Consider the following 71,051-nt stretch of genomic DNA (forward strand, 5'->3'; position numbering starts at 1 on the left):
AGCATCAGGTTTATCAGGGTGATGGTGTTACCTTCAAAGCTAGGCCACCCTAATGGCAGAGAACCCGGGACTTGGCATTGCCTTGTGCCCAGGAGAAGATAAAACCTCAGAGGAAAAGAAAATTAAAGGCACTGAAATATGAAAGCAGCAACAGAAGTTTCATAATGCAGCGTTTCTTATCGGAGCAAACTGCATACATCTGCTTTCTGGAGCCTGTAGTGTTTCAGGACACGCTTGGGTTTGAGGGGCTGGTGGAAACTCAGCTTCTTTCATTTTCCGTGGTCTGATTTCTCAAGACAGGATGATAACTTCTCTCAGAGCTTTCCTTGGAAAAGGCACGGCCCTTGGCCAGCGGTGAGCCCCAGATCCTCGGCCACAGAACCTCCCTGCTCTCCGGAGCTGCATCCAGGCACAGGTCTGGCTGCGGTCGTAGCTCCTCACTGAGCCATGGCTGGAGAGACAGCTGAGTTAAATCAACAACGCGAGGACCACGCATTTCCTATATCGAGGCGGTTAGATCCATCTGCTGCTTTTTGGAAAATAGTAAATTATTGCTTCATCCCCGGCTTCATGCACACACACACAAACACCCACAGACTTCACAGTCTGAGGATCTGCTGTCTTTCCTGCCAGAAGGGCAATTTCTGTTCTCATTTTCTATGCTCATTTGCCAGTAAAACCAGCTCCTTTTTTTAGGTGAGGTTTTGAAATAATTCTTACAGGCAGAGAAGAGGACCTGCGCTTTTCGTACTTTAAAATAACCTTCATGACACCTTGCTGGGGTTCACCACTCTTTTCTGCTATCCCGGTGAAGATGAAATGGAGCAACCAAAGCCATTCAGGAGGTCAGCAACAACACCACTGCTTATGGCCCTCTGGCTTGTCTTCCGGACCACGCAGGCAGCTCTAACCTGAGTGAAGCTTCACTGCACCATTTGCACCATCTGATCGCTCGTGGCACAATGAGGTGCTTGAGTCAATCTGTAGGCTGTTTACACTTGAGAAAAGAGCATTCACAGATGAGGTGGAGGATTTTCCAGGCATTAGTACATAGAGCAGATCAGAAAAGAGGGTAAAACACAGAACTGCAAGCCACTTTAAAACAAAGTAAAGACTTTGTTGGGTTTTTACATTTCTGATTCATTTTAAAATTAAATAATGTTGCTTTTTTTTTTTTTTTTTTTTTTTTCTTTCTTTCTTTTTCTCTCTTCCTTATAGACTTTTCCATCTTCGTTACTGAAGAAGAAAGACTAAGAAAGGGGAGGGGAAAAAGGGTCAGAAGACATTAGGAAATTCAAGTGGAACATGAAAATAAAAAATGGGTGAGATTCAGCTGCCTAACCTTAGGCAACAAGAGATATATGAGATACTTCAGGATTCCCTTCAGCAGCAGCTTTACAAAGGCACGGTATCTGTTAGGTCCTCTGTCATGTCTGCAGCTGTGCGCAGACGTCTTGGATGCTCCAGCATGTCTAAAGGGCAGCAGACGCCCTGGCTTGGGCTTGAGCAGCAAAATTGTCTTGACTCCTTCCGTCTTTGTTGAATAGAGCTGGAATTTTCTGAGAGATGCGAGGAATTTTAAGGAGGCAGAAAAACACCTACATATTTTGAGGCACTAAAAAGTGACATTCTCCCTTGTGTGAGTTTACAAAAATCTTAGTGTCAAGACTAACACATGGCATGCCAGCCCAATTGTGTTTGCTGCCATCTTCTATATGCACGCCATTAGCTGGCAGGCATACATAGAACTGAGGTTTCCATAAGCTCTGCTTTTTAATGTAAAATTACCCCTCAGCGTGCTGAACTCGTTTGTACCTCTAACTTGTAAGGTGTTAAAGAAAAGAATCTGGCTTTTCTCTGTCAAGCTCTGTCTCTCACCTATATTCGCACCACGAGGCATTGTGTACACGACGTTCGTAGCTATCATTTTAAAGTCGTGTTACAAATGTGCTCGGCGGTGCTCATGACAGGATATTCGCTATTTGCCTGAAAACCTCATAACTTATAGAAGCATTTACCATCAGCCCAATCTAATCTAATCATAATCAATACCGATACTGTGGGATCTTGTAAAACATGACCCATGTGGCAAGTTCTGCCACTTGCTAATTATGCCCTTGGAGGCAGCAGTCAATAACTCCCAGGGGTGAGATGGTTCCTACTTAGTCAGGTGTTTTCACGGAGTAGCACTGACATTCAATAAGGACTTCCACAACCGCAGAAAACTTTACATCCTGGCATACAAATTAGAAGGTGTGTGGAAGATCGCAAGCATTTGGAGAATTGCTTTGAAATAATAAAGAAGCCGGCCATGGAGCCCTGCAATGCAGGCCTTTAGGGAACCGATGAAACAATTTTTCTTTTTTGAATAAAAATATTTAAAAGAAGTTTGTGTTTCATCTAAAACCAACACGGCAGCCTGAACTAGCACATAAGTCACTTTAAGTACTTCCTTCAAAGAAAATGGTCGAAACCTTTGGCTTGGGTACTTCAGTGTAACTCCACGAAAGCTCTTCTAGCATCTGGCAGGTGAGAATCTGTCCAAATCAGTAATTTTGCTACTGTTCAAAGCAGACAATCTTGTTCTTCCATCTACATTTGCTATGAAAACATTTGTGGCAAGAGCAATTCATGAAATACAAAAACTTTAAAGGAAAAAGGATGGCAGAAAATACAAACTCACCGCCTTTTCCTCTCCTGGAGACCCAGATACATAGAAACTTGTTTATCATTTTGTTTCAAGCTGTTGACGTAAGTGAATGAGTCTTGTGGTGAAAAAAAACAAACCAAACCAAACCAACCAAACAACCAAACAATAAAACCTGCTGTTGGGTTTTTGTGCCACAGTTTGACCATCTGTGTCAATTAGTTTAACGGAGCAAGAGGGTAGGATGGATGGCTTGTCTATACCATATACACATCCCAATATTGTGCTATCAATGCTATTGTTCTTTCCTAATTTCATTGATTTACCCACTTTCAGTAAGTGGGTAATTATTAGCAATAGCAATTAGTAATCTAATGGTTCATCTACGCGGGATGAAGGAACGGGCCCTGTAAACAAAGACCAGGACTGTTCTGCTGGTGAGAAAGCAATGGAAGGTGCACAGGAGAGGCAAAGAGAGGAGGACCATCGGTGCCCTGCACTGTAATCCTTCAAGACCTGCTCCGAATAACAGCATGGAGCTCCCGGAAAGCCCGAGCAGGAGTCACCCGCCCACATCCTGCTGGGGGGGCAGGTCCTGGCCCCATGCTTCACGTGAGACGAGATGTAAACTCATGCCAGCTTCTGAGTCCAAGCCAGCTGGCGTAACACGCCAGCCATGTGGGTACTCCTATGCTAATTGCTTCGCTTGCATCGCAGCTGACGTTCCGACGATGCCTTGTGTCATGCTCCAGGAACTTAGGAAATGTGTGCCGCTGTGGTTGGAGGTTGTTGTCTCTCAGCACAGAGACAAAGCAAAACTGTACGGGCATGTACTGCCGGTCTGTTGCAAATGCAAAGTGTAATGGGTTAGTCTCTTCCACGCCTGAAGCTCCTCTCACTTTGCAGTACAAGAGACTGGGAGCTTGCACGTGTCTGGTGACCCTGTCTCAGCTAAAAGATATTTCTTTGCTGAGGTGTGGTAGGATTTTTAGCCATTCTAACGTGGTTATAGGGGTAAGTCTGGTCATGCCCTCATCTGTCTTTCCTTGCCTTATCTGGTTAAGGCAGTGCCCCTTTCAGAACAGAGACAAGCAATGTGACATTTCAGGTACTACAGCAATCTTAATTGCAAGTCATTCTAGTAGCTGAGGTGACTAATGTAATAAATACGCACACGTGCATTGATACAGACAGCACTCATTGCAAAAATGACTTTGCCAGTCATTTCTCTAAACTAACTAGCATATACTATGATGTGTACTCTGCTGCTGGAGTCTTAGCGGTGCCCCTGAATGTCATACAGCCGGGCCCCGCTCTTAAAAATAGCAGCAAGGTATGAATAAGTGCAGTTCGGTTCAGCAGGAAAGAAGAAAACATCACCACTGTAGGAACAGATGAGTTTGGTTAGGTCTTATTTCTCCTGCTGTCAAACTGCAAAGAAATAGCCATGTTTCATAATGAAAATTGCATTTAATTCAAAATGAAACATGCGAGCACCCGAAAGAGAAGTGAGAGGAAGGGGTCAGATTCACAGGGGGAGGGTGGAGGTGAGAGGGCTGTCCCTCTGCAGCCTGGTGGCCAGGTCGTTAGGGAGCAGACGTGCTCGTTTCAGGGGAAGAAGTAGGCTCAGTGAGTCAAAGATGCTAACATGACCCCGACACTCTGCAACGTTAAACACTTAAAAAGGTTTGGGGTTTTGAATTCAGAGACCTCAGCCTACTTGGTTACCATGGCAAGCAATCACCAGCAGAAGTCTTTTAACCTTTAATTAAAGATACACAAAAAGGAGGAAAAACAGTTTAAGCACTTGAAAAATAAAGTATTAAGTAAGACTTTCCTTCTTAAAAGCATCCATTATTCCTCTCCCCTTAGTTGTCAACACTTTTTACAGCAATGCTTCCCTCCCTTTATTTAAGTTCCTAGCAGCAGTAGCTGTTCTTGGGGAAAGAGGGACACTCATCGAGATGGACTGGGTCTGTTGTTGCTACTCATTTTTGGACTCCCCTCTGCTGACTTGAAGACAGAAAAGGGAGAGAAAAGGACAGCGAAGACAAAAAATATGACTTCCTTTTCTGGTGTTGACTTTTACTTGCAGCCTCACTGCTAGACAGAGACAAGCACGACACATGGCCTTATCAGCCCCTCTGAGATCTAGGAAATAGGTACCAGTGTCTGTCTCATTTAGACATCGCTTTCCCTGATTGCAGCTCGCAGCTTTGTTGCGCAACCCCTCCTATCTAGGATGGTTTGATTAAATGGAAGGTGAAAGAGAGAAAAAAGAGAGCAGCATGTGAGGAAACTGCAAAGCAACTAAGAGACGGGTGACATTAGGACCCCAAATCTCATCTTCCAAGTGGGTTTCCAGGACTGAGCTGAAGTTGGTGGAGCTGGCAATGTGTTTCCTGGCCAGAAACTTGCCAGAAGGTCTGATCAGATCGAGTAACTAAGTGCTAACGGTATCATAGTGCAAACTTAGGTCTCAAAGCTGGCCATGACAGCTGTAAAGATTTCTCCTTTCTGTCCATCTGTCCAAGCATCAATATCAAAATGGATGCCCCCAGAGGATGATGAACATGCCAGCAGTCACCATTAGGTTTAGTTCCTGGCACACAAATTTTGGTGCATTGAATTTGGCATCAGATCTTGTGCATCAGGCCTGATTTCAGCACAGTCCTTGGCTGATATGAGGAAGGCTTTCTGCTTGAACTAATTTGGTCTTCCCATCTTTAACCTGTGCTGACTTCTACAAGTAATTTTCTTTAACAAATTGAGCTCTATTTTCTTACCATGGTGAGCTTTAGCATACGGGGCTGTCTGATGTTGTGCTCGTGTAGGATGTGTAATGCCCTCCTCTGCTGCTGTGCCTGCCCTTCTTTCCCAGGAGGGTAACACAGCCATGACAGCAGGGGTATCCTAGGAGAGGCACCCTGTCAGCGGTGCTCTCACATCCCTTAATAGTGCAATACTCATTAGCACAGGCTGGGGCAGCCAGATGAACCATGTCCACATGAAGGTCTCAGCTAGGGGTCTGGAAAGACTTTCTGCACAGACCGGGACACATCAATGGTGGGGAGTAAGAGCAATCCACCTTAGTATGCAGCGCAGCACAACCTTATGGTATTCTCCTGGGAGATAAGTGATGCTGGTTCAAGTTCCCCCAGGCAGAGGAGGAAATTAAACCCAGGACTCCCACATCCTTTATGAGTGAATAAAAAGTGGCTGTCTTCCACTCAGCTTTGTGAATATAATCCTGACATTTTTTCCAGGAAAGCAATTTGGTAAGTCCACACTGAATCCGACAATCATTTCAGGACAATGGAAAAAACATTTTTCAATGAGAAGAATACTGGCTAAAAAACATAAAAAGTCTCCTGAATGTAGCGACAATAAAACAACCAGACAGACCCCACCGCTCTGCCACTTTATATCCAACAGCTGTGGGACAGGGAGACTCTAATGCTCGCAGACAACGGAGGAACTTATCTGGCAATGTGAAATCTTGCTAGGAAAAAAAGATTCTGCGGGAGTAATGAAATCCTCTGGGAATGGCAGATGAAACCTGAACACCGGTGGGACTGCCTTGAATTCTGACACAACTACTGCGGTGTATAAGAAAACCTGTAAGGAACAGACCCGCTCTCCAGGCTGAGATGTGACCAGTGTCCCAGTTATTATTAGGCACTAAAGGCCTGAAAAGGTTCAGGCTCCGTCTTTGTAAGAGTTTGAAGAGGGAGTTGTATGAGGCCTTGCTGACAGCTGTAAGATTGAAAAAGAAAGCAGAGGGAAAGGGGGCATTTCTTCCCTGACCTTCTGTAGTGGTAGCTCAGAGCTGTGTCTGACGGCCATGTCCAACGCGGACAGTAAGAGCTGACAAAAGTCAAAATCTGAGCAGCGAGGTGTTCTGCCAGCATAGAAAAGCCACCTGGAGAAACAAAAACAAACGTCAAGCAAGGGTGGGTGGGAGAGCTGCTGTTGTTTCCCTGGTGGGCTGTCTTTCTGGTCTTCTCCTGAGAGAAGAGTGGGTGAGCGTGTGAATGTGTGTGCGTGTGTGTGCTGGGCCGAGAATGGGCCCGCGAACAAGTCAACAAGGAAACTTTCAAGGAGCAGACAGTGTCCTGAGCCTCGTCACCAGCAAGCGTGTCAGTGATGGCAAACAGTGTCAGCTGGTGGTGGCTGCTCCACCCTGCACTTCCCCTGCGCTGAGGGAATGCGGTGGCAGACGCTCCTCCTCGCTGCTCGGAGCTCCGGGCCGCGGGTGACAAACCGGTGACCTCGGCAAGAGGCAAAACTGAAGCTGCAACCGTGTGTTCATGGCCTGCTTTACGGAGGCAGGATGCAGCAGGAGACACGTTGCACGAATCTGAAGAGTATGGCGTCATGCAGCTGGACAGGTTTCTGTGGGTTTAGACAGGGACAGAGGGACTACATGTCCTCTTCAGGCACTCTGAAAGGCCTTGGAGTACAGATAGGCATGAATCCAGCCTCGGTAAAGGTAATATTTTATTAGTATTACTCTTGTATTGGTATGAGCATGCTTGATTTCCCACTTGTCTAGAAAAGGCCTGAATATTTTTTTTCAGTGCAACATCATGGAATTGGTATAAGGGCTGCCTGGAGATATATGGAGCCATGTCTGGTTGTCAAATGCATCAGCAGTGCCGTCGAGGTGTGTGAGATCCACAGGAGGCAAGGGCGCAGGTGCCAGCCTGTGGAGACTGGGCAGCGTGGAGACCAGTCCCTTTATTTTCATATTCCTCCTGAAATGGGAACTTCGTCAGGTGAGACGCAGAGTGAATTGTACTGCAAGTGGCCAGGCCTCTGTGCAAGAGCATGGATCTGCCTGTGGAAAAGCAAGGTGGCCCTTTGCAAAGGGTAATGGATCTAGAGGTTGTATGGAGGCTGCATGTTTGTTCTGACACGAACCTTCCTCACCTTCCTCCAGCCAACACGAGCTCATGTATACGCTTCTGTGCACGTGTGTCAGGTATAATACAGAGCAAACAGGGACGGGAAAAAGAGACTTGTCTGGCCCCAGTGGCCATAAAGTAGAATTGCTACCATACCGGCTAACACAGGCAGCAAGGCTTTCTTTATAGTGCCTGCTCTGAGTGCTGCACACTGGGTGCACTAAACGTTCCAGGTAGAGAAGGAGCAGAGAGTTACTGAAATTGCCTGCTTGATCAGCTTGGCATCAAATCTGCGCAGGTACAGCAGCAATAATACCTGGTGTGCTCAGAGCCCCTTACCTTCTCTGTGGACGGTGCTGTCGCTGTGCTTTCCCTGCTGCCAGGCTGGGATACGGGATGGAAAATAAAGATTTGTGCGATCAGACTGTACATCAACACCTTAAACCCCTTTGAGCCCACATGAAGGGCAGTAAGGACAGCAAGAGTGTTGATGTCCTCAGACAGCAAACTACAGCTCTATGAGCGGCAATACACAGAGACTACAAACTCAGCCCTGGAGCCTGTAGCATAATCCCTTTGATCAGTAAGATCGGGGTTACTGTAGGGTCAGGGTTGACACAAAACCAACCAATCAAGCAAGACCACCTACGTATTTAAATTAACCTTTTTCTTTGGGACAATGCAATTTTCTTTAAGGACTGTTTTCTTTTCTAAGGACTGCATGGAGCTCTGTGCCCCTCTGTTTGTCTCTCCACATCATTGCTGTGATAGATACAGCCATTGTTATTCAGGTACTCAGACCCATAATACTGTAGATGAGCAATGAGTGGAGTTGCCAGAGATTTGTTTTAAAATAATCTTTTCAATCAAGGAACTTTCTGATAATTACTGTGTGCTTTCATTAAAAAAAATAAAAATAAAAAAAAATCAAAGAAACCAAACCCCTAATGTGTTTAAATCTTACATGTCATTTAAAAAATGCACAAATATTCTTTCATTTCTTTTTTTGCAGAGGGGTAGCAGAATCAATTTGCCATGGTTATGCCTCCTGCCAATTGTTTAGAATTTCCAGGATTTAATCTTTCATCCATGTGTGTATCCACTATTTACCTTTGAATGAGATAATGCATAATGCATTGGGCTTTATGGAAACGAACCATGAAAACCTACTTTTTTTGAAGAAGAGAAAGTTGCGCTTTCCCTTTATGGCCTAGAAAAATTAGCGGCAGTGTTACAACAACAGTGAAGACACAGGAACGTGCAGGTTAACTTAGCGTGAGCTCAGAAGATGTCACATATCAGGGGAAGCACATACAGTGCAGTGGTCCTGGATTCAGGTCCTGGATTACAGTGGTCCTGTAATCCTCTACACAAGGATTAATAACGGTGAAGTAGCATCAGTGCTGTAGCATGAGCACACGTGAGATGTTCACCGCCTTCTGCCCCTGGATGGGACTCGATCTTTGCTAGTGCTTAAGAATTCAGGAGGTTTAGGAATTGCACAGTAACATGGTCAAAATGTAGAAGGAAGGTGCAGAAGGCTGTAAATACCTAACACCTGCTATCAGCAATAGGACAGAGGGCCTTGTGGGTACCAGGAGATCGTAAAATGGAGGATCATTTTGATAAGTAGCTCCCAATCACTCTGTGGGTATTCTCCCAACATCATTATCCATGGTTTGAATGCTGCTTTCTGCTCTACCTACAGCTGAGAATTAAGTAACTGAAATGCATGCTAGCTTTTTTTTTTTTTTTTTTTTTTTCTTTGTGAAGAAGAGGTAGCAGTAGCTTTGATGTAAATCGGGTGCGATGCTATCTCATGCTCTAAGTGTCGGGTCTGTCTGCAACCGTTAGCAGAGAGAAAGCAACACTTTGACATGCCTCTCCTCTCTATCTGCTTCACACGCATATATGTACATCTACGGAGCCTCAAAGAGTGAGAACCAGCAGAGGTCTTTTAAGAGGTTTTCCTGTCTAAGGAGCAGTGGGTGTGAGCAGTAGATGGCCTTTTATGGGGAATTTTGTCTCGGCTTTCTTCTCATGCTAAGATTTAGTTTATTTTTTTTTTTTTTCCTGGTGTCAGGTGTTTCTTCCCAAAAGCTTTCACTGGCTAGAGCTGGGATTAGACGCTTCCTGAAGCACATGCACAGGGGAATTGCTCGCTTCTGGCCTATCTGATGATATCTGGCTAACTGTGACAGAAGCATAAATGAAAAGCAAAGAGGTCAAGGGCATGGAATTTACTGCATAGATTGGATCAAACTCCAACACACTGCACTGCACCAGGAGATGGAAAAATTGTCCATGGCTGACTAAACTAGCTCTCATCCTCTTAGTCAGTGGTCAGTCCTCTGTCTTTTCTTTAAGGAGTGGCCAGAAAGGCAAAGGTAGCAGCACCAGGAAGCTTCAAAATTTGCCTTTAACAATATAATTCCCTTATTTCCATATGTGAAGAAGAAAGCTGTAGTGTGAGGAACACCACAGACATAGATTCATAGAATCACGGAATATCCTGAGTTGGAAGGGACCCAAAAGGATCGAGTCCAACTCCTAGGTCTACACAGGACCACCCAAAAATCAGACCTTCTGACTGAGAGCCTTGTCCAAACACTTCTTGAGCTCTGGGAGGCTCGGTGCCCTGGGGAGCCTGTCCCAGTGCCCGACCACCCTCTGTGTGCAGACCCTTTCCCTAACCCCCAGCCTGACCCTCCCCTGTCCCAGCTCCATGCCGTCCCCTCGGGTCCTGTCGCTGTCCCCAGAGAGCAGAGCTCAGCGCCTGCCCCTCCGCTCCCCTCGTGAGGGAGCTGCAGGCCGCCATGAGGCCTCCCCTCAGCCTGCTCTGCTCGGGGCTGAACAAACCAAGGGGCCTCAGCCGCTCCTCATACACATTCACCATCTCTGTAGCCCTCCTTTGGACACTCTTTAATAGTTTTATGTCCTTTTTACGCTGTGGTGCCCCAAACTGCACACAGTACTGGAGGTGAGGCCGCACCAGCACAGAGCAGAGCAGGATGATCCCTCCCCTCCACAGCTGGCAATGCTGTGCCTGATGCACCCCAGGGGATGGTTGGAGATGGGAACACTAAACCAGATCTGTGTTGCACACAGAGGAATTCTTACATCTGCATATAGCCCTTCTGATTCCGCAGGGGATCTACTCAGGCCCCACAAGCTTAGTCGACTTGGGCTTGAGAAAGCTGAGCGTGGTAGCCTCACATAAAGGAGTGTAATTTCTACAGGGAGAGCAATTGGTGAGGGGCTGCTAAAGGCAAATATGGATCTCTGCTTCTGGCAGGAGATGAGAGTGATTTCCTAGAAAGGTCTCCTTCCAGAAGGCAATTTAAAAAATGATTTTGGAGAGGGATACAGCTATTTAATTTGTCCCTGATGAGGGCTTTTACAGAGTCTCTTGCAATTGTACACAAGTTGGCTGGACAGCCTTGCCTTGGCAATTGCCCTAGGCTGTGCCAGAGATGCAGATAGCTGCTGACTCTTCCAATGGGCTTGAGAGGGATTTTAAAAAGGTTGTGCCTCTTGAAAAAATAAATTGTGATGGCCCACAGAGAGGGGATCTGGCAAGGCATCCCTATTATGCTTGTAAACTGTCAGTTGTGGGCAGCAATAGGACAGGGATTGGTGAACGGTGAGATTAAGAGATGTGACTTCACTGGGAGGAAGTTTGTGATTAGTGGAGGAAAATTTTGTGGAGAAACCTTCAAAATGCTGGGAAAGGGATCAGCAGCTGGACTACTTTTGTGCCAGGTCCAGAGAAAGGGGCTGGAATGAGTCTCCAAAGGACAAAGTCCAGCCAGTTACAGACATTCATTAATGTCACTGAGTTGTCTTGTCAAGGTGACCAAGTAGCTTTGTCCAGTCCTTCTTCTGACAGGCTTCCTCCCAAACATCACATTTGAGAACACTCTGTTTAATACCAGGTATTTTCCCTTCTAAGCGTGAAAATAAGTTAGTCATACTCTAAAAGAGGGCTTGCAAGTATCTGCTTCTTGACGCTATAAGCCACTTAATGAAACAGAGAAAAGGTGGGATACAATGATGTTCAGAGCTCAGAGCTCCCCATGAACCAAAGAGACCAGCTCAGATGCAGTCTTAGCTAGAAGAGTACCTAGTACGCTCCTCTTTTTGCTTTCCTATATGCCTTGGCTACTTTCCTGTTAGCCAACACGTGCCCTACAAATGGACAACAGTCTCTCAGTGCAGCTTCTCTATGTACTAGCCACTTGCTGTTTCTTACCTTGCTGGCAGGGAGTGGGTAGTGGGCAGGAGCACATATCCCAGGGGTCTGAACCTGGAGCAAGTAGGAAATAAGACTGCTCCTGGAGTCGTGAAAAGAGACGTTAGGCTTGAACCCCTCCATCCCATTGTTGCCTTGCACTAGTCAATGACTACAATGTCTGGTGTCAATCAAGAACGATTAATGAACTATGCATGTTTACCCTTGGTGATGCTTGTAGTAAGTGTGTTGGCTAATGCTTGGAGTGAAATAAAATACAGCATTTAACGGACACAGACACTTGCACTGAAGATGAGTCACACTGCATCGTTATTTTTTGCAGGAGGGGACAATTTAACCCTCAGTGAGTGAAGGAGTTGCTGATTTAGTCAAGTCAAGAACAGGATGCGACAACTCGGTCTAGTGCAATGACATTTGCATCTCAGAGTGAGAGTGCTTATTTTCATTGGAAGAGCAGCAAGACTGCCCTTTGAAACATTTAAAGGTAATTAAGCTTTTGGAGGAGATGAAGTGAATATATTTTGACGGAAAGCTTTGAGTCTCTCTGGACATACCAGAATGGCTACAGAAAGACTTTAGCATTTCTGTGTGTACATCTTTTTAACTGTGTGGCCTGTTTGGGGAGTTGCATATAAATATTTATAATTGTATTTTACTTTCACCTGACATAAGAGTGATTTCAGGGTAACTGGCTAACAGCAAAACATTGCTGATCTAAAATTAAAAGAATGTGTCCTTCTAAAGCAGGTCAGCTCATGTTAAGAACAAGTTATCAGAAGGGTCAGGAGAGGAAGGTGTCTGACTAGCATTGGCTAGGAGGCCACTAGCATACAGCAGATAAGAAAAGGCACTCTCGAATGCTGAATTCCCAAATGAATTTTACAGAAGACAAAAAAAAAAGCAAACTTTCACCCCATAAGTGCACCTTTTCCTTCCTTCCTTTGAAGTCCTCTCTTAGGGCTCCAGTACTAATTGCAAGTAACTGGCAAAGGGGCTGAACTGTGTCAGCCAAAGGAGGGAGAAACATGTCAAGGCTGTGTGGAAGAATCCCTGGGCATGTCCAGTCTCCAGAAACAAGCCTGACCTGTATCTATTCCTGGATTTGAAAGCACTACAGAAAAGTGTTACACAGGCAGAGTCTAAATATGCTAAAAGCTAATTGTCAATGGGACACAACGAAGGACTTAATTCTTTAATAATGCCAAGGCAAATATGTACTCCTCCTCCAAGGAAAATAAAACAAATGCTATCCTTTTCCATAAGGGATGCCACAACCCCAAGCAATCAAAAAATCACCCATGCAGCATGTGACCCAAACTGAGGTCCATATTCTTCCACGTATCTGTCTCTGAACTTCCATGTGACACAGAAGCTTACAGATGTACATTATGCATTTACAATCGGGCAGGATCTGTGCCCCTACCTGAAGATCTATCTTGCTGTACCCCTGTCCTGGAAACCAGTGCCACAGCATTCAAAAGGAGCAATACTGAGGCATTTCTGAGGAGATATGCAAAAATGGCACACACGAGTGGCCACTTGTCACTTCATTGCTAATGCAGGTAGGCCAAAGCTTAATTGGTCCATGGCTACTCTGTAGAACTTTACAAACCTTGCTTTTATTCTAATCCCAGTTTATCAGGTTGCATTAATCTTAGTGAAAGAGGGAATCCTACGGAGGAGAAGCTGCAGGTACAGGGCTGTTCTAAGTGCTGGGGCATCTTATCTTGCCCTTATCCCTATCTGGTTGACAAAGGATTTAAAGCAGTACCAGATGTTCACATTTGTGGGTGACCAAAGTCACCGAAATCTATCTGACCTGGGACAATAAATGGCCCTGACTGCAACCAGTCCCCATCAGCAGAGCAACTCTGCAGCAGTGCTCGCAGGATTATGCCAGCCACGGCCACTAATATTGTTGGCAAAATGTCCCGAGTTCAGACAGAACCGTTGGAGAAAATGCAACTGGGACTGCGTTTTACCAGCTGCCCAGAACACAGCTGGATATGTTTTTATCTGGAAGCCTCTGTCAGCCAAACTGGCTTCCTGCACCACTCGCAGGGGCCAGCCCCCTCTTACGGACAGGCTCCTGGTACAGCTGAGGAAGCTGCTTTCAGGACTGCAGTACCCAGTACTGGCCTTTTGCCCAAAATCCATGGTGCAAATCTCAGGCCTGGCTTGAGCTGGCAAGAGGAAGAATGTCTTATCATTTCCCTAATGATCTGGAGCTAAACACAATCTCCTTGACAAAGGTGCTAATGCAAATGGGGCCTAGCATCTCTTTAACGTGGTTTGTAAAACTGCCTTATACAAACCAGTTTTAAAGAACTTGGCCTCTGGTAGCCAGGTGAAACTGCTGTTGCCTCTCAGGCAAGAAAATTGTTTATAGGTAAAGTTTGTTTTTTTTTTTTTTTTTTTTTTTTGAGAAGTATTAGCATGATTTCCCAGGCCAACGTAGACATTCCCCCCGGGCTGAAATCAGCCCTGTGTTTCTCAAAAGAGAGCAAGGATAAGATGGATGTTCCAGCTGACTAAAGTTTTCAGAAGGCTTTAATTAACTGGAAATGAACCATAGAGACACAAGGCGAAGCACCGTGCTGGGCCAGCTTGGTTTGGGGAAGCAAGGCAGCTGTGTCTGTGCAGTGCCACGTATCTGCTGGCGACTCCTGCCTTTAAAGACCCCAGAGCAGCTTTTGGTAGCCCGGGTACTGGGCCACCCACTACTGTGGGCAGCTCATGGTCCTGAGTGAGGAGGGCTGAAGCTGTGCTGAGGTCCTTCACCCCTCAATCCGTGGTCCCAGGCCTTGGAGCAGCAGAGGGCAAGGCCTATGGCAGGCAGTAGCTGGTAGATGTCAACGCTGTGTTGTGAATCTTCATGTAAAAGGGTGTATGAGGAGTCATACCTCGGTGCTACCTGCCTTGATAGCATCTTCTCGTTAAATGACATTCGCCCTGCCCTAGCACCCCCCCACCCCTTTTTAAGGAACAAAAGAAAGGCAGCATGCATTCTGATGCTGGGTCAGTGGGTAGAGGATGATTCAAATTCAGCACCTTCCTCCGAGCGATGTGGTACCCAAGGGACAGTATCTTACTCTGCTCCTTCCTATCGCTCTATGCACTTGTAGGGGCTTATGGTATTACTGCAAAACACTCTGGACATGCACAGCATGAAGAAACAAGTTGAAAGGTACATTTGGATGCACCAGACTCAAATCAGATAAACTCGCAGGATTCACGTGGCCTCTGACACCAGGTGATTGCAAATGGTAATAAACACAATCCAAATTTAGGTTGGCACATGCTTTCCTAGCAAGGGGGAAAAATAACTGTGTTTTAGCAGACTAAGTGGTTAGAGAACTTTGTTAATTCAGACGTAAACCTGTTAGCATAAAATATTGCCGGAGGTCTGAAATGGCCTCAGACAGTTTACATTTTTCATCAGGATCGCTGTTAGAGACAACTAACCCTTTCTCTCCCTAAGAATAATGTTGCTTTTCCACAAGGCAACCCAAAAGCCAATCTCTTTGTACACAAGAGAAATGCCTCTAATCTAGACTTTATTAGACTGATCATTATATAATGGCTTTAGAAACTCTGGACAAAACAGAGCAGTGGGTTTAGCTGACGGTAATGTCAGATTGCTGTCAATAATCCCCAGCAGATGCAAACGTGTGACCCTTTTTTCCCTTAATTGTTGAATATTTATTTTTATCTTATAATGTTAATAAGGTTTATTGTGCTGCAGAGAGAACTGATATCACATGACCTTCATCTTCCTGACTCACAACAAAACCAGAAACATTACACTGCCTGTCACGTCCTGTTGTTTAATGATAATGTGTAGGTTAGTTGCTTTTCTTCTCTGCACAATATTATTTATTCCTTTTGGACTGCCTCCCTTTATTTGGAGTTGCCATCACGCTAAGCAAAGAAGCGTGACTGAAATAGGAGGTTCTGGAGCACCTTTTCAGTATGAGCAGTGGGAACAAAAAAAAATATAAATATATATATATATATATAACTAGTTTTCAGACAGTACTTGATCAGTTTATAAATGGTATTAAAAGATGTGACTGCCAACAAGAGCAGGGGACTGTGTCTGAAGAAGGAGGAGGGACCGAGCATTTCAGTCTTCCTAAATAAGACCTGATAAAAGGCTGAGTAACCCCAGTCTCGGTAAACAAAAACAGACCATGTGAAGGACGTGGGAGGTAAAAAACAGACAATCTTCATTTTCCTTGGAACAAAATTAGCTCTACTCATGTAGATTTGAGATGGCGGGAACCCAAAGTAAAGGTTTGCATCTGGTCCTCTATTTGTATTGTGCTGAGCCAGTATCCCCAACCCAGATAACTCATTTTGGGTCGGCTGTGTTGGTATTGCCTAAGACATAAGAGCCAAATTGATACAGACAGAAGAATGCAATAGCTTGGAGAGCTAGACCATAGCTTAGGCTGCACGTTTTCACAGTGCTGCAAGGAAAGGTGAGGCTTGTGTGGGGGTGGATTAACTGGATCTCGATTTCACACACCCAGGAACGAATGGCTGTAGTTCCCAAAGCACTGTGCATCATCGCTGCATCCAGGAACCACTTCCCACTCCCTCCACGGCAAGGGGAAAAACAAAGCGTGCTTCAGGCCCAGCATCAGCTGCCAGTCCCCGGAGCAGAGCAACCAGTACATCACACCACTCAGTTCTTGGCCCTGTGTCTGAACTAAGCAGGGGTGTGGAAACCTTCACCAATACGCTTCAGAAAAGCAAGCCCAGGGCAGGGACACACACAGCTGACACCAGGCTCCCTCCCGCTGTAAGGAACAGGGCTGGTGGCGGAGGGGACCTCCATCTTCTACAGGCAGGCAGGACCTGGCTCCGGCTTTGCATCGAGAGCTTGGCAAGGGGCGCAGCTGGAAACTCGGAAGATTTAGTGTGCTGTCTGTGCCAGAAATCTCCAGCCACGCAGCTCTGAACACAAACTTTGTATATAGGTATTTTTTGCAGATAGGTATTTTTTGGTTTTGTCACACATTTTAAATGGAGCGAGAGCCCTCAGCAATTCCAGCACATTCCCTTTGCAGGTTCATTAATGAGACCTATGGGAATTGGATCGGGTTCTTCTTCACTCTGTTATTTGGACTATGAGAAAAAAAAATGCAGAAAGGAGAAGCTATTTTAAAGCCAGGACTTATTTTTCCTGTTTCAAAGTTGAAATGTTTACCAGACTTCTGTTATTTAGTCCAGATATTTGGGGTATTTATTAAGAGTTGTGCAGAGACTCTAGATTTTTTTTTTTTTTTTTTTTTTTTTTTTTTTTTTTGTGTGTGTGTGTGTGTGGCTAATTTTAGTTAGATCTCTTTGATAATTTTTTTACACTGCTTTTTTAAACATTGTTTTATGCATGAAAATAATGTTTCATACTATAAAAATATTTTTTAGTCCATGTGCTAGTGAAACATTGTAGTACTTTTATTTTATTCATAGTGTTTTTTGTTAGTGAAATGAACATTAAGGTGTACTTGTGAATTTGGCAGTACATCCTGATCACAGTGACATGAAAACCGAGTCTCCTTCCCCAGTGGTTTTGCACCAATATAATTTTTGATGAGAGGGATCATTTTTACTAGGACAATAAAAGCTTCACTACCCCCAAGCCTGGTTGCAGTTATACCAATAATGAAAGTGGTGTATCTGGCTCTGGCTGTCCCCCAAATACTGGTATCAGCACTCCTCCACTGACTCTAAACTGGCATAGGCCAGGCCTTGGTTTTCAGCCTGCTACATCGATACCGATGTAGCTAATGCACGACAGATGTCATGGTGAAATCGTAGATCCATTGAAGTCACTGGCAAAGCTCCCATTCGTTTAAGTAGTTGCAAGGCTTTGCTCACCACGATTTCGGCTCCATGTGCAGTATCCAAAGCACAGGTCAGCCCTGATTACAGCACAGCTGATTCCTCAGCCCAGGAACGAGACAATCAGAAAGCAGCAGTGTGCACGGTGTTTGGATGTGCTCCTGTCATCAGCACTTCACTGGCATCCTTGAAGGTTTTCACACGGTGTGCAAATCCAACAGGGGCAATCGCCACAGAAACCCTTCTGCCCACACACAGTGGCCTCAATACATTGCTTTTCTTCTGCCGTCCTGCAGCATCCATGTGACACCCACAGAAGTCACTGCAGTGGGCAAGCAAAGCTTTAGCTAGTTATGAAGCAATCCAGTATTGAAAGGGGAAGGAAAAAGAGGTGGTAGAGCATTTACTTTCAGCTTTCTACTCTCTGCCTAACAGATACTTGGGGACTGAAGACCTAGAAACCTTGATGCTGCTGTGTGGGGTTTCACTGGCAGTGCAGGCGCAGGATTCAGCACTCAGCTCTGGGAATCACAGGGAAATCCCACTGCATTTACACTTCCTGAGACAGGAGATGGCCCATGGGCTGCCTGCACCACCTCTGTCTCTGTGCTTCAGAGCTGCATATGCTCCCAGGCCGTGTGTGTGTGGTTATGCGAACAAAAGCTTCTTGTGCTGCGGAGCTGCAGTCCCAGCTCTGTGCCACGTGCAGGCACAGGGAAAGCCGCTCCATGTCTCCCTCAGGGAAAAAAAACAAAACAAAACACATAAACACTGGTCTGGATTTTTTTGGCGGCCCATCATGAAGCAGTTTGCTTACCATTAGTGGCAGGCTTGAGCTCTCTGGGAATACATGGGAGGTGGCGATTCCTCAGTGAGGATTGTTTAGGAAGAAATGGCATCCACTTCTGTATGAACCTACTGGCTGTCTTTCCACTATCTACCACTATGGATAACTTACTCTATCACCCAAATAAACCCGGCAGCATTAGGGACTGCAATAAAGGAAAGGATTAGGTCTCCAGCAGAACTCAGAGGCAACAGCTTAGTGCTGTTGGAAGTTGTTCCAATTGTTGTGCAATGGGAAGTTCAGTGGAGAGAAGTGATGGCTGCTCTCCCAGCCCCACTGTTTTCCAGGAAACTCCATAACAGTGAGAACTCTGGCTACAGAGTGAAACAGGCATCATCACGGCATCATGGTCTGGGTTGCTTATTGAGATGGGTACAAACCTAAAAAACGTATCCTTCTGTGTCAAGCACTAGGACTTGCATGTCCTTCCATGATCAAACACTAGGACTTATATCCAGAAACAGAGTACAGACCACACTCCTGTCTGGAGTCCTAGATTCCAGAGCAGGAAGGGAAAGGACCCTAAAAAAGATGAGTGTGTCTTAACAGTTCGGGAAGATTGTGGCTGAGGTGAGGAGGAATCCACGACAGGCCACGGAGCAAAATGACTCAGTACTGTTGAACGTGGTGTGTGGTGACAGACTGGCGGAGACGCTCCATCTGCTTAACTTAACGAAGATGAAGTTGAGAGGATGACTTGCTCACGGTCCCCGAGTACTGACACGGGGAACAGAAATGTGATAATGGAAGGCTTTTCAATCTAGCTGACGCAACTGTAATGTGATCCAACTGGAAGCCAGACAAATTTTGACTACAAATAAGGTGCAGATGTTTAACAGTGAGGGTAATTAACCAGTGGAACTAATTACCAAGGACTGTGGGGGCAAACACCAACAACTTCACATGGGGATTAGGGTTTCTTTTTGCCCCTAAAGGATGTGCTCTAGCTCCTTCGGGAATGAATTTTGGGACACCCTTCACTGCCTCTCTTACTTGGGAGCTTGGGGCAGGCACACAGACTGCCTGAATCTGCCATTTGGTCATGACTGATGGTCCCAAGGTGTGCTTAAACATGGCAGAGAAAACCCGAGGCACCTGCCCAGACAGGCTCACCCTCTTTGTCACGTCCCCTGGGCTGCAAAGTAAGGGGACAGATGGGCAGGAGTGGGAGGAGAAGGCTGTGGGCAGTGGGATCGTAGATCCCCTTTGTGAAAGCATTATCTCCGTGATTGGGTTACTCTTAAAAGACATACAAAGAATGAAAGAATTAAGACTGCAAATGCAATTGTCTGCCCTGCTAAAAGCATTGCAGGCAAAGCGGGCTTTCAGGAAAGGTAGCGACAAAGCGTGCCGTGCGCTCCCTGCCCGTGGCTGTGTGAGGGCGGGCTCCAAATGCTTCCTGACCTGCGGCAGGCTCGGGGCCATGACCACTGCCCTGCGGAGCCTGTCCCAGTGCTTGACCACCTCTCAGTGCAAAAGCAGCCTTCACCTGGCGTGAAGCTGGCTTGGGGATCACCATTTCAGCAGCCCACAGCTCCTAGCACAGGGAGGCCTTCTAGAACCTTCTGAGGCCTTCCAGAGCCAGTGAAGACAGTGCCGTGGGGCCCTGCCGTGCCCAGCCACAAAACAGCCGAGCAGACCCTGCAAGCCCCCTGCTCATCCCGTGGCATCCCCCCGGCCTCCATTTCCCTGCGCTGCCTCCCCAGGGCGGCCGGGGCTCCGTGTGGGGTAGGGGCAGGGGAGGCGCCTCAGCTGCCTGCTCGCACCTGCCGCCGCTCGCAGCCGCAATTAGTTGCACCCGGTCGAAGCCAAATTGAGGCCCCTTTCAAACCGTAACTCCCCGCATTTTGTTTCCAAAGGGAAGTTCATCTTTTATGTGCATGCAAAATGGATAACACCCAAGGAACTTTTTTTTTTTTTTCCCCTTCTTCTGTCAGTCAGGCGAGGATTTGTTTTTTAAAAAAAATACTGGTGTGGCGGTGAGGTGCAGTGGCTGGAGGTTTTAGTGATCCTTCTTGTACAGCTTGGGAAAGATCGATTTTTCAAAGAGCCTTGAGGGCTCAAGTGTGTGTGTCCTGCTCCTGTGGAGGGGTGCTCTCTAGTGAAGGTTAAAAACCCAAATACGTGCTAGCTTGCAGCAGCGAGTGGGGCAGGGATGGACACGGGGGGGTCCTGCCCCTTGGGGAAGCCAGGCCCTGCCTGTCCCCTCTCCTCAGGCAGGTGGGCAGGGAGAGGCAGAGGTTGGGTGGGAGACAGGTCCCTGAGCTCCTGGTTGCTCATGTTGTGGTGGTGGTGGTCACCTGCCATCCTCTGCGTTAGCCGCACAGATCAGCAGAGCTCGCCTCATTGCTCTGCAGAAAGCCTCTCTGTCGCGGTGTGGGGCAGCTCCCCACCGGTGCAAGAGGCAGCAGAGGAAGAAGGTGGCTGCTGGATGCCTTTGTCTGGAGTTTTCAGCGCCCACTCGTCTGCCTGCTCCCCCTTCTTCCCTTCTCCCTCCAGACTCCTCTTTCCTTCCATTACCTCCGTTCTCCCCCTCTCCTCCTCCCCTCGTGCAACCAGCTCTCTGAGGCACTCTGTTCCTTGAACTATTCCCCTCTCCTGTAGCCTCTCCCTCACCCTCCGGCTCTTTGCCTCCTCCCCCGCTCCCCCTCGTTGTTTTTCCTGCATCCGCATCCACATTCACCGATGTGCGATGTGCGTATCCCCCTTCCCCGGGATGCTGGTGCTGCTGGTGCTGGCGGCGTGGTGGTCCCCAGCCCTGCTGAATCAGTTCTTCTGAAGGCAGAGCTCCCCTCCAAGTGATTGACAGAAGGTGCTGATTCAGTAGTGCGTGGGGGATCCGGCAGCAACCGCATTAAGAGGATTTACAAAAAAGATAAGACGCAGCGCTGAGCTTCCCTTGGTAATCGTGCAGCACACAATTCAGGACTGTACTGGGAATTTCGGCGCAGCTGACAGGTACACAGCGCTGATCCAATTGTCCTTACAGCCGTTATTAGCCAAAATAAGGGGCAACTGGAATTACAAATGATTTCTGGGTAAATGCTTAGCTCTGATTCTGAATGATCTCTCAGCAATAATCCACACATAATCCTCAATGCAGAGAGTCTGCTTTAAAGGCAGCTCCATGTTGAGCAGGCCTCAATAATGCATGGATGTCCTGATTCACAAAATAAAGGAGGAGAGGGAGAAATAAGAAAGCCACATTTGTTTTGCAGCCTTTTTTTTTTCTGGGTTGAATAAAATTTAGGGAAGTGCATGACCACATACTGTTTATTAAGAGAAGATTACCTGCTTGGTAATTATTTCTTTGGGAGAATAATTTTACACTACAATGACCATGTATGACTGTCTCAGGCGGGTCTGATGTATCTAGAAAGTAAACAAATGAATAAAAATCTCCTGTAATGAATTGCTTTGTGATGTTTATTCCTCAAAACACTTTTTTTTTTTTTTTTTTCAAGGTAGGAAGTCAGAAAACGGGTAGCTGCAGGGCCTTGACCCAAGGGAGCAAGTATGCTGAAGGTTAGTGTCTGCCCTCTTCTCCTCTATACGTGCTGCTGTGAAATATTGCCTGACCCGGTGGCACTCACCCAGCCCCATTACCAGGACACCTGATTGCCCTGCAGTCCTTGGTGCACTGGTCAGCCACACCACAGCCCCATGAAGTGCAGCAGGAAAGCGTGCTGCTCCCAGAGGCACAAATCCCCAGAGGGGAGCAGGTGCCTCTTGCCTGTTTTTGTGTCCATATCCTCTGGGAGGGTGTCTGCGTGCAGGGCGTGGGGAGGCTGCAGGCAGGACTCGGGTCACGTGCATGTGTATGAAACCAGTACCACAGACTCCCAGTTTGTACTGGTGTGAGACCAGAATAACACTCTACTCATTTTGTGTGTCTTGTGTGGGCATGAGACCCAGGGCCAGGTTTTCAGAAGATCTAATTCCTCTTAGCACCATGTCAAGCACTCACTCCTTGGTGTTTGTCTCCTTTTAAGAGTGCTCTTCCTACAACAACCTGATTGCTGGAGAGTGAGCACAGAAGAGTTTTGAGTCTGCAACAATTACTTGTGTGAGTAATCCTTGGGTAATCCCGAGATGTTTTACCTGGCTGACTAAGGACTCTGAGAGTATCACCAATCTCTTTGATATATCCTCTAAAAATATTTTTGGCCCATTGCTTCCTCTAGGACTTCCAAGGCTACTGGAATAAGTTTTGTAATCTCTGGTATACCTTAATTAGCATCCCTGCGATGTTTAAAACAATAGGCTCAACTCTTGGCTATACAACAGAGAAACGTTGGAAATGATATCTGTTCATCACGAATCATATTCTCCCAGATACCTGCTACAGAGGGGAGAGCAGGCACTGCCAAATACCACTGGAGAAATTTAATCTTTCCCTGCTAGCAAATTCTGAAAAAGCAAATAACATTTTCATAGTTTGTTTACTCATTTGTTCCTTAAAAGAGGCAAAGGAATCTGTGAATCAGAAGAATTTCCATCTCAAAAATTGCTTTGGCAGCCAGTGGCTTGTAATTTAAGATTAAGTGATTGAATTTCATGCAGCCTTGCTTAAAATTCATTACCCCACACGCTGTCGCCATACGCTTAAAAAACCAACAAACAAACAACAAACCCCAAACGTCTATGGCATTACTATAAGTCAGTCAAAAAATGTCCAATCAGCTGGGAGGCCCCAAAATGTACTTAATGAAGACGTTGTGTGCATGACTGCTGGATTTTTTCCCTTCACAGCGTTCACAGCCTACCAGAGAGTTCCCATTCCTATGCAATGCCAGTGCTGGGCTCGCTTCAATCAGGCTGCACAAATCAGTGGAGCAGAAATGCCTCCTTCCCTCCATCACCTGAAACCAATGCTGATTCATCTGTTCAGACCCATTCCTCCTGCCCCTCCTCTGAATTTACTGATTGCTGATTCATTTTTTTTTTCCCCTTTCCCCCTCCTCCCCCCCGTACTAAGCATCCCGTGCCGAATGCAACACGCTTCGTTTCCACATCTCACTGAAAGGGAATATGGAAATTAATTGGCTCAGGCTGCTAGCAGCCTCTTACACGTGCCTGTACCCTCTGAGAGGTGCAGTGCAATTGCTTTTCCATTGTAACTCCCTACCAGCCACCTATTTCCTTGCGTGAGCATGCTGCCGTGGCTGCTCTCAGCCCAGGTAGCAGACACGGATGCCACCTTTCCTCTCCCTGCTGTGCAAGAGGGGGGGGGAAGCTGGCAGGGCTGTCCTTGTGAGGGCTGGAACTGCCCCTGTTTGACTTAAAATAGGCCAGATTTAGTGAATTCTCCAGCTTGCGGTAAATAGCGTGTGACTGGTGCTTTGGCGAGGGCTGCAGAGCGATGCTGTACAGCGCAGTGGCACTTCAGCTGAAATGGTTATTTGTTGTCTCTGCTGGAAGCAGGGCCCAGCTGAAAGAGAGCAGCCAAGAAATGTCCTTCAGCCATGGGAGGAGGGTACGGGGACCCTTGCAAATTGGAATATAATCTGGCTCTGCAACTGTGTTCCAGCTCAAACATTTTAATGCACGGGTTTCTATCTTCCAGTGGCTTCATGCCAGATTTTCTCGTGTCTTTCTCCTATTTGTGGACAATTTGGGTTTCCCAAGTGAAGTTGCCCCATGTCTCGAGTGCAGAAGTAGGTTGGCCCTGCTGCCCCGTGCTGAGGACCTGCCCCATGTTCTTGTGGAGCTTTTCCATCTCTGTGAAAATAAGGAAGCTGGGGAAAAGAAGGCCTTATCTCCCTGTCATACATGGGTGAGGCCCAAAAGGAGCAAGACTTCTCAGCCAGGCAGGCAGGGGGGTGAAGTCAGGGGGGCCAGGGGCACCTCTGTAGCAGGGGAAAGGAAAGGAGATCCACAGCTTGGAGATACAGCTACCAGAGGGCTCTGGGAGTGCCCCCACACTTGCCAGAGGGAAATGGGCTCCTTTGAAAGGTGGGTGTTGCAAAACCATCCCTGACTCAGTCCCCTGCTGGAAGGGCGATGCTGAGCTCTAATATGCAGGAGAACAGTGGTCATTTTGTGCTGATTGTTTTTTACTTTGGCAGCACTACAAATAGTGGCTTTTATAGATCTGAAGAGGGACATCTGTGTCCAGAAGCTGGCCTGATTTCCCCATCTATAATCAGTTGGTCTAACAAAAGATATTGTCTCTACACACAGATTTTGCCTTACTGATGTCCTTTGACCATTACAGTGATTACGAAACTACTGTGAGGCTGTTGGGGCATTTCTCAGGAGATCAGTGGCATGAACACTGCAGGAATAAGAATATTTTGGCAGAGGAACTCTCACCTCACCCTTAGCATCATCCCTTGCATACTCATCTCAATAGGCTGATGGTGCAAGCCCCGCTAGGTCTTGGGATTGCACTCGTTTGTGTTTGTAGGAGCACAGGGAATGACTCAGACTCTTACAGCACCGTAGCTCTGAGGCTGCCTGTGATGTCTCTGGCACGATGCCCATCTTTCTGTTCCACGTTTGAACAGCCTCTTGCTCAAGGAGCCCTGGCCTACAAGAAGGACTACTTCCTATTATTAACACAATAGCAAGAAATGAAAGAGCAGGCACATTCGTAATGTGGTATCATTTACAGAGAAGACATGATCTCAGGCACGCTGGATGTCAAAACCGGATGAGAAACTTTTCTAGTTTTATCGCAGCTTCTCCCAGAGCCACTGCTGCTTACATTCTGGAAATTTACAGGATGAAGGATTTTGTCATGATATCTAATTCTAATCTGAAGTGATTTACTGTTAAGTTGGAAATCAAGCTTGTACATATCCCCCTCCAAGTGGTTTCTATGACAGTTTCTATTAACCATAAAAATGTCACTTGCTAGGAAGTATCAGCCGTCTTACAAGCCTTGCAATCATCACTACCAGATGCACACTTACTGAATGGAATAAATATTCTTGTACAATTAGCCAGAGATGCAGGACATATCTGGCTATCTCTCTTGCCTCCAAAAAATGAAACCCCTATATCAAGGGATGAGGTCTGTCTGGATTCTCTGAGGTTCTTCAGATCGTGCGTTGTTGTAATGCTTTATGGACAAAGCACAGTGGTAGGTAAATTTAGGCTAATGGTTTTGGTCCATGTCTTCTTCATTTCAGTCTGTACAAGCTACTGAAATACCTGCTTCGTGTTGTTCTGATCCAGCACAGAAATTATTTAGCGTCTGTTCTGTGGTTCATAATGTGTTTCGAAACACACCAGCGGCTGAGTGGCATTTCCTGCTGTTGCACAACCACAGTAAACCTGGTACTGTGTGGATGCACTGCATACACTTTGTCCTCATCTACCCTTCAAGGAAATGACACACAGCCTTTCTTGAGACTGGGGTTGTTGCTGACTTCTGCCATGGGATGTGTTAGCAGTGTTGAGACACAGATTTTTGTTCATCTGGTCCTCAGGTATTAGCCGAAATGTGAGTCTGGGTTTGCACCATGCTCTGCTAGAGATCTGAGCCATTACACTCAAGGTCTTTGCTGTTGGCTGGGAACTCAAGACATTAGTCTGAATAATGAAGAAGGCATTTGATCAGCTGTTCTCATAAAGTCCCCACCTGTTAAGCCATATTCTGAAGAGGAGTCATAAAGAAAGCTGGACTGCCATTGCTGTGTTTGAATCTGAGGACTGAAATCCAGGGGGGCACAATGCTGAGCTGGTGGATTTGGACTGCATGAGACACATTGCCCTTGCAGCAGAAAAAGCCTTACAGCACAAGAAGCAAGATGTTGCTTTCCTAGGCCTAAAAGACAAAGTCATGTTCTGCTCTTCTTTGCACCAATCTGACTAGCGAAGTTAGTGGATGCTGTCTTGTTGGCTGGGGAAAAAGATGACTGTGATGCAGTTTGCAGCTGGCACACTAAATGGAGATATCAACAACTTCTACAGAGCATCTGGCTGGCTGGGCGAAGTGAGCTCAGAGCCTGGGTGTTTCTGATACAGCGAGGTGAGAAAGAAAGCATTTGGTCACATTTCTAGAGTAGGAAGACTGTATTTTGGAGAGTAGCAGCTATGAGAGGGACGCACTGACTATAACTTCAAAAAAGGTTGAAACTACCCACCAACTCAATAGTTATTCCGGTGTGAATGAGAGCAAATGTACTCCCACGTCTGCTTGTAAGGTGAGCAGAGCCCTACCACGAGTGCAGGAAGCTGTACGTGGCTGCAGGTGGGAGCTTGCATCCTGCTCTGGGCAGGGCTCATGGCAGGAGATAAGGCAGAAAACAGGAGCCTTTAGTTCCTTCTCTCCTCTTTGTCTGCTTTGCAAAGGCTGTTGTGAAAGCAGAAGGGGCTTAAAATGTCTGGAAGAACCATTCGTGACCTGTCAAACCTGCTCTGTGAGGAGAAGCTGAAGAAGCTCCTTCTACGAAGCTTAAGAAAAAAAAAAAAAGTGTGACTTGACTTCAGCACAGGGAGTGGGAAGTATTTCTGAGACTAGGAGGCCCTTTGTCTTTTATCTATCACATGCGTGTGTAACCCAGAGCTAAAAGCCACCGTGCATCCCTCACTCATGGAGTTTAGAAATCAGAGTTATAATACAGAATATTATACAATTGTAAATCCTGTTGTCAGAGGGAACAGTGCCTGTGGTCTGCTTGTGACTGCAGAATCCACGATGAACACCTGTAATTTTCCTCTCCTGGAAACGCTGTTAATTTTATTTATTTATTTATTTATTTATTACGTGATAAAACTGGTTTGAAGTGATTTCGCTGTCCCTCAAAGTCTTGTGAAAAGAGAGAGCAAACTGTACTAGCATGAGAAAAGATGGTGCTCGCAGATGTCTAAGAAGCAAAGAGCCACAGATATTCTCTAAAGTTGGTGGGATGAGGCTGCTTTTTTCACCGCAATGTTAATGCGTGCACCTTGGAGGCTCTCATCTCAGCCAGCGTCTGATCATGCTCTTGCATGACATCCAACGGCTCAAGAGCAAAAGCACCAGCTTGTATTCAGCACCATGTAGCTCCAAAATCAATGTCAGCTAAGCATTTTCATTGCTAACAAGCTAAAAATCTTCATGGATATTATTTGGAATAGAACTGGATAAATAGCACTGGAGGACTCTGATGAACATAAATTTCCCAAGCTGTGAACCCTTCTTCCCTGACAGCCAGATGAGAGGAAGGACAAAAGTCATTTCTGCCTGTTTTCATCTCTGCTCTCTTTGACGCGCCTCTTGAATGGCTGAATGTCACCAGAAAAAACAATGACTTAGCGAGGACTTTGCATAGAAAGATCCAATTTAAAGAGTGGGATTTGCAGTCCACAGCAAAAGAATACATCGAGCTTCCAAATTCCAGTCCAGTGGAAGCCCGGGAATTAATTGGGCCAGCTGGTAAGTGGCCTTTTCCAGACTTCAGAGAGATAGCAGGTACACACGCACATGCTGTGTGCAAAGGCACTCGCTGCAAACATAATATTGAGCTAATATCCCTGAAAGGTGCCAGGCTGATAAAAGTGGGAAGTGCAGACTTTCATCGGTGGAGCAGGTGTGACAAAGGTCCCGGCAGCATGAACTTCTCTGCATAGTGAAGAACACAGGGACCGAGTTTTGTTTTAACATTTACCTCTACGAGGAGAGCAGGGACAACTCACTAACAACGGGAGGATCCCAGCTTGCTCCGTGACCGAAGCGCTATCGTTAGCATGCATTGGGTTCCCCGCAGCAAATGAGGAATTGGAATTGAAATAAAGTATTGAAATTGCAGTAGAGGCTATACATGACTTTTAACTGCATCGTAAAATGTATTTTAGATGGCTATAATAATAATAAAAAAAAAAGGTTGAAAGCCAGGACAGATCAAGATTTCATTGTTTTCAAAAAAAAAAAAAAATTAAAATTAAAAATCCAAACAACGCAACCCCTCTCACTCTCCACTTTTAAAACAAATGCATTCACAGCCTCTGTCTGTGCAAACAGTCTTAATGCTGACTTTGCTCCCCTCTGCTCGGCCCACAGGGGAGCATGCAGAGAAAATCAGGAGTTTGGTGAGGCTGCTGGTTGGTAAGCCAGACCGCAGCGTTTGCTACGGTGGCCATAGATCAGCCTGCTCGTGCAAAGGGGGCCTCGTCTGAAGATTCCCCCTCATGTCCCATTGACTTTATGGATAGTCCTCGGGATCTTGCCTGAGCACATCCAAATGTTTGTACAGCACCTGATGCAAACAGGCTGTCGTCCTGCTTCATTTGTCAAATGATAAATAACATAATAATGCTATAATTGAAGTTATTCGCACAGACAGTAATCATCGGGTGATTCAGTACAGCGCAGACTTGCTAGGTGGAAGACTACACTAAGCTTATGCAGAGATTTCTATCTTGCCCATCAGTTTTTGCACGCTAAATATATTCTGAATTTACGAATGCTGAAGTTTTAAGGTGAGATTTTCTATGCTTGGGCTCAACCCAAAAATGATTCATTTTCGTAATGCCAGAACAAAACCGTTCAAGCACTTTTGAGTTATGTGAGCCTGAAAGACAAGGTATTGATAATGTTGCTATTAACAGCTGAATCAAGACTCCCTGACAGCACATATAATAATATTTTTTTATTTATTGAGCAGGGAGCAGCAATACAGGCGGAGGTGGAAGACAGGAAACTTCGGAGAGTTTATGCCTGCCAGCAAGCAACACCTGATCCAGAAATCAGGCTTTGGCGATGTGCAGCGCACGGCAAATATACTTGAATTAATGCCTGAGACCTGGCTGATACATACCTCATAGTTAATCTGGTTACGCGGGGTTTATTTCACAGTCGGAAGTTCTTGCACTGGAAGGGAGTCCTGCTGGGGTTTTCTGAGCACACGACTGAATTAATGAATGAACGAATGCAGCTTGCCAGCCCAGATTTAAATTGCTTACTAGATCAAAATCTGCTCGTTTTCTCTGTCTTTTTTTTTTTTTTTTTCTTTTTCTTTTTTTCCTTCTAGCCTCTCCGCCTTTCATTTATTAACGTATTTAGGAAAACAGATCAAGAGCACAGAAAGTGCCCGCGGACGTCACCAAGGCAGCGCACGCAGATCAATGGCTGGGTTTTGTGCTGGCTTCAACCCTGGCACGAGGCTTTGAGCCGTGCTTCTGGGCAAGAGGGACCCTGGCAGGGGCTGGCGGTGTTGGCTGGGGGTGTGAGGAGCCGCGGCCCCTGGGAAAAGGCCGGCATTAAGAGCCCTGCTTTGAAAGGGCAGGCAATAAACCCGGGCTGCTTTGCGGGAAGGGTCACGTTGTTTCTATCTTTCAGATCCACGCTGCCTTGGGAACTAGCCAGTTGTCAGATTTTAATGGGCGCTTGCAAACAGTGTAATATTTTGATTTATTTGGCCACTGGGCAGATCTCCAGCCTGCCGTCTTGACTGCGGTGTTTGTATTTTAATAGGAGTTTTAAGAAGGCTTGGTTAGGGGTATTTAAGGTAGTCCCTGAGCTTTCACGTAGACTTTCCCAGCCCCGATCAGAAACACAGCCCTGCAGAGACGTGGTGGCAGGCTTCCTAAAAGCAGAGGAGCAGGGATCCTGTAGGGCTGCCCTCGGCGATGCCCTCCTGAAGGTTTTTTCGGACGAGCGAGCTCATCTCCCACTGCCCGTAGCGCCCGATTTCGCATCCCAGTGCCTGGACTCCTTAATGCCGTGTCCAACCGTGCTGTGCAAGGCTGGGATGAAGGCAGCCCTCGCTCCTCCGCAGAGCAGAGCACTCCACCCTGAGCAGCTCCGGCAGGGCACTGGGGAAGGCAGGACGCCTGCTCGCCCCCCTCCAGCCCCCCAGCACCAGCTCTGAAGGGCTGGACATCTCCCTCCGAGCCCCGGCGCTGGGATGCGCTGCGAGGAGGTAACGTGTGGATGCACAGAGCTGGAGGCAGCGAGACGCCTCCCCGGACTCCGGTCTGCGTGCTCATGAGCAAAAGGGTCAGGAGACAAATGTCGCTCGTTCAAGGTGAAGGGCACGAAGGAAAAGCCGCCTGTGCTCTGTGCCGAAGGCTGGAGACCCTCCTGAAGATTCACTGCTCTTCGTTTTTAGCGGTGTCTTAGACAGGAATTTTAGAGCCTGTGAAAACAAGAGGCTGATAAACCCACGGGGTTAATCACGAGAGAGCCTGCCGCTATATCCGGGTATCCCGAGCTGCACTGCCACTGCTCTTCCTCACCTTCCTCCCCCCGTGCTGCGGACAGACCCTGAGCCCACCGAGGAGGATGAGGCAGGGTCAGCAGCGATGCGCGTTTCTGCTGCACACCATCCCAAAGGGAGCAGGAGCTCTTCAGAGGTGAAAACCTGCTTTGACCTGTGGGGCTCAACTCTATTAAACGAGGAGCTGAAGAAGCCACCTGCTTGGACTTGGAAGGGCCAGTGGTGGCCACTTAATTAATACCCTCTGTGGGGCAGTTTGGTCCCTGAAAGGGCAGCCACAGCCCAGAAGCAACTAAAGCAAGGATGGTGGATGATTTTAGAAGGCACCTCGAAGCCCAGCATGTTGGCAAACTCTGCAGCCATTTGGTCCATGGTTTCATCACGAAGCCCTTTAGAGACAGCGAGCTGCACTTGGCCACCTCTCCTCCTCATCTGCACACACGAAGAAGAAGGGAAGCCCGGACAGTGCTACATGGTGTGCCCACACCTACCTGTCCTCCAGCAGCACCCCTCTAACAGGAGGGATGGGAGCACGGGGAGAAGCATCAACACACCTTGCAAAAGGGCAGGCAGTGCCCAGGCGCCAAACAGCTGCGAGGTAGCCCATTAATTCAGGGGCAAAGAGGCAAAAAGCAGCCCACCAGAACTTGAGGCCTCACCAGCTTGCTGTACCGAGCAGCCCTTGAAATGCTAATTAAAACGAGCTGGGGGAGAGGAGCCTGCTAAGAGGATCACAGCCTCTCTTGGATCGAGCAATAAACATGTAGTAGGCATCCATGTTTCCCTCTATGCATATTTTCCGAGCCGAGCTGACTGTAAATGTTGTGGTTGTGCGAAACCCACACAGAGCAGGATGCAAACACACACTAGAAAGAGACGCGAGGCCTACTCACGAAGCCGAAAGAGGAAAAACATGACAGCCTTTGACATATAAATAAATAACTGCCTGAAATGAGGGCTAATTAACTTGCAATAAACCAACTTAACCACTTAGGGGCAGCGTTAACACAGAGTTAACATGCAAAACAAACCTGGGTGTTCTCACCTGGTTAATTTAGGATGCACCCTGCCTATTCATCGCCTACCAAACACTGATCCATCAGCACACCGAGTGATGCGGTCTGTCAGACCCGGGAGTGCAAGATAATAGGGGGAACTCAGCTGCTGCTCACGCAGTGTTGGCTTTGATCATTTGGTGCTTCTAAACACATTCGTGGGTGCAGGACTTGGCTTCCTTCCCTCTGTCAGGGTCATGGAGTATGTTCTATGCAAAGATTAAACCTAAAAAAAAAAAAAAAAAAAAAGGGCCTCACTTAAAATAAACAGAAAGACGGTGAAATAGAAAAAAAAAAGCTGTCTTTGAGAAATGCCGCTCTTGCATGCAGGAGCTGAAAAAAAAAACACATTTTATCTCCATGGCCACATTCAGTGTCACTTCACTTTCACACAATATGTTTTTTTCCTCTCGTGCACATTCAAAATAATCCCGGTTCCTTGGATTCGTCCCTCTGAAACATCTCCTTGCGTTGCTCAGACCCGCTTCAGGTGTGTTTACGCTCCCCGACCAGAACAAGTAAATCAAGGAAAGGCGTTTTCTTCGCGTGGCTTGGCTAACTTTAGGTAGCTCTGGCAGGTGGAGGCAGCAGGAAAAACATGGTAACCTGTTTCTTTTATTTGTTTTATTTTTATTTATTTATTTATTTATTTATTTTTACAGCCTGCAGGCACTGCCACTGCCCTGGCCGGTGCTGGGACACCTGGACGCCAGCTCCTTTGGCGCTGGGGTGCGCGGTGCTGCTTCGTAAGGAGCAGCAGACCTTGCAGCCGGGAGCAGGTGCAGGTGTGTGATCGTGTTTCTGGTGGATCAGCCGGGGTGCTGGGTGGGGAACGCGTGCCAGCTTTGTGCTTTGTGGCTGGGAGAAGGTGGATGGATGATACCTGATCCGGCATGAAGGGAGCTCGGTGCAGGGAGATGATATTGAACATGGCATGATGTTAAAGCGGGGTGGGGAAGCGATATCTGATCTGGCAGAAGAAGCTGCTGGTACAAAGTTGGCCTGTCAGAGCCATTAAAACGAGTTCCAACCCGCGGAGTGAGCGCCATGTGGCCAAAGCATTTTGGTACCGGGGAGCCCAGAGCCAAATTTACCGTGTTGCCCAAACCTGTGCTCACAAACAGAGTGGGGCAGATGTGACCACCTGCACCGACATGCCTGTGTGAGGAAAGGCGCTGGGATGGATGGGGAGGCAAAGGGTCAGGGATGTTGAGTGCTGCAGACAGGGACCCTGTCCAGCACTGCTGATGCCCTGGCAGCTATTGCAGAGTGGATTCTGCCCTGGCAAAGGGCTTCCCCCACGGCTGGCGGTGGTGCTGGGGTTGCTGGCTGGGGGTGATGTGGAGAAGGAGAGGGATGTGCTGCACTGCTGCCAGCGCTGCTTCTGCTGAGGGAGGGGATCAGGCTCCGGAGCTGCTGCCCTGCCAAAAGCATTAAACTGACTGAAAGGCACTCCCGCGAGAAAAGGAAGCAAGCAGGCTGTCAGGAGAGAGAGAGGAACAACGAGCCCACTGTACAGGATCAGCCACAGACCACCCTTCTCCACCAAAGTGATATTTCTTCTTTCACCTGCCTCAAGCAGATGACAAAAGCCAATGTTCAGGCACTCACGTCCTCTAACATTTTCTTCCAGCCCAGCCTAGCGCCATGGCTCCTAGGAACTGGAAGCAGAGTGGTGGGGCTGAGTCGCCGTGCGTTATGCCGAATATTTGCCCCTCATGCACGCTATTTTATTTTAAATCTAGCGTGTAATATGCTTTGCATCTAGCACGTTGCACTTGTGTGTTTTTCCCTTGCCCTGCCTGCCTCTCGCTGGCAGCTGCCATCGGGAAACAAAAGGCAGCTGCCAGTTTGAGTGAACATCTCTCTCTCTTTCCCCTCTTGCTCTTGGAGCTGATGCAATGCCACTTCACGGGCTGGGTGGCAGGCAGTGACGCGAGGGACTTTGCTGCCCTCGGGATGCTTGGGCACGTGGTGCCTCCGAGACTCGCTGCCAGAGCTCGCAGCTACGTGTAAGCTCCTGAACCTGGCCCAGCAGTTGCCAAGAGGCATTTGGCTGCCGTCCTGCCAGCACACCAGCTCGAGCTATCTCAGCTGCAGCAATTGCCCGTTCCACAGGATTTAATGCTGCTGCTTTTGGCAAAGGGGACAGCTTATTAAGCACCACTTTGGCCTTCTGCCCCAAGGTGTGTAATCGGATGCAGGGATTTCTTGCTTCAAACAGGTGGTGTCCCAAAGTCAGGTGAAACAAAGCCTGAAAGAAGAGAGATTGAACTGAAGCAGCAGTTGGAAGACGAACCTCTCTGGTGTCAAATTAAAATACTGTGGGGAGAAAGTGGGAACAGACCCTCACCTAGACCCTCAGGCCAGCTGTGAACCTAGGATGCTGCTGTCCTTTGGCCAGCACGTGAGCTGCTGTGCGTGTTGAGGGAGAGCATCTGAAACTGCTCTGGCATATTTATCCCTTGGCATCTTTTACAGCTGGCTAACTCCATGTTCTCGGAGACTCTGGAGACCATCTGAGAGACCAGTTCAGCTGTTTTTTTTCTGGAGCTGGAAAGTATGGAAGAGATGTTTCTGCTTTTCTTGGGGAGCCTTTACCCTGAACTATAATCAGAACATGCTTTGGGAAAAAAAAAAAGTTCAACTCCTGACTGCTGTAAATAGCCATGGGTGGGATAATGCCTCTCAGAAGGGAGTGCTTCCTGCTGGGAGAAGGGCAGAAATGAATTGAAGTTCACTGGGGCTGCGGTCATTGGCACAGGCTCAGCGTTTCCTTATCTCTCCCGGCTATGGCGGGGCTGGGGAAGAGGTGAGGCACACAGGGCAGGAAGGTTGTGAGAAACCAAGCAGGACCCCAAACTATACTGTAAAAGGAAAAAGCCAAGCAAATGCATGCCGCAGTTCCAATCAGGAAAGTTAGGAAATGAGATCCCAAACACCCCAGGAGCCCAGTGTGTGCTGAAGAAACACACTGAAATAAATTCTCATGCAAGCTGTATCACTGTGACTGTCAGAGAAACGGAGCCCCACTCCTTTTCCTTCATGGCAATTTTCTTTCAGACAGCTCCTGTTCTTTTTTTTTTTTTCTTTTTTTTTTTTTTTTCCCCCCCCTTTCTTTCCTTTTTTATTTTTTATTTTTTTTATTTTCTTTTTCCATAATAGAGATGGGTATCCTCACATCATTCACTGTAAGGTCTTTCGCTGAAATTATGTGAACTGGGGTTTGTTCTGAGGGATAGCTTGGGAAGATCCTCGTTTGCCTGTTTCGCCTGATAGTCAAGTCCAAAGCAGACATTGCTTTCCTAAAGCAGAAGCTAAGTGAGGAAAAGAAGCTGCAGAGGACAGGTCTGGAGTCCCCGAGAGCTGTCAGGGCAGGGGAGAAATCACAAATGCAGGTGAGGAGGTTGTGCTTTTTCTAAACAAATAGCAAGTTATGCTTCTGAGGTGAAGATGACTGCCTCTAGATTAAAGAAGGCTGCAAATAAACAAAGAATACAAGTTCATTGCCATGAACAAGAAAGGGCATCTTGCGTTGGTTCACGCTGCTGACTTGCCTCTCAGATAGGCAGGCACTCACGTAGCTCCTTGCCCTGAAAGGGTGTGCTGCAGGAAAGCAGAGGCAGAAAAAGGGAGGCACGAACATTCCTGCCTCAGCTGCCACAGTTCCCCTCGCCTGAGCACATGGATGGTGTCCACAGGTTTTCTCCAGTTCCAAAAGCTAGGCAGAAGGTAAAATTTATGGAAATGTCTCCAATTTGATTGATCGGAGCCACCTGCTAGTCAGCGGGCTGTGAAGCAGCAGCAGTGTAAGTTAACGGCTGGGTTCCTTCGGGCTGCATTGTGGATCCCCTGATCTTGTGCTCTGTTCTCCCAAAGTTGTGCTGCGAGACCATCAGCAAGTCCCACTGCAAGGATCAATGTTGCTGTGATGGGACATGGGGCCCAGACCTGCTCTAGTTTAGACGATGTATTCGACGAGAGGTGATTCGTGGTCCTGCTCTGAAAATCCAGCTATTTATTTTAACTCCTGCAGCACTGATGAGTTAACACAGCTATTGACAAGGAGAAGGAATGAGGCAGATCCTTCCCCTTTATCACCATCTGCACTGGCAAGTCAGGGCCAACAGCTGGGCCAGATCCTGCTCCTGAATGTTATCTTTTGCCATTGCTTTGGCTTCTTCTGTGCTAGCTAAGAAGCTTTTCCTAATCAAGGTATTTTCTTACCAGCCTTCCCCTTTGCAGAGCTCAGTTTAGCAGCTGCCCTGAGAGCTCCTGCTCCACGTCCCTGCCATTGCAGCTCTGCCTTATGGTCACAGTTATTTGGGTTTCCTTTCCAAGATCCTCTGTCCTACAGAAGGGCCTCCCTGACCCCTTCTTCTTTCTTAAAATCCCCTCCCTGCCTGATGGCACTCTGCCTGTGCCTCCCTTGTGCTTTCTGCCACCTTGTTCTCCTAGTGTGCACCGTCACCTGGGGCACATGGGCCCAGGCAAAGAGCAGCCCTGGGACCCTAAACCAGGCTGTTTCATCCTGTGACACGGTGATCCCAGGCATCTCAGGGATGATCTCAGGCATTAGGGATCAGGAGGATCTCAGGAGGATCTCACAGAGTGTGGGGGAGTTATTCCCCTCTGGGTTCTGGCATGCTGTGGTCAACAGAAATCCTCCAAGTCTTCACCTTCTGTGAGCCTGGACCTGTCTTCATCTTGGAGAGAGATGCTGCTGAAAAATAGGTGAACGAAGCCACCCACCTCCCTCTGACATCCCTTGCTCAGGGATGCTGGGACCTGCTCTGTGCTAAGCCCTCTGCCCTGGAGGAATCACCAAATCATGCTACCTAAATGCTCCCTGCAGCACAGCCCCACGCAGCCATTCCACCTGCTAGGGCTGAGGCCTGGGTCTTGGTCTTGAGTTTTGAGGCCAGATCCCCACACTTGTGTCTTACCTTCCTGTGTTTTCAGCTTGTAGCCAAGGCGAGCCAGGAGCAAAACTTGAACTCATGCTCAGTCTCAGGGAGAAGGATCAGGGCATAACTGAGAGTTTTTGGGGTCCAGACCACATATCTAAGGCAGGTTCACTTCTAAAAGGTCCCAGCTAGGGGAACCTTTCTGGGGGGCTTGAAGTTTACAGTGAAAATGTGCTGTCACTCTGAAGTGCTCACAGTCCTCTGTGAGGATGCGGTCCTCCCAGAAAAAGAGTAACAGTGAAGAAGCCAAGTCCTGGTTGTTTGTATGTCCCAACAAACTGTGGAAATCCCTTTCATTTTTATTTTATTTTATTTTATTTTATTTTATTTTTTTTTTTAATCAGTGAAAGGCTCTTCTTCGGGGGGGAAGGGTAAGCTGGGCTGGCACACTGTGGAAGTGTCCCTTTTTAGATACCTTATAACGTCCCTTTTATCATGTCTCCCCCTGACCTGTCAGACCTGTCTGCTTCTTGAAAATGCACTGGTGAGGCTGAATTTCAAGAGCCACCTTGTGCCTGTTACTTGCTTATCATCCATCAGAGAGGAAAGCAGAAAACGGGGATGCTGAAGGCTCAAATACAAGCAGCCTGTGCATGTGTGGTGCAGGGTGATGGCTTAAGAGGGTCAAAGCTTGCTCTCCCTGAGCTGGTCTCCTGCTCTGCACAGCCTGGGACGTGTGGCCTGATCTCTCAATGATTTTGGCCTCGGTAAAGACTCAAGATCTGGCCTGTGGGTTTTTCTTTAAGAAGATGAGAGGGAACAAAACCACAAAGCCTCCTCGTAAAAAGCCAAACTTCCCGAGGCAAAGCCAATAAAAAGCCTCCCAGCTGTCCCCGCTCCTGCAAGCCTGCACGGGCTCTGCAGGCAGCAAAAACCCTTTCGTGCTGCCTGCGGGGTGCCGGTGGCCGTAGGACATCCCTGCCCGTCGTGCCTGTCCCGCGTGAGGTGCCTGGTGGAGGGCTGACTCAGCGGCAGGCAGCGGTTTGTGTAACCTCCAGCAATCCATTATTGCAAAGGGGCTTTCAGGAACTCCTCCGTGCCAGGCACAGCGAGGGTTATTGATTGAGGAGACAGTGTAAATGCACAGAGAGGCTCCATCCATTAGGGCCGCTGCTCTCCACCAATTAGAAAAAAATCATTACTCAGCAGCCATCAATGGGCTCTGCGCAGTGCTGGAGTGCATGCATTCAATCTATCTTCTCCCACCTCCCTGAAAACTTAATGACAACTATTAGAGCTCCGCTGAATGCCCGGTGTGTACAGAAGCAAAAGATTCATTTGGTAATCTTAGTAATTACGACACCACAGGAGAATAGATGCTAAATTAAGATGAGGGTGCAAGAAGGGGGGGAGACACCAAATTCCTGTGTTGCGAAAGCCCTTGGTGTGCTCAGCCTGCCCCCAGTCCTCCCCGCTCACCTGCTGCCTCCCCTCCTCCCCCAGCCCTCGTGTGGGCTTTCCGATGTGCTTCCTGGGCCTGCTTTCCTGCTTGTTCCCTCCCCTTCCCAAAAGGGAAAAACCATTTTGTGAAAGCAGATTGGAGTGGGGTGGCTTGGGAAATACACGAGGCCGCTGGATGAGGCAGAAGCCAAGCAACGCTGTTTGACAGCATGGCCCTGAACGACGGAGGATATGAATTCCCCTTAGCGAAGGCCCACAGAATCGCTCCGGAGCCTCGCTGGCATCATACACACAGGGTGTGATTTATTTTCTCTGCCACAACCCCCTCCTTGCCCCCACTGCAGCCTTTTCATTTACAGGAGGCACAGTGGACGCCGAGGGAGACCCTCCTCTGCCTCCTTGCCCATGCATGTCACACCAAGTTACGAGGAAAGCAAAGTCCCAGGAGGGAGTTTTTGGAAGAGCTCAAGGATGGATGCGACGTGTCATTGAAGCTGAAAGGCGCAGTTACTTATAAGCGATGGTGCTGCTCACAGGCCTCCTCTTCTCCAAGCTGGGAAGAGGCAAAATCCTCCTTATATGAGGGGCATTGCTGCTATTCATCAGCAGTCAGGGCCCGGGGACTGCTGTCAGTCGTGCTGGGGTACAACACCGCACCTCCCAGCTGAGGGGTGTCTGCCACACCACGGACTAGGCACATGGCAGAGTTGATGAGGATAAGGGACAGCTAACAGAGTGAAATACTGTTCCCCTTTCAGCATTCTCCCTCTCCAGGAGCTGATCCTGCCAGGGCCAGCACAGCACCAGCCGGTGTGAAGGGGAGGGTCGCTAACACAATGTCCTGCTGGTGCCCACCCAGCTCTAGGCTGCTGGCCTCGCAGGGGGTGATGAGGCTGGGTCACCACATCTCTATGGCTAACCTCTGTATTTCTGGGCTCAGGGCTTTAGCCACAAGCCATGCAAGAGGCCTCAAAATCAGTCGAGAGTGACCAACATTAGATGTAGGCCTTCCCTTGGGCTCCTTGGCTTGGACACCTTGTAAGAATGTGGAAGGTACTGCACACCCAACAGGTGGAAAATACATCAAAGGGAAAATGGCACTCACAGTCATAGGACAATTAGGAAAATTAGTGTAAATCCTAAAGACTCTAATCAGTTTTTATTTTGGTTTTAGTCAGGCGAGGCCCTTTAAGTTCAGCAAGATTCAGTAAGCACCGAGTGAAGGCCTCAGACTTCATCTGGTTGTTAAGAAAAATGTAACCTCCCAACTTTCTCAGTAACAAAAACAGAAACAGAAAGTCATTATAAAGTAGGCCAGTGGGGAGAACTGATTTCCTCCTTTTGGGTAGGTCATATGAGAAGGGCACTGAGGGAGAGGTTACCCTTCTCTGCCATGTTACGCAGCATAGGACAGGCACAAGGAGCCCTCTCCTTGCTGAAGGCCACAATTGCCTTCAAAAACCTCAGACAGACAATGTCTTAACACCCATCTTAATGTTATCCAGCAACAGTGATGAAAAACCATGTGGATACAAGCCTCATACACACTGATACTGCAGCCAGTATCTGTCCCACAGACTTGCATACCCTAAGTCAAATGGTTGGAGTAACACAGGTGAACAAATTACATGACAGGATTATACTCCTGTAATGTCAGCAACCTGAGGTGACTCACACTCTGGCATGATGACCCTTTCATCTCTGCCACCATGTAGATTTTTATGTCAGGATATATTAAAGAACAAGTCCCACTGAACAAGGGAAAAGGATCTGTTGTGGTTTCATACAGGGACTGGTTGCCAGACTCTGTGAACTGGGAGCTATGACAGTTCAAAAAGGGCATTCGCAGGTCGGAGAAACCCTCTCTTAAAGCTGTTGCTGGCTGCAGAAGCTTGTAAAATGTGTAAAAGAAATGCAGCCAGAAACGAGGTCTCCTTTGCCAGTGCCACTGGCTGTAACAAGAAGTAGAAACAATGAATTACTATGGACTTAATCCTGCATTTGGGTTCAGCCAGAATGGAAGATGAACTCGAACCATCTTGTCCCAAACCATGTGGAGCATTCCCCAGGAGTTGCTCTGATTGTGCTGTGCAGAGAGAAGGAATTGGGGACCAGGCAATTTCCAGTGCACCTAGACACACAGGCTTCTCAGACAGGCAAAAGGGTAGATCTTGGTAAGGGTCAGTGACAAGAGCAGTATATTTGAGGGCACTGTCAAGAAGAGAGGGTTGGTTTCATCATGAGATGATCTAGTGCCTTCTTGTGCTTGTTCCTCTGGACACAGGCTCTGCTTTTTGGCAGGGGAGGGCTCTGGAGATAGGTTATTCTGGAAAAGGAAAGACCACAACAACCAGCTTGGAAGACAGTCATCCCTATGGCCCCAAGCGGGGATGACTTCTGTTTAGCCATCCCTGACCTTGAAGCGTCCACTGCGAATCAGTGCCAGGAGGGGCAGCATGTGGGAGTCCATCTGATCTTATCCTGCTCACGGGGAAGGTGCTGGCAGCTACCACACGTGCTGTGGACCCAGCCATCTGCTGCAGACGCAGGGTAGCTAGGCCCAGCTGGCACACAGGCTGATGGCCGGCTGGCCCCTTAAGTAGGGAGGAGGATCTGCAGGTTCAACACAGGTGGCCCCAGGAGGCGGTGGCTGTTGGCTGAATTATCTTGCTTGGGCAGTGAGTTGTGCCTGCATCCATGGGATGCAATGGACCAAGCTCGCACATGGCCCGGGTGAGAAGCTTTGTGAATCAGGTAGAATGCTATCAGAGGACCAAGCATGATCGTAGCCCTTCTTTTTGTGACCCAAAGACATGACGGCTGCTAAGGTGGACTATAGGGCTCACTATCAGATTGCCATAAATTGGGGAAATGCTAAAATGGAGCAGGCGGTGCTGGGTGCCTGGTGTATGCAAACATGCTTTTTTCCAAGCCTTGACGACCGTCCTACAAGCTTTCCTGTGAAGACCTCAGCAATGCGTAGAGGGGAAAAGGGCAGGTACTGAATTGATAGCACTGGCCATTTACTACAAACTGCAGGCTTTGGAGGACAGAAGAGGATATATTGGATCCTTTGAGCAGTGGGGCACTTACTGTATTTCTCTGACATTGGTGCGCAGAGAATGGTGTAGAGGATGATTGCTTAGAAATACATTTGCTAAGCTATTTGCTTAAACTACAGAGTCACTTGGGCACCATCAGACAGAAGGAAAGCCATGAGCTCTTTCGCCAAGAGACTATTGATAACGCCCTTGAAGAGAAATCTTAAAGCTCTAGGACCATTTGCTGAGTGTCCTTCTCCACATTAAGTGTGATTATTGTATTAAGGGGTAAGGACAGTAAGATTTAGGGTCATAGTTAAAAAAAACTCCAACCTAATAAGGACACAAAACCAAAGCTTGAGAAGAGGCATGCATGTTACAACAAATACAAAAATATGGCTATTTTACAATTTTGCTAAAGTTACGACCGATTGTTTTGATTCTCTGAACAAGACAATGTCTCCAGCATATACCACCAGAGTAAAAATAAGCTGAGACATTCCTCAGTGTGTGCCTCAGGATAGCGGGCAATTTCATCTCCAAGGTTTTAATTCATCCTAAATGACAGGCACACATCCTAAATGTCTTCTAATAAGATGACATTTGTCCAAGTTGTGCGCCTGCAATTCTGTAGCAGTTTGAAGCAACGGGGAAAAGAAATATGCAGAAGGGCTGCCTATAAGACACTGTTTCGAAACCATACAGTATCCTTTGCTGTTTTGCAGGATGTGTGTATTTTTACCATATTTATTTACATTTGGAAAAGAAGCCCTCTTGATGTTCCAGAAGCCCTCTTGATGGTCCTGATGGACCCCATTTGGAAATACTTAATCAGAGCCTCTCTGGGCTCCTTTTTAGGCTTCACTTGCCTTTCATTTTTAACTATTTTCTTATGGCATTTTAAACGTTTCTTGCTTATTATAGGTGGCTGAGCTGCTCCTTTTGGATCCCTGAACCTATTTTGTGAGAGGAAACACCTCCCTGGCAGACAGGACAGGAGCCTTGTTTTGGTGGGATCCTTGCTTAGGTGTCTTCCCTCACTCCCTGCAGTATTTACGAGCTCTCTTTTAGCTGCAGTGCCTTTCCCTCCCTCCTAGAAAAGTGTGTCCTCTTTTCTATAATTTCCTTTCAACACCTACAGAGCTCTTCCCAATCTGTCAACTGTTTACAACTCCCTCTGTGTGTCTTCTCTCATCCCCCTCCGTTGTGCTTTTATCAGTCACTCCTTGTCTTCCCCAGCTCTGTTCTTCTGCTTCCTCATCTTGTGCTTCCCTCCTCCACATCACGGCACCCCTCTTTTATGTCAGGTGTCCCTCTGCCTCCACCTTTACCCTCCGTGCTGTGATTATGTCCCGGTGCTAACTGACTTGCTATTGTGTGGCAGTGCAGGTCTTCTCCTCCTCGCTTGGTCACTGTCTGACACAGCATAAATGCCTCTCATTACGTTGGATTGCAGACCACCCAGTGCCCCTGGCTCTCCTCTGGCTTGGGGGCGGGATGTAGCCCTGTTGTTCCTTTCAAGCTCAACACCACTGTCTTGATAACATTTGTCTCTTCCTCCCTCTCCCCCCCTGCTCTGCAGATACCAGCTATCATTTCTCTCGGATCATCCAATGGATTAGCATAAACCCGGCTGTCCTTACCCATATTTACCTTGGAGAGATTGTTGCTTCTATTTCAGACCTGACGAAGGGCTTGCATTCCCAAAAGCCGTGCTGTTTTCCCAGCTGCACTGCTTTGTTTAATGAAAGATACTACCTCTGCCTACAACTCGTCTATCCTTTTAGGCTAAAGACATGCTGAGGTATCGTCTCCCCCCCTTCATCCCTGAGACACATCTGCTTTCTCTCCTCTCTTGCATTCAAAGAGATGTTTTCTCAGAAAGGAGAGGCTTCTTGCCATCTCCCTGGAGGCAACAGCCCTCTTCTATCTCTGCTTTCAGTGAAATCCACATTTCTGGAAAAGTCCCCACCAGGCTGCCATGAACAACAACAGAGGGCCCACCAGCTCCCTGGAAAACCAGACGAAAAGTTTCCTTCCAGAGGTCATACAGGGGCTACATACCCATATCCCAAAGCAGAGGACTGGAATGTCCTGGCAGACCCGCGCCAGTGTTCCCACAGGGTCTGAAATAGCAATGGTCAATGCAATTAGACCACGGCAGCTTTAAAATCTGAGAAGTCTGCCCTACCCAGCGCTACCAAAATTACCGGGTGCCGAGGCCACAAAGTCCACAAGACTCATCTTGTGCCCCGCTTGGCATGTCTCCGCTGCAGGCTCTGCTGTGCTGCTGTGTGTGTGGGGCAGGCAGGAGACCGAGAGGGGAGTGGATAAGGGAAGGGATTGCCCTAAGGGAGGGAGTTGCCAGCGTCTGTGGGTTGGGGTGTGAGAGAAGGGAGAGGCAGCACCGAGCCCTCCGGTGCTGTTGCTCCACGGGCTCCGCCACGGATGGAGCCTCTCGGTTTCGCTGCCCTGGTGGAACAGGACCAGCTAAGCAGTAAGGATCAGGTGGGGATAAAAAGAGAAGCTCTGGCCTTCACCTGGGCTCCTGCACCTTCCCAGCTCGAGCCCGGAGGCCCAGGAGAACCGCATCGCTTGGTGCTGCTGCTGCGGCCCTTCTCTTGGTGTCAGTGTCATGAAAGATTCAGATGGCATTGTCCACCTCCAAAGCTTTTGCCGCGTGAATCAGTTTTCCTATGTGTCTGACTTGACACACATTCCCTGACCACTTGGAGGTCACAAATTTAATTAAACCTCTGTGAATAGTAGCAGACCTCACAGAAATAAAGGCCTTAATCCAATCAAGCCACATTTGTACTCCCTGTATTGCATCAAGCATGGTCAAAGCAGAAGGGACAGACCGTGGCGAGCTAGCAGGGCCCCAAGAAGTTCCTCCGTACGCTGCCAATTATGGATGATAATGTGATTGTGACACTCGCAGACAATACAAGCAATTTCTCAAACTGCAGGTCCAAGGCTCGGTATTGTCGTGCCCAGCCAGCACAAGAAACACGGGAGAGATCACAGCAAGCTCTTGGAGTGCAATGGCTGTGGCTTTCAGGAGAGCTGTCATTTCTCAGGTGGAGATTAACTTGAACAGCAGCTGGTACGAACCTCTCAGCAAAGTCACAGGTTTGTCCTGTAGTCATCTGTTATGGGGGAATCTCGTCCCTTCTCTTCCCTTCCTTTTATGTTAAAAAATAAAAAAAAAAATAAAAAAAAAAGGAGAGGCAGAAACAGCCCGTTGCCCTAGGAAGTGCTTTTAATCAACCTGTGCAACGCTAATTAATTTTGCATAACGTCTCATGCTGCATTCCACCCCGGAGGAGGCAATGCTTGATGTGTGGGCCAGGTGATTCACTGGTGATCGGGGGAGCCAGCTGCAATTTTATTTATTTATTTATCTTTATTTTTTTTTTCTGAGCCTGCCTGCAAAGTTTACCAAAATTTTGAGAGGAGGAAAATGTACCAGCATCTTCACAAGCTGGTCATCTTCAACCCTCACACAGGTCGATGCTTGCAGATTTCTGAAATTTTAGCAAGGCAGGAGAACGTCTTTGCTAAAGATTTCCCAGCGTTCACCCCAAGTACAGGACTCCTACTAACCCGGTACGGTAAATATTATTTCACTGATCAGATTAAGGAAGATGCAATCTGTAAGTAAAATTGCCCAGCGCTTTGAGGCATTTTCTGTGTGAGAGGCATGTTGCTAATTGCCAGAATATTAGCAGGTTGGGCCTTAACTGTACACAGTTAATATATGTAAATATAAATATATTTAAAGAAAGCTCTGCAGCGAGAGAGAGAGGCACAGAGAGGCAGGTTGTGGTTCCTGGTGGCAGGTTCTGGCTAGGAGAAAAGGCGCTTGAAGGGTGTAGCGAGGAGATGTTGAAGGATCTTAATGTCAGAGACCTCAAGGGAACGTAGGAACAGAGAGCTGTGCGCTTCCCCAACGTCCCCATCCATCCTGTTTAGGAACAGGACCAGAAGATGGAGCGGGGATTGCTCTTACTCCTATGTTACCCAGGCTGCGGTAGCAAATTGCAAGCATGCGGATGATCTCCGTGTTTTAATGCTGCACGGAGAGTAAAAAGATAGTGCCGGTCCCAAAATGTTTGTAATGAGAAAGCAGCAGGGACGCCGGAGGGCAAGCACAACCTCTGCTTCGTGGCTTTTGGCAGTAGAGCTGAAGTTTTGCTGCACCTTTCCTTGCGCTGCTGGAGGAGGGGGAGCGTGTGCTGACCGCTTTCAGCGGAGTCACTCAGGTTGAAACACGGGGCTTTAAAAGGGAGAGGGACGGAGCCGTAACATTTCACAAACCATTTCACTGCCTGACGAGCAGCCTGGGATCGGCTGCGGCGTGCACGAGGTGGCTCCCTGCCAGTTCTCTTCCAGGGATCTGCCTGGAGAAGGCTCCTGCCGCCAGCCAGAGCGAGCACCGAGCAGCCACGCTCTGCTCCCGGTGCTGCTCGGGGCTCTCTGCTACGCTCGAGTTCAATAGGCTTTGCCCCTGTGCTCATTCGGCTGATTAAAAGTCTTTTTTTTTTTTTTTTAAGCCACCAGCATGTGAGCCACAAGGATCTGTTCGTTATTGCTCAGCCGTGCTGCGAGACGCTGTCTAGAAGTAATTAATTGGGCAATGCTTTGGAAACGCGGAGGAAAAACATTTTCAGGGGAAAAAATAATGCAGAAGGGGGGGAGAAGGGGGGGGACTCACATTTTCCCTTTGAAGTGAGGATCTTTCACCGAGAGGGAGGGAGGCACGACCAGAGGAACAAGCTTGCTTGTTATTTTTACGATGTTATTCTCCACAGCCGCATGGATAAACACGTAACTTCAGCCTGTTTTTTTTTTTTTTTTCCGCCTCATTTTAAAAATAACCACAGGAGTGGGACGTTGTTAATGAGAGGTGGTGGCAGGGTGTTGGTTTTTTTTTTCAGGAGGGGGCCGTCTGCCCCTCATCCAAACCCTCGCTGTCAGCCGGCTCACGTGCAGGCTGTGTCCCTGGGAGGTGACGGGAGGGCGAGGGGCTGCTGGTGCCGCTCGCGGAGCATCTGCTGCCTTCCAGCTAGACCCCCAGTAATCCGGGATGTTAACAGCGGCCAAAGTTCACGCAGGGAAAAATGCTGGGGACCCAGCAGCTGTCGGGGAGGCTTATTTCTAGCCACGTGGAGGGAGCTCGGTGACGTTGGCAATTCCCCCGCGAGGTCTCTCGCCCGGCTCAGCAGCAGCTGCGCTTTTCTCCCTGGCTGCGGACAGGGCTGAAAGGCACTGAATCCACACCAAGATTTTAGACAGAGCTGTCGGCATCAGCAGCCAGGCCTTGAGCAGCACAAATTGCCCAGGCCACCGCTGTCCTGCCCGCCACCCTGCCTCGAGCCTGCGGGGCAGATTGCAGTCACCTTGCCCCGAGATGGCAGCTCGTACCCAAAGGCGAGGCTGCAGAAACTCCCGGGAGAAGAAGTGACAGCAGTATAAATAATAATTAATAAAAGCATCTAATAAAAACAGCCTCCTGTCACTCCCAGCGTCCACCCACCCTGACGCGATCCAGCATCAGGGTTTCCGGCAGAGCACAAGCAGCCTTGTCATCTGTGGCCCCGAGGGAGAGACAGGTGATGTCCCCGTGCCCGCAGGGGTTTGCTCCAGGATCTCTTGTCCCATCAGCAGCTCCCGGTGACACGGGGCTGTGTGTGAGCGGGGACACCAGCCGTGGCCGTGGGATTGTTGAGGTTGTGAGTGATCAGGAGGACCTATGGATGATTCAGCCTCGGAGGAGCAACTGAAGCTCCCCAAAGAGCCAGGAGGGAAGCGGCGCAGGTCTGCGGATGTGCTGCTTTAAAGGCTCGCCGATTTTCTGGCCGAGAGGGCTTGGCTGGGGCTGCGAGCTCAGGACTGCGCTTCATTGCGCTGCGGTGTTTTCCTGCTCTTTTAAGACAGACTCTCCTCTCATCAAAATCCCCAGAGAAGCAGGCATTCCCACACATCCCCATCAATGCAAACGCGTGGGCAAACCTCCTAAAATATCCCCAGGGGGGTCAGGCCTCCCTCCCCGTGCCCCCCCGGCGCTCTGCCCCCCCATAACTAATCTGGAGCGCGGTGCCGGCGGTGATGCTGATGGGGAAGGGCAGCTCAGTGAACTGGCAGCGAGGCCACACGAAGGTCACCCGGGGATCCCCAGCCGCGGGCGACGGGCGAGCAGCCTCCCCCAGAGCCCGGGTGGGAGGAAAGAACGGGGTGAGGAGAGGGCAGAAGGAGAGAAAGAGCACAAAAGAGCGTGAGGCATTGAAATAGCTGGCTGCTGGGATGCCGTCCGGGCCTTTATAGACGCTGGGGCTGACACCTCTGAATGAGCTGACGGGGCCGGGGGATTATGCTGGGTAGCGACTTGCTGTCCCTGCCAGCAGGCGCAGACAAATAGCTGACTGCAGCGCGGCCGGCGTTATCAAAATGGCTTTAAAAAGGCAGTCAGCTTGAGCCTCCCTCCGCTCATTAGAAACTGCGGTGAGCCGCTCGCTGTGAAAAGGCTCCGCCACCAAGTTGCGTGCTCCCCTAACCCTCCTTTTCTGCCCTTCTCACAAATAAATCCCTTATTCAGCTGGTCCGTCCCCCGCAATCAAGTAATTCCTTATGCCTGCCACCCACTCTGCCCGGATTAACCTCAGGTGGTCACTCCATTGCAGGTTTCTTGAAAGGCACTGCCTCCCGGCAACCTCTTTTTTTTTTTTTGCTTTTTTATTCCTAAGCCTGGGTTTTAAAATCCCTCTGTGTATCTTGAACCAGCGAGGCTCTTTCCCCATGGGCTCTGCTAGCGGTTTAATAGCCTCTTGTTTCTCCTCAGTGCTGGCGCTAGCTGTGCGCAGCCCTACTGCTGCTGGCTGCTGCTGGGCACCTTCTCCACCCGCTGCTGCGGGGGGATCCTGGCTCCTCCAGCCCCCAGGGCTGCTTTCCCGAGCCCCCGTGCCCCGTGCCACCCTCCTGTGGGGAAGTTTCTGCTGCCTCCGGGGCTGTTCATCAAAAGCACCAGGATGAGCACTGAAAACCGAGGAGAGGAATGCTCTGGCCTTAGCGTACTGCTGGTGTTATCGCAGCGTTTTAAAGCTCTGGCCAGAATAAAAAGGCTTTCCTGCTGCTGGGTGCTGCCAAGGCTTTTGTAAGGAATCGCTCCCCAGTGGCCGCTGTGCGGTGTAAGCGGGCAGGGAGGGCTTCCACGTCTAACGGAGTGTTTGAAGGTGCAGAGGAGCCTCTGATTGGATTTCCAGAAAAACCCCAAGGTCTCACTCTCACTGATTACAGGAGAGAAAACTAGATCAGAGGGAAGCATTAGAAATGCCTTTAAACAGAGAAATCAGCCAGGCTCCCACCTTCACTGAAGAGGCGGTAACGTTCTGGGGGGCGTGCGGGGAATCTGTTTTGTACTGCAAAGCCTGGGCTTTTGGGGAATTATTTCATCTGTGTCAGCGCGTGCTGCGCTCCTCCTGCAGTGTGCAACAGCGCCGCATGCAAAGGCTCCACCACAAATCCCCTCGCTGAATCCCGGCGACAGCAGGGGAGGGGAAGGCGCTCCCTTTCCCTCCCAGCCAGGCTTGGGATGGGTACGGCGTGTGCTGCCGGCCAGGCGTGCTGCTCTGTTGCTCGTGCCTGAGCTTTGCCCGCGGCTGGGAGCAGTCAGAAGAGCTGCCCCAGCGTGTGGCAGCCTGGGGAGAGCCTCAGCGTGCTGCTGCGGGGCAGGCACCGCTCTCCTGCCGCGGCTTTTGGCTGCCCTTTGAAGGCAGTGCTTGGCATGCTTCGTATTCATGGCTGCACGCTGAGAACTGAGGTCCTGCCCTGGGACCACACAGGGGTGATTTGGGCTCGGGCTTGGGCCAGCACGTGAGAAAATCCCCTTGCAGAGGGAGCGGGGAAAGTACACACCAGCTGCCTGGTGCCTTGGCTGAGTGCCCCCGAGCGTGGCTGCTGTGCTGCGGGCATGGGGCGGTGGGCTCGGGGGCATGGAGGGAGCAGCCACGTGAGACCCCAGAGAAGGATTTCTTTGGGGTTGAGGGGGATTAGCCATTATGATTGCCCTATTTTTTTTTTTTTTTTTAGCCATTGCATTCTTTCTTCATGTGAGTTGCAGCACAGCTGCTCGCAGAGATTCAGGGGGCACGCAAGGCTCAGCTCCCAGTCCCGAGGCATGGGATGTCCCCTCCGTCCGAGACCTGCTGAGATGCTGCAGCCTCCCCAAAACCAACGGGATACCAGCCCTGCCAGTTCATGGTTTGCTATCGTAGGACAGCTGGACCCATTTCAGCCCGGGGAGGGGAAGGCTGAGGCGGGACGGGCTGCTGTGAGACCTTCCTCCGCTGCTGAAGCAGCTGGGGCTGGACCGGTGCCCGCGGATAAACGAAAGCAGCTTCACTGCTGCTCTAATTTATGCCCGACTGCCAGTGGCCCCGGGGCTTTTCTGTCAGCCGGGGCTCAACCAGCTGTGACAGCAGCCTCCTTTCAGCCTCTCCTCTGGCGCTCGCTGCTTTTGCCAGCAGCTGAGAGGGATGCGGGTGCGGGTGGCCCCGGCATGGGTCCCCGCAATCTTCAGGGCATCTGTGCTTCTCGCCCTGGCACCTCCTGGCCAGGTCAGAGCCCGTGTTTCAACCCTTCTGGACAGAAAGATAATCCTCCTCACCCGCTACGTGTGACAGTGCTTCGCTGTCTGTATCTGCCCACGTGACGCAAGCAGCCAAACTCCCTGCAAAACCACCCACAGATCACTCTGGAGCCAAAAAGCCCAATCATGAAGACTACAAAGAAAAATGAAAAGCCCCATTTGAAACTCAGAAACATGATGTACAGCAATTTCTCCCGTCTCTCTGCCTTAGCTGGAATTAATCAACAATCTCTGCCTGCAATTGCTGGGAATAATTTATTTCAAGAAATGCAAAGAAAGAGCGTTTAGGATAAATATTTAAATTTCCTCTTCCAGCCCATCCTATTCTCCATCATTGTTTGTGTTCAATTCAGTCAGCTATGCATAAGCTGATGCTCATTCTAGTTGCTCTGGGTATTTACATATTTTCTTCTGTAGCGAATCTCTGATCCCTAGCTCTTCCTTGGGTGGGTAAAGAACGATGTAAGTAAAATCCCCCCAGGGACTGACTCCTGGGCCAGAACACAGGGGGTCAGCCAGGGCATGGAGAAACCCTTGCAGATGAGGCTGGGGATTCCCCATGGCTGGGAATACCTGCCCCTGTTACACGTACTGCCCTAGGACGGAGAGAGGAGTGGTATTGAGGGAGGAGGAACAGCATGAGCCAAAACGCAGGCAGCTTGGTTCTGGAAGGTGTTTGTGTGCCAAGTCATAAGGTGCCCGTAAAAAATGGGATTGGAGTTAGCTGTAAAAAAAAAAAAAAAAAAAAAAAAAAAAAGCACAAAACCTTTACTGCATTGGGAACTATTAAAAATGTTTTGTTGTTTTTGATAGGAAAATGACTTAAACTGAGTGGTGGGAATAATCAAAGAAAAGAGCAGAAACTTCAAAGGCGGTGCTTCATACCTTTAACACCGGGGTGGCTGAGGAGAGGAAGAAGTGAGCACGAACTGTTAATTCTGACCTGACTGCACATGCATACGTATGATGAGGGTTCCCCCGGCTCCCTGCAGCCAGATATCTGGAACCACAGCCCGGACGGACCCGGCTGAGCCCCCCGTGTAATCTGCGTCCCATGGAGGCTGCGCCTCCCCCTTCTGTGCGCTCTCATTAGCTTGCGCCAGCAGCGCTTTGAACGGGGGGTTAGGGGAGAAAGCATGATATAAACTTTAAAGACGGCTCATCTACCACGTGCAATTTGTATTTTACACCTCGTGAATTTTAACAACTGGAGTTGTAACTTCACCGTTAACCCCCCGTGCGCCGGCACTTCTGCCTTGACCCCTCCAAGGGCGGCAGCAGCAGTCGGAGGCTGTCGCACGCCGCTGCGGCAGGGATCCTGCATCCAGCCAGGCTCCCCTCGTACCCTGCAGCGTGCAGAGCCGGGGCCAAGGTGCAGCTCTCCCTGACTTCTCCCCCAGCTCCAGCACCCCAGCAGCTACCGTGATGGAGCAGGATTTTTTTTCTTTTTCCTAAAAGAGCTCAGTCGCTTGCTAAAGCCCTTCCTTTCACGTGCGTTCAGGCTAAGTATTAGAGGAGCGAATGCCCTCCAGATACTGCTAAACGGCTGCTTAAAAATGAAATAACAAACATAAAAGCTCAGATGGCTGCAGCACCGAGTTAAAACGCACGGCACTGCTGGCAGGCTTTGCGCATAGCCCTGGCTGGACCGGCTGCACAGTTGATCTCCTGAAACCATCATTTACGCTGCCATTAAAAATCTTTATTGTGACTCTAAAAAACTCCTCCAAGCGCTCGGTGGAAGCAGGGGGAAGCTGGTTTCTGTAACACGCAGCCGCACATGGAGGTGAGACCTGGGACCTCTGCTCCATGGTGGTGTTTCATTACGGGCGCTGAGGCTATTAAACCAATTTCCGAGCACTCGGGTGTGAGGTGTTTGTGGGATTTCCCCAGCTGAACAAATCAGCTTAGAAGCCTGCAATTCATTAGGCAAGTTATCAGGCAAAAGCGGTGTGCGCTCTCTCCTTGCTGTGCCTGCAGCCCCTAACTTCCAGCTCCTTCGATACAGCGTGGTGCTTTTTTTCCAGTTTGAGATTTGCAGGAGCCAGCTTCAAAGCAGCTTTTTTTTTTGGTGGCAGAGTGCCCCAGCTCCTTGCTGGGTTTAGTGCGAGTCCACTGAGCGCACCAAAGCCATGGCTGTGCTCCTGGGGCTGGCTGTGCCCTTCACGTTCAGCAGTCCGTAGTGCTCCGCAGCCCTCAGTGCAGGCTGAAAATGGGTGAAGGGGACTCAAAACCCCTGCCTGCAGACTGAGGGGGGTATCATCGTCCTTCCTTCCTTCCTTCCTTCCTTCCTTCCTTCCTTCCTTCCTTCCTTCCTTCCTTCCTTCCTTCGGGCAGGGGATGAGCCGGGGCTGCAGGGCTGTGCTGTGCTCGGCGCTCACGCTGCCGCTGGGTAGCACGGTGAGCTGAGCGAGGCCTTTTCTTGCAGGGAGGCCTTTGCATTTGCAATTTGAATTTAATCCCCTGGGCTAAAGATAGCTCCGGCTCGCCTATTGTTCCTCCAGCTGGCAACAGCTTTATTTCTTTGATGCTTTCAGTCCTCGGTCGTTTCCAAGGAACTGGCAGAGACGCTTTCAATGCGGAGTCTGCCCGGCACCGTGTCACACTGGTCACCTCTTCCCACCATCCCGGCCCTCCCTTAGGTCCCCCTTGGGGACTGCAGGGCTCCCTCCTGATGCCACGAGCCTCTGCGTGTGCCCCTGATGCTGGCCTCCCATCCCTGCAGGTTCAGGGCTGCTCCTCATGGCTCCCCCAAAAGCGGGGCCTTCCTTGGGAGCAGCCCTGGCACAACGTCACGCTCAGGTACCTGGCAATTAGTCTGATTACCATTACTCCACGGGAAGAAGTAAGTGGTACGTGTGGTCCTTTTCTTCAGGCTTTGCTGTTTGGGTTCGCCTCTAACCCACCCTTCCCACGTGTCTGTTTTGGCAAGGCCTCATTCCTCGCTTACGGCGGGAGGTTTCTGTCTGGTGTCAGCCGGGGAACCGCGTGCTCTGCAAGGTCACTGAACGCATGCTTGACTCTGAAGCAGTTTGGACAACGATTTGAAGCGGATTAATGTCAGCGAGCTCTTATCTGCGATAATGCTTAGCTTTGTGTTTCTACATGTGCATCACACACACACACATATTGTATGCATCGTACGCGTTGCGCTGTGCATGTGATTCAGTGCCTGGAAATCTCAGGGAAAATTACAGGTGAACTAGGTGCTTTCCCAGAAATTGGATTTGGGATTGTTCCCTGCTAATTCACGTTGTTAATTAGCTACAGCAGGTAGCCAATAAAGCAGCATAAATGATTTCGGGTTCCTTAGGAAATGTGCCAGCACGATCACAAATACCAGTTCAGACGTGGAATTTTCACAGTGCCTCCCGGTGAACCTCGTTCATTAAGGAGTCAAAGCCGGGAGAAATAAACGTGAGATGCTTGCAGTCTGCTGATGGACGTTTTGCAAACTGGAGTGGGGAGGATGCTGGATGAGTAAATCATTCTCCGGGCACGTCAGTAATTCACATGCCACCCGATGGGAAGGATGGGCAGGTTTCTGCCTGGCTGCGTGCAGCAGAGCTCCTCGCAGCCCCCGAGCCCCAGCAGTGATTTTCTGACTCTCGTGGGAAGCGCTGCTAGCTCGTACCTCTGCTCTGCCATTGAAAGGATTGCCATCGTGAGGCACGGAGCCTCCGGGAGCCGTGCGGGAGGTGAATGCAAAAACAAGCACAGGAAAAAAAAAAGTCAGGCTCCTGCAGCGTGCAACGGGGACGCTTCCTTTCCCACAGAAGAAAAAGCCATTCCTGTGTGGAGGCAAGGCTGCAAAAATCACACGCAGCACAAAGGGAAATCTGCTGCTGGATTGCTAGGTAAACAGAAGGGAATATCTGCAGACTTTTTCCCTTTTTTATTGTGCCATAGAGGACTGCATCTGTGCACATGAAATCAGCGCTGCTCTTTAAATACTTTTCTCCCCTCAGCCCTGCCCCAGTTCAGTGCTGAATGGGGATCCTAAGTGAAGGCAGCAAAAACACCAACTGTTCGGAAAACTGGCCATGAAGGACTGCAGCTATTAGGGATCAGATGCCTCGGCAAAGAGGAAGCAGGATATGGGAGGCTTTCCAAAAGTGGGTTTCCAAGGAGCCTTAGAGATGGACAAACACCAAAAGCATTGGTTCTCCACTCAAGTATTTGTATCTGCTTGCTTAGGGCTTTGAATGGCCTGAAACCATAGGACTGTGAGTTGCAGTGGTCTGGGATCACATGCAGCCTCTGAGACCTGTCCCACACGGCTGCTCGGCTGCTTTTCTCCAGGTCCTAGGAGTGTCAGAACCAGGGTAGCCACAGGACTCCTCAGGCAAGTGGACCCACCTGGCACCCTTAAAAAGACAAATAGCACATCGAAGCAGTTTTTTATCATTGCTGTTACATGGGGAAACTACAGCCCCCCTCCCCCCCCCCCCCCCCCCCCCCCCCCCCATGAGAGGATCTTAATGCTTTCATTTCAGGGAATAAGTAAAACAGTCTGTGAAAGCAAAAATTGACCCTGCATTTTATTTAGAGCAACTCTGATCATTTTGTTTGCATTTTGGAAATTTTCAGTTTCCCCTTGGTGGAAACTGAAAGCTACTCCACCGTTTTGGTTTCAGCTTCAGTCCGGTCAGTAGTAGGCACAAAATCTAGAGGAGAAGGACATGTGATATAAAGAAGGTGATGCTTCTGCCCACAGGTTCCCAAATCCAATGGTGCTGTAGTGTTCAAAAGGAGCCCAGGGAAATGTGTTTTATTCTCTTTGTGACTGGTTATGGGAGGCAGCAAAGCTACAGTGCTTTACTTCCCATATGACTGTGCCAATAAAGTGGTGGCATGGAAGCATCTAGATGAGGGGGGACAGCATTTGAGACAACTGGCCATTCAACAGTGTCCACAGCCCTACCTTCACTAGCCCCCAGCCTAGAGGTATTTGCATCAGGAATACAATCCTGATTGTTAGCAGCGACACCTTTTAATCTAAAGGGGAGTCATCATATTGCTTGTGGGAGCTGCCCTGGGGGAATCAGTCGTGATGTAATTCCAGCACCGGGGCAATTAGGAGAACACCACACTGAAAATTTTGACAGGAGATTGTGGATAAGCTGTAAAAGAAAAAAAAAAAAAAAAAAGTTACCTAAAAGGAGATGTTCTTTGCTTTATTCCAGACTGGAGTCCCAAAAGACAAAATTGATGGAAAACCTACCTCTCATTTACGGGAAATGTGCAAGCAACTAAAAGGGAAAAATAGACTATGAAAGTAAATTAGAGTGATGGACAAAATGATTGCATCCTCTGCTTCCCGTCTTTAGTGCAGAAAGAGTGCTGATCTAAACCTGCAAATTAATAAAAGCAAGAAAACTGCCGCAATAGCCCTGTGGAAGGATTAATGAGTAAGGACTGACCCCGGGGTGTACCTGGCAGATTGGTCCATTCCCCAAAAGTTAGGGTTTGCAATATGTGCTGGCGATGGTAGATACTGCCAGATGGTGACCAGAAAGCCACCGTAAAGGGCCTTGCTCGTGAAGCCAATGGTTAGGTATTCCCACTTCTGTTCCATCAGATAATGGTTCCCACTTCACTTGATAAATGGTCCGCTGAAAACAAGGTTACATGGATTTATCATACACCTTGTTATCCCTGGGGAGCTGGTTTAGCAGAGCGTACTAATGCATTGCTAAAAGAACAATTGTGAAGTCTTTCAACCTGCCCGCACCTTGCAGAGGTGTCCAACAGTGTTGACACACACGCTAATAAATCTGAATAGTAAGGTAAGGAAGGGTCCAGCCTGACACTTCTCACCAATTATTGTTAAGGCACGGCCACAAGTGCCAACCAGACTTTTGACTGGAAATGAAGAGCAGTGAGTCTTGGCACCTGTTAATGCCTGACTTCATCAGGCAAACTGCTCCCTGTGGAGGTCCTAGCCCAAGGGCCAAGGGCTTAATTTTTAATTTTGGAACTGTTTGTTGATGTCTCTAAATATGTCCTACAATGTTTCATTTGAGAAGAGAAGAGAAGAGAAGAGAAGAGAAGAGAAGAGAAGAGAAGAGAAGAGAAGAGAAGAGAAGAGAAGAGAAGAGAAGAGAAGAGAAGAGAAGAGAAGAGAAGAGAAGAGAAGAGAAGAGAAGAGAAGAGAAGAGAAGAGTTCAGTTTGATGGCATCTACAAAGGTCATCAAACCCAACTGCTTGACCACTTCAGGGCTGACCAAATATGTATATATATATGTACATATGTATGTGTTACAGACTGTGAATATTGATGCCTTGCCTGGTAAAATCTCCCCATTGCATTATCCTGTAGCAGCATCTGATGCTGACCTGTAGATTACACCAATGTTCACAGTGCCAGCTGCCTGGCATCCCGTTTCTGACACCTAGCTATTCTTTTCAAAGGCCTTCTGGATATGGTCCTGGACAAGCAGCTCTGGGTGGACTTGCTTGAGCAATGAGGTTGGACCAGAAGACCTCCAGCGGTCCCTGTCATTCTCAACCATTCTGTGACTCTGTTGGGTGTCAGCATAATGTTTTCTCTTTGATGAATATCATTTAGGACAATGGACCTGTGGTGGGAATTACATGTTTCAGCAGGTACAGAACTGTGAGTGGCACCCAATGGCTGGTAGGGGCTCAAGGTCACATCTTACGCCTGCACTGTGCAGGTGATAGAGAACTGGGGATATGGACCTGACAAAGAGTAAGAGGTGGTATCACATGGCATTGGACAAATGATACCACAACAATATCAGTATTCCCTGAGGGATGGCCAATTATGATAGCATTAAACCACTCCTGCAGTAGCTGTAATCTCTTGAGTTATTTTTGTAATCTATGCACTAGACACGACCAAACATATTTGAGTAATGATATGCCATACATCTTTTCAGATCCAAACCAACAGTGGGTACAACTGGGAATGAGAACAAGCTAATGCTACTAAACCCACAGTGTTTGAAGGTCTAACTGCAGCTCTTTTTACATGGGAAAATGCAGAGGAAGAAGGAGACTGCCGTATCTTCTGGGACTGCAATGCAGGTATGTATAAACCTGTACGTGGCCCTTATCTGCTCTTTACCCCAAGTCATGTGTTCCCTGGAGGTGAGCAGACATACCGGGAATGTTAGGTCTCGGAGGAGCCGTCCTTAATATAACAGACTGTCAGGTATCAGAATCCAGGCTGCAATCAGTTGGCCAATTAGCAGCCCAACAGATTCATGGGTTAGCATCTGCCGTAGCTGAATTGCAGAAGGCTGATTTACAGCAACAGCAGCTGGTTCAGCAGACCTGGATTGCTGTAGAAAAGGGGTCCACCAAAGTGCCTACAGGGCCACAGAAGTAATTAGCACTGGCCTCTGCTAGTCCAAGGACGCATCTCGTGGCCCTGATAGCACTGAAGCAAGGCTGGATTGCTCTAGATGGATGCCACCAGATGGACACCAGCAACGGTGCTAATTAGGTGCTCGTGGACATCCGGGGGTGCTGGGAGCAGGAACCTCAGACATGGGTGTATGTGGGAAGACGATGACCTTTGCAGCCCAGGACAAGACCAAAGGATGCGTATGTTGCATTAGAAAAGAAGTGGCAGTTCCTACAGACTGGAGCGGATCCTCGTGTGTGCTATCTGTGCACCTCCCTGATGAGTGTGGGGGGGGCGAGGAATGCAGCCCTCCCCGCCCTGCGGGAATGTAAACAGAGGGACGGTGGCTACTGTGGGAAACCACATGTGTCACACCCCCTGCTCAGACATCGCCAGTGCAGATTTCATAAACTTCTTCCCAATTTGGAGCGTTCTTGGATTTGAAGTAGGCGGGTTTGCACAAACTATTACCCGACCCAATTGTGATTTGCGATTACATTTGAAATTGTTATTGCAGAGGAGTCATGGACATGATAAAGCTGAAATATCTGCGCTCCGTCAGAATAAACAGCTTATACAAATGACTCAATGTTTAGATAGCGTTGCAAAGGCGAGGTGGTGGTGTGTCTTTGAGGGAGCAAGTCCCGATGCTAATGCCCCTACATATTTGATCACGCACCCCAGCATTGCCCTGCTGCCAGTTGCCGCGTTGCTTGCTGTTGTGGCGATTACCCTGGACACGCATCCTGCTTGTATCGCTAAGCAGCTCGTTAATATGCATGATAAAATGACCCTTTGGTAGGCAGCATGGCTGTGCTCGAGAGCAAGGGGTGGGGTGTACTGGGTGCCTGGTGGAGGACGAGTCTTGGGAAGCTGTGCCTGCCCTGCTGGGCACCAGACTTGGGGCTGGAGAAGCTCACGTGCTGGCATGAGCCACATGCACAGTGGTGTAAGGGAATGTGTCCAAGTGCTTCATGCTGGTTGGTGTCAGAAGAGAGAGGATTTTGTTTGCTGCCTGAGGTAAAAGGCACCATGGTATAGGAGGGAGACCAAAACCCTCCACGTCAGGATCTGGACAGCGTGCAGTGGCTGTTCACCTGGGGTCTGTAGGATGCTGCATGAAAATGGGCTTCAGGCATCTGAAAGGATGTAAGAACTACTCATTGCCTACATTCCTCTCCTTGTTTTATCTTAGTAATAGGTTGATTTTATTATTATGCTGCCTGCTGTTGATGTATTTGGAGACCCCCATGCTGAACACCCTTGGATAACCGCAGAGGGGAGATGCTGACCCAGGAGGGGCCGTGCGGGGGCTCGCAGCCTAGCAGGGTCCCGTTAAGGCTCTGGAAGAGATCTCAGCCACGAGATGCTGTGTGCAGAGTGCAGGCAGCCGTGTAGGCAGCTCGCTGCCGCTCCGTGCGTGTGACGGGAGCGAGGGTGGGGATGGGAGGGGGGGCTGGACAGCTGGATGCAGGCAATGGGGCCGCTGAATCCACCCTCCTACCTACAAGGAGAAACAGCTGCTGCTGCTGCAAGCAGCGTGCGCGGAGAAGCCGTGCTGCTGGCTTCCCAGCCGGGGAGGCTGCAGGCGTGCTGGGGTGACTCACGCTGGCTGCTGGAGCCCGGCCTTGGTCCCGTGCCAGCAGCATGCTCCGAGGGGAGACAGCAGAGAAAAGCAGGATAATTTGCAAATCCATTTAAAAAAAAATAACGTTGCTGCACGGCAGGGGCTCGAGGCAGGTGCCAGAGCGTGTTTGCAGCAGGTGCCACCCCCGGGGGATGGCTCCCCTGTGCCAGGCGAGCTGGCAGGCTGGGTGTGCAGGGAAGGGCTGTGAGCATGGAGCACATCGGATCCCTTGGCTGTCCCTGACCAGGATGGAGCTGCATCGGCTGCAGGACCCGCCGAGCGATGAGCCTGGGAGAGGCGGCGTGGCAGCGCTGTGCCGCGAGCTAGGAACAAACCCACTAACCATAAAATGGCATGGAAGGCCCCCAGGAGCCTTGTAGAACAGGATGGCGGAGTGTAATGAATAGTCAGACATATGGTAAAAATGAATTAATGTCGAGTTGCCATCCACTCTGCCATTTTTTGCTTTCAGTTTCCCCGCTGCGCTTGTCTCCTGGCATCGCTGAATCTTGATTCAGGGAGAGGCAGCCAAGTAGCTTCCCTGTGAAGCCAACATCGTATCCTAAGTTGGCCAACAACTTCCTAGTGCTGTCTGCTGGCTCCATCTGGCTGGGAATCTCTCTCCTGTCCTGGTGGAGAGTGACCAGCCTCGGCAGTCCAGGTCTGCCTCTGCTCCCCTCCATCCAGGAGCCCCCTGCCCTCAGGAGATGCTCGCTGATAGGGAGCACAACGCCTTCGAGCAACGGCATGTGGGGTGATCTGCCCTGGGGAATCACAAGTCCCAGGTCTAAACAATGTCCTGGCAGAGCAAGAAGGAAATGTTCAGCCTGGTCCAGGTGGAGGAAATGACTTTTGAGAGCCTGGTACATTGCTAGAGGTAACACATGTACACATGTATAGATGCACATGTGCATGTTGCTGCCTCACTTTATTTTCCCCCCAAGAAGCAGAAGAGAGCCATGTGCCATAACCAAATCCATGCCCTCTGGGGAGAGGCTCAAAACCTTGCCAAATACCTGGTGTCAGCCCCAGACCTGGTCTAGAAAAGAGCAGGAATATTGTGCCTGTCCTCTGCCCTCCTGGCACAGCCCGTCCTTCCAGAGATGCCTCTTCTGCACTGCACGCAGGGCAGATGGGCTTGCTCCAGACAAGCAGACCACTGCTTTGCCCTCGGCTGGAGCTGTTGTCATCCCCGTCCCAGCCTGCAAAGGCATCAGGAGGAGAGCAGAGGGGCGTCTTGGCACTGCACCGGCTGGACTCGAGGCTCCTCTTTTTCAGTCGAAACTCCTCCCTGAGACAAAAACAGATGTTTTGGTACGGTTCTTATTGCTGGATTTCTTGGAAAAAAGGGAGTGCTCGTACGGGCTTAAAGGACAGGAAAAAGAGGTTGGGGAACTCGCTTGGCTGCTGACATCTTGTGTGCTTTGAGGCAAAAAAAAAATCCTTTATTTTTTTTGTATTAAACTGAGGAAAGAGGAAGAGGGGAAGGGGATGATGCCATTAAACAACCTTTATGGAGCAATTTAAGACCCGTGGCGGAAAAAGCTGCAAATGCCACATCACGCTTCCCGCTGGCAGAAAGCCACGGCACCACGGCCAGCCCCAGCAGGCTGTTCCCTCCCATCGCCATCCCTCCAGCTGCACGGTGGGGGCTAACCCCTGCCTCCCGACATGGCTTTTATTGCCCAGCAATCGCCCGCGACCCCGAGCCGGTTTTGCTGCAGACGTGTTTAGTGCTTATTTTCTCGGCGAGGCCGCTCGGGCAGCCGCCTGCTTCCCTCCTGCCTCCTTTACCCGGCGCCTGTGCGCGTTTTCCCCTTCGCCGGCGTTCTGCTCCTGCCGCCGCCGGCAGCGCTCAGACGCAGCGGCAGCTGGGGAAACAATTGGGTGCCAAATTAGAGTGGCTCTTCAAGTAATTGACTGATGGATCAGTGCTCCTGCTTTAAAAAAAAAAAAAAAAATTAAAAAAAAAAAAAAGGTTTCGCAGCATGAGTCACCGGTGCGCCGCGCTCCTGCCTGCGCTCCGTGCTGCTTAGCAGGCAGCACACGGCGGAGGTCAGGGGATGGAAATGTTTTACTCCTCGCTGTCTCCCTCTGGGGAAAAGCCCTGCCTGGCTCTGTGGGGGCAGAGGAAGGGGATGCTGCGGTGGTGTGACCTGGCTGTGCCGTTTTTGGCTCCCCTCCTGGCAGGCTGCCGGGGCTGGAGGTGGCACCCGCTGCCTCTGAGGCTTGCCACAGGCACCAGGCAGCTCCCAGGGATGCTCCCAGGGGAGGAGACGGGGTGTTTCCTGCAGGCCTGGCCTGACCCCGTGTCCTTTCTTGCTTCTTGGTGTCCTGGTGGGCTCTCACACCCTCACTGTGGGTCCTGTTGGTGTCTGGGGCGAGCACCCCCAGCCCTTGGGGACAGGACACCCGGCCTTGACAAGAGACCATGCAGATGATTTTTGTTTACCCCTGATTTCACTCCATCATTAGCATTTTAACAGCTTTCTGGCAAGAAGGAGGGGCAGAGAAGAGGACACTGAGATTCCACGTCATCCCAGGATGCCAGGAGCTGCGGCTATAACAAAACCACCCAATGTCCCAAGGACTCAGAAGAAATACAAACGATTTCTGAACCTCAAGCAGTGCTGCATGGGCAGTCCAAAACAGCGATAAGGTACCCTCACTCATTTCATTTCTCACCCTTTCTAACAGAAAGGAGAAATATTTCTATGTGTTGCAGGTGTGGCCATCGTTGTAAGTCAACCTGTCTTTTAAGAAAATCAGTAAGCAAGCAAATATTCTCTGGGGGATCAGCCAAAGCCCCTTGGGCTGTCAAAGAGGTGGCTGTAGGGTGAATGAGTGCTGTGACTGGTACAAGGGTGAGAGGGGATGCCCTTCTCTACTGTCTTGTCCCTTGTCTTCCAGCTCTGCTTCCAGAGGGGTGAGGGATGTGAAGGTAAAAACAGGCTGGCCCTTCCTCCCTTGCCAGCACCACTATTATGCTCTGGAGCAATACTATCACTTATCTACAGCAAAAGAGCAAAAATTCACCCCGAGTTTTCCTTACAAAACCCCATCCTTTCCTCCTGAAGCTGACACAAGGAGCACAAAAACATCACCGTGCCCAACACGTGAGCTTGGGCTGTTCCCAGCTGGCTTTCCAAGGGATCTCTGTGCTGGGGCACCGTGCACCCACCCCTCTGCCACCCACCAGCCCGATTTTCAGGCTTCTCCCACCACCCGCTGCAATTGGAAGTGTTTTGTTTCAGGCTTTCTCTGGCCTGTCAGAGCAAGGTGGATAATACGGGCTGCAGGGCCGGGCAGCCGAGCGCAGCTCTTTGTACTCTCCCCTTTCCTCCTCGCTGATGTCTATCCCTTATATATTTTTCATGGAAGGCCGCGCTGATCGTGCAAAGGCGCCTCCATGCCTTCCCTCGGGTCTGGTTGTTTTCTCGGGTTTTGTGTACAAGGGGGTTAATTAGAAGTCGGCATCTCCCCCCCCCAGCAGGCGTGGAAGCCGGATGAGCAGAGAAATTGGGGTAGGGCAGGGGTGAGCACGGCTCCTGGGCTCCATCCTCGGCACGGAGGAGGGTTTGCATCTCTCCTTGCCTACTCGGGCATGGATTCAGCCTGGCAGAAGAGTGTGTATCCATCCCAAAAGAGACTATAGCACATCTACCCGGTCAGTGCCCTCTCGCTGTTCTTTTGAGATGGGATGCGTGTGTGGGAGCACTGCCCCATCCTCTTTCCTCCCTTCCCTTGGGGCTCAGCCGGGTCCCATTTTGTTTCTTGCTGCTACTGCTGTAATAAAAAAAGTGGCTTGGCCAATTCTCCTGAACCTGAACGCAGAAGGAAGGAGACAGGGAGTGAAAAACATGAAATCAAGTAGTTTTTTTTCTTTCCCAGCCGATGCCACCACTCGGAGTGGGGCTGGGACCCCGCAGTCACCCCCCAGCAGCGATTGTGGGGAGAAATAGTTATTCATGCTGGAGCTGGGAGCAGAAGAGCTGCTGCTCCCATCCGAGACAGCTCGTTACCGCCCCGAGTTTGCTTAAAATACAGCTCTAATTACCTGTTTAAACAATAGCTCTGTCCCTTCCTTGGTCTATGAAGACTGCACACATTTTAATTATCGGGAAGACCTTGGCCATTCACCTTTCAGAGGTATTTAATGCTTCCAGTCAAATGCCTGCCCTGATGCACTCTGTTACCATGCCACCTCTCGAACTCTCCGTGGCGGAAAACTGCAGGGTACCGCTGGTGAGATGACATTCTCAGGCAGGGTTTTTTTTTTCTGCATAATCACGGTATTTGGGTTAATTTTGCTTTGCCGGGCGCATTAGTCTTTGGCTCCTAAACAAGAAGACGCAGGGCCTCCCCCCGCCTTGCCTTTTCCCCTGTGCACACGTGAAAAATAGGGCTCAGCCTGCGCCTTGATGTGTGATAATATTGCAGTCCTGTAAACGGATGCCAAAGCTGTTCCTGGGGCAGGATCGCTGGTTTTGGAGCAAGCATAACCAGAGCAGAAGGGGCTCTTCTTTCCCTTTGCCCAGGCGTTGTTCCATCCATCTCATCCACACAGAACCCCTGATTTGGGGGCATTTTCCTAATAAGCAGTGGTCTGGGAAGCCCCTGTGAGACTTTGTCCACAAGGCTCAAAGCAGCCGGCTCGGAGAAACCCCGGGTAAACTCAGTGAGCTGCCTGCAGGGCCTGGAGCTGTAAATCTCAGCAGCCTCAATTTCCAGAGCTCCCAGGGCTTTTCACGAGGTTAGAAGAGCACTGGGGAGCAGGCAGAGGAACACCAAGCTGCTTCCTCCTGCCGACACCGCGGTGTGGCTGCTTGTTTTTTTTTTTTTTCCCTTCCCTCCAGGAGCTGGTAAAGCATAACAGAGCCTTTCGGGGAGGGCAGACACCGCTCTGATTTAGGGTAATTGCCCGTGTATCATGATTCAGCAGATCAGCCGAGCGCTCGCCCGCCCCTGGACGTGATGAACTGGACGTGATTCACAGTAACGACAGCAGGGATCTTCCAGGGGACCTGGGCACGAGCTGCACAAAACCAGGCTCCCAGGTACCGTGGCTGTGTGCCCGTCCCTGCCCTCCGAGGAGCAAAGGGAAAGGGTGGGAAAAAGGGGGGAGAATGCATTTCCAGATGCCCCATTTTTTTTGTGCCTTTTTATTTTATTTTATTTTTTTTTCATACCTCGTAGTCTTACCAAAGCTAAGCAAAGGATCCCTTTCATCCGCTGGCCTGTTTTCTACCTTTGATGGCTAGCCTTTCATTTCGCTTTGAGGCATCCCCCCTCAAAAGGCTCCTCGCTGCCTCGCCAGCACATTTGTTCCTCCCTGGCCAGATGCAGATGTGACCAATTTGCTTCCTCCCCGACACAATGCGAGGGGAAAGCGGGGGCGAGGAGGCGAGGCAGGTCTGTGAAGTCGATTTGCGCGGCAGCAGCCAGCGAGCAGAGCGCCGCGCTATTTTATTCGCTCGCTTCCACCGGGCTCTCCGGTGTCCCGGCAATGGTAAATCTTAACTTTCATGCCATGGTGCACCGGGATGCAATTTACTTCAAAGACAGCATAAATCCCCCGGCCGCCGCTTATATCACAGGGCCGTTACATAAAAAGGGCTTATGTGCTTTGGTCACGGGGACAGGTTTGCACTTTTCTGCATGGATCTAAGCTGACCGCCCTGTGGTTGCCCTAAAAACCTCAGGGCCGCCAGAAAACAGGCTGTCCTCGCCCCCCGCAGCCATCAGAGAGCTCATCCCTGCTCCGCCGGCGCTGGGTGTGCTCTCCCTGTCCTGTTATCCGCCCCTCGTCCCCAGCGGTCTGCTTGGCAGCCCCAGACAGCCGCGATGCCCGGGAAGACTGGCCGGCTGTGCTAGCTGAACAAAGACCGAGCTGGACGACATCCAGCAAAATTTCTAATAATTTAATTTCTTGGCTGAACGTGGGAATCTAGGCATTTTATGAATATTGCTTTCGGAGCGAAGGAGGAGGGAAGAAATCCCTTCTGCCCTCTGTAGTTCAACCGTATTAATAATGCCTTATTTGCAAAGCTGTTTATGCATCCCCTGCCTTCTGCCGGGGTGCTGCTGTTTATCTGCCCTCATCAGGCCGCTGCTATTAGCTGTCTTCATCATGCAGCAATGCTTCATCGTTAGCCAAAGTTGCTTTATCTCGGCGAGAGGGAAGCGAGCCATTCCTCACGGAACCACCCATATTTCATGGCCAACTAAGCAACATTGCAAAAACATCGAGATTCCTCAATTTCCCTGATCATATATAGCGGACGCTGATTTGATGCTAGGAAAACTGATTAGCACAACCCTCCCTGCCTACTATGTCATGGCGCTGACAGCACGGAGGCAGCGAGCTTGTCCAGCAATAGAAACGCTATTACCGGGCGCATTTTTCACGTGGGGAGAAGGAGCATTTTGAGCTGCTTCTCTATGTACCGAAAACAAATTTCCAAACGCCGGCGTAGCACAGTGCCGGGGTTATAATCCGCTCCCGTACAACGTTGCCTTCAGACGTGTTATTGCCAGGAGTGTAAAATCCCATCTCCTCTCCTGCTGGAGCCCCACTGTCATTAATCGAAGGCTTTCCACAGCCGGGGGCCTGTCTGCCTCCCAGGCAGGGCTGCGAAACCACGGGCATTACCGGGCCGTGCTGCCACGCACGGGTCCCCCTCGCAGGGGTGGCTGAGCCACAGCGGTGGGGGGGCTGAAATCCGGTGTGTATAATTTCAAGGAAATGGATAGGCTTGCCGAGGCTAAAAATCGAGATCAGAAGTTCAGGGTTAAATTCAGCTGTCGGGTCTAGATAAGCTTATCTCCAAAAAAGTGGCTTAGGCGAGATCTGCTCCGGGCTGAAATGCTTAACGGGTGACCCGCGGGATGCTGCGCTGCTTTAGCTCCCAGCAGGGCTTACCTCCGGGCCCTGTGCGGTGCCGAGGCTGCAGAGGGAGGGCAGGGCATGTGGGGAGGGCCGTGGTTTGGGACAGCTGCGCTCCCACCTCGGGCCCCCATCGATTTATACACTTTTTCTGAGCTTCTGTGTCCCAAAGAGAGGGGTGAGAGGCGAGCACTGTGTTTGTGTTATTACACAGGGGCCTGATTTGGCAAAAAGGGGGAATTTGGAGTATTTTTTCCAAGCGTTTTAATTTATTTTTTTTTCCCACTGTCTGAAAAAAAGGCACGTCTGTAATCAGCCGTGGGAGCGGAACAGCCCTCTTCATTTATTTTAGAGCATCCTTCAGGCGCGTCTCATTAATAACCACGCTCCCCAGGGTGGGAAGGCACCACCTGGAAAACCCAGGGGCATTTTGTTCCCGGATCAGGTGCTCCCAGGAGTGTTTAAACCTTCATGCACATGGACGGGCTGAGGGCTGGGGAGTGTTTAAGCCCTGCCCTTCATCCACACAGACAGACTGGAGGCTCACAGCACTCGCACGCAGGCAAGGCACAGCTGCTCCAGTCTCCGTCGGCAGTTTTCGTGGTGCACGGACATGATGGGTCTCTGGGAAGGGCAGTAAATGGGGAAAAAAAAGGTCATTTGATCAATCATTTCGCAGCCCAGTGGCACGGTGGCCTTTCCAGGGAAAAATAAATCAATCTCTCCAACCTGTCCCTGTTTTTATAGCCTACGCAGAAGTTTCTGGGATGCAGCACGGAGACGTTGCTCCTCATTAAAGGGAGAGGTGCCCGCTCACCTAACCAGCCTGTTGCAGTGGGACATTAATGATGAAGCAATAAGACAAGCCTGGATGACTGCCAGCATCATGAAACAACGTCGGGGAGAGGGAAGGACGAGGCTCCTGTGGGGTTAATGGTGCCTGGGTACCCACGAGGGGCCAACAACGCTGCTCCTGCCTACTGCCACCCCCAACCCCTTTGAAGTTGCCCCATAACCACTGGGGTGGCCCAGGGAGGTGGCAGCTCCAAAGGATCCCATTGACCAGCTTTTTTTCTGGCAGTGTATGACTTCTGTGCAGGGAGGCAGATATATCCATGCAGATACGGGGCTGTGAGGATGCCATATTCCTGCCAAAATGCAGAGCGCCTTGTATCAGAGGTGACAAAGGGAGGTATCCAAATGCAATAAGGAGAGTCATTGCCGCGGTGCTGTTGCTATCTTAAAATGATCCAAAAGTGTTCAAGAGACTGAAAATTACATGTTTCTTCTCTTTAAGAAAAAAAAAAAAAAAAAAGAAGAAACAGCTGTTCTGAAGGTCTGGGAATATTTGCTTAAACTTTTAACATTCCTTATGTTCTTCTGTTCCTTTCTTACTTAAAGGTAGACTATGAAATTTTGGGAAGAAAAGAAATATATTTAAAAAACAAACAAACAAACAACTTTAACAGTATCTAAGAATAATGGGAACATTAGCTTTGCAAACCAAACAAGCCTTCACTGATAGTTTCACTAAGAGAAATCCAGATGAAAATCCAAACGAAGCTGCCTTCAGTGCTGTATCCAAACCCACCGTGCGTGAGCATTAAACTGGGAAAGTAAAAAGGGGACATATGAAATAAACTATTTCTCTGCTCCTCAAACCCTGTAGCTTTTCACGTCCATCAAATATTGCTGTGTGAAAGGCTCACAAAGGTTGTTCCCTGAACTAGTCACTAATTTACCCCATTGAAAATTTAGGTTAAGCCAAGAAATCCCAGGGAAAAGACTTCTCAAAGACAATTTTATATTGTTTTATTTGCCCTTCGAGGGTCAGAAATTTATTTTTGGATGGAAGTGATAAAATAGCTTGCTCTGCTCTTATGGGAAAAAATGCCACCCTATGGTGCTAAACTTGTCCTAAACCCAGAGCATTTGGGAACTGTTGGCAGGTGCATCTGCTAAGCTGAATTTCTGCATCCCTATCTCCTGGCCAGGTGCCTGAGGACTCAGAAAAGTGCTGTAGAGAAGATTGGAGGCCAAAACATGATGGGACACCCAAAAGTGGTTGGTGGGACAGTCATAAGAGGGAATCCCCAAAGAGGTTTGGTGTGGGGCCATCGATGAGACACTGAATCGATGGAGGTCTCTTCACCCCCTCCTACCAAAAATAAATGGGGAGCGGGGAGTTTAACTCCAGCTGGACCTCGCTAATCCCTGCTTAGATTATTTCAGCTGTGCCTGGGTTTAGGGAACGCGTTAGCACGGGCTGATCATGCCCAGGGGACAGCGCTTCTGGCTGACTCCTTAATCCCATCACTTGGCTCCCGGGATTTGGCTGCCAGCCTCGAGCACCCTGCTCAGCCCAGGGCTGGAAGGGGCTTTTATGGTACCTCTGCTTTTGCTCTTCCTTGCTTCACTCTTCCCCATCCTTCTACAGAAAGCAGGCAGCAGGCGTGTAGAAAGCACAGTGCAAGTTGATGGCCAGGACCAGGCAGAGCCGTGTTAATTACCCCGGTTTTCTGAAAAGATGCTGCAGCGGAGGATGAAAGGGAAGACAGACGACTGACGTGAGCATATTCTTTACTTTTGGCTGAGAGAGGCTTCGGGAAGGGCTTGAGTGATGCTTCTGTGCGGGTGTAATGGTGGGGTTGGGCGTGCTGCTGAGGGTAGCTGCGTCCCCACCTCTGCCCCCTGGGGAGAACTGGAAGCCATGGGACAGCTACAACGGAAACCCGCCCCCCCATTTTTTGCTCCTATTGCAGATTACCCAGCACTTTGTGCAGTCGAGCTCCAGCAGGAACACAAGCCTCCGGCAGCCCTGCTTGCAAAACCCCAGAGCACAGCCCCATGGCGCCTGGTCCCCTCGCGCATCCCCAGGGGCTCCCTAATGCAGCCCTGCGGGGTATCCTGGAAAACCAGGCTGCCCACAGCCTGCCCTGGCCACATCCCAAACTCGAGCAGTGCCCAAAATCACCACCCAGCCCTGTGCTCATGCTGAGGGGACAATTGCAGAGGCTCCTGAGGGGAAGGCTAACAAGAAAAACAAAAAGCCTGCCCCGAACAAATAAGTAAAGGAGCAGCAGCAACAAATAAACCCGTGCACAACACAAAAGAGACAATAAATAAAGCCAATTAGCCCAGAGGCTTAGCGCTGGCTTGTGCGCGGCGAGTCTGGCAGCAGGGCAAACCTGAGTGCCGCTGGCCACATCCCTTCTTTCCAGTGTAACAAAAATAAACGAAACCACCCCAAAGGAGCAGCAGGGGCTGTCGTGTTGCCAGGAGGAAGCGGGGAGCAGAAGGGGAGGTGCTGCTCTCCACGCCCTGCGTGCAGGAGGTGACACCTGCCCTGTCCTCCTGGCCCTGGCCAAAACCTCCCCATCGGTGCCGCTGGAAATGTCACCCCGTCACCCTGCCTTTTAGCTGTGCTCCCCCAGCTAAAAGCATCCCTCTTGGTCCTGGTTCCTGTCCTGATCCCTGTCCCTATCCCTGTCCCCATTCCTGTCCCCACTCAGCAGCCAGCAGCTGAAGAGGGCGTGGGGAGCGAGCTGGTGGTTCGTGTATTTAAGGCCAAGGTGATGAAGGGATTAATGCAGCCTTCCTGAGACCTTGAACTCTTCCCCTAATCTGGATTTACAGCCGTGTACTGGCTGCTGAGGCCATTTACTGCCCCTCCTTCATCTTCCAGCCCACCTCACTTGTGAGAAGTGCCCTTTTTGGCACCCGGAGAGCCCTCTCCGCATCGGTACCCTTGCATATCCCATCTTTAATAAAAACTGCCTTAAAACCCCAGTGCTTTGGGACCCAGATACACAATATGCTTCTGTGCTAAACATGCCACAGTGTCTCTTAACTCCTGACAACCATTATCCAGCTGCTGAATGAGCCTTATTATAAGCAATTTTTGTAAATCATATTGAGAGCATGAAGTCAAGAAGGGGGGAAAAAATTAAAAAAAAAAAGAAGTATCTCAGGTCATGAACTGCAGCAACACCTGGCAGGTTGTTTAAAAAATAAGGAAGAAATGCTGGGGGAGATGTTGACACAAGGTCCTGGGGCGATACATCACAGACATCAACACGCAGGTCCCACCCAAGCCCACGGCAGGGCTCGCCCACCTCCCCTGCTGCGCGTGTTCCCCCTCCTGGAGCCCCAAAATATAGCTCAGACTGGGGACCTGGCACCTTTTTTTTTTCACCGAGAGCACTTCCAAATTGGGCACGGCTGGGTCAGGCGGGGAGAAAAACGCATGGTTTGGGCATCAGCGTGGAGGAAGCTTGCAGCTTTTCGCCTCCGCCGCGCAGCGAGGCACCGCTGCCGCCTTGCTATTGCTGCTGGCAATTGTGTGAGCCAGGCCCGGAGCGGTGGGCTGGATAAATTATGCATGTCCCTGGTGTGCTGGTGCTGATGTGTGCTGCGCGGCTGGATCAGAGCCATCGGGGTGCTTGCAGCGGGCTGTTTTGGCCGCTGCTAATCAGAAGCCCTCCAGCAGCGATCCCGGAGCACATGGAGATGCGCTGGGGATGGGGGGAGACTACGGGAAGGGCTGGGGCAGGCGGGTGGGTGCCGTGTTTCTCATTTATGCCTTCTCCTCGCGTGCTGCTGATAACGCCTGGCAATTAGCAGCGGTGTTCGGAGGGGAAATCCCAGCAGCAGGAGGGAGGAAGGCACACGGAGGGAGGAAGGCACACAGTGGCAGGGCGGCTCCTGGGGGTGCTGGGGCACACCGATGCAGGGAGGAGCACCGGGACATCAAGCAGCATCAAGGCCAGCTCCTTGCGAGGGTGACAAATTAAAGATCAGTGCTGCCACACACAGGGACACGCTGCCTCGCTGCCTGCACATCCCCGACGCGTCCTCCGGCTGCACCGGAGCGGAGCAGCCCCTGCCCACGCCACGGGGCTGGCTGTCACGCCGCTGGCCCCACGTCCCTCGGCGATATCCCCATCAACCCGCTCATTAGTGGTTTGTAACGTGCAGCCTCCTCTTTGCCTGAAATCCCACAATTACGCAGCTCCTGCGCGGTGGCGAAACAAAGGCGAGAGGGAAGAGGCAGCGCGGGGAAGCAGGCACGGTTCGGGTTTCGGGCTGAAAGGGAGCCGGGAAGGGGAAGGCGCTGGCTCAGCAATGAGCTGTAAAACAAGGGGAGGTTTTGGTTTATTTAGTGCGAGGCCATTTTGGCCAGCTCAAAGTATCTATCAAAATGGAGACAGAAAGCAGTTCTGCTCGCAAACGCCGGGGCCAAATTGGCTTTGAGACTTGAGTAGTCCTGAGCCAATTAAAATGTCATAATAATGCAACCTCAAAAGAAAAAAAAAATATAAAATAACCACCAACCTGGTGCCTGCTAGTTATGAAAGATATGCAGGGAAAGAAATCATTCCCCAGCTAGGCATGTTTAT

The 71,051-nt window shown here is 49.5% G+C and overlaps 2 long non-coding RNA genes across 2 annotated transcripts; both read left to right on the forward strand.

Annotated features, from left to right (window-relative positions):
• The first annotated feature begins 6,870 nt into the window (after positions 1 to 6,870).
• On the forward strand, positions 6,871 to 29,238 carry LOC137858504 (uncharacterized). The gene is made up of 3 exons (XR_011097789.1): positions 6,871 to 7,139; positions 21,968 to 22,028; positions 29,099 to 29,238. It is a non-coding gene; the product is annotated as an uncharacterized lncRNA (long non-coding RNA).
• Positions 29,239 to 47,749: 18,511 nt separating this feature from the next.
• On the forward strand, positions 47,750 to 51,826 carry LOC137858505 (uncharacterized). The gene is made up of 2 exons (XR_011097790.1): positions 47,750 to 48,269; positions 49,205 to 51,826. It is a non-coding gene; the product is annotated as an uncharacterized lncRNA (long non-coding RNA).
• The last annotated feature ends 19,225 nt before the right edge of the window (positions 51,827 to 71,051 follow it).

Source organism: Anas acuta, chromosome 1 (assembly GCF_963932015.1).
Source record: "Anas acuta chromosome 1, bAnaAcu1.1, whole genome shotgun sequence".
Lineage (NCBI taxonomy): Eukaryota > Metazoa > Chordata > Aves > Anseriformes > Anatidae > Anas > Anas acuta.